The sequence below is a fragment of the Mobula hypostoma genome, chromosome 3, assembly GCF_963921235.1.
Source record: "Mobula hypostoma chromosome 3, sMobHyp1.1, whole genome shotgun sequence".
In the NCBI taxonomy this organism is placed as follows: domain Eukaryota; kingdom Metazoa; phylum Chordata; class Chondrichthyes; order Myliobatiformes; family Myliobatidae; genus Mobula; species Mobula hypostoma.
In genome coordinates this window covers 209,222,783-209,294,871 of record NC_086099.1, presented here as the reverse complement: position 1 = coordinate 209,294,871, position 72,089 = coordinate 209,222,783, and the positions used below count along the sequence as shown (strand labels likewise).

Genomic DNA, 72,089 nt, shown 5'->3' with positions numbered 1-72,089 from the left:
AGAAACCAAATGGAACCCATAAAAAAAAGACCATCAAACACCCAATGTGTAGAGAGAAAAAAAGAAAACAAATAAAAGTAAGCAAATAGCATTCGGAATGAAAGTAAGTCCACAGACATGAAGCCTGGAGCAGCCCACAGCCTCAGTTCAGTGCAGAGTAAACCATAAGACCATAAGATGTAGGAGCAGAGTTAGGCCATTTGGCCCTTAGAGTCTGCTCCACCATTTCATCATGACTGATCCATTTTCCCTCTCCTGCCTTCTCCCCTTATCCCTTCATGCCCTGACTAATATACATAAAGACTTGGCCTCCACAGCTGCCTGTGGCAACAAATCCCATAGATTCACTACTCTCTGGCTAAAGAAATTCCTCCTCATCAATGTTCTAAAAGGCTGCCTTTCTTTCTGAGGCTGTGTCCTCTGGTATTAGACATGCCCACTATATGAAGCATCCTCTCCACATCCACTCTATCAAGGCCTTTCACCATTCGATATGTTTCAATTAGGTCACCCCTTGTTTTTCTGAATTGCAGTGAATACAAGCCCAGAGCCATCAAAGTCTTCATATGACAAGCCATTTAACCCTGGAGTAATTTTTGTGAACTTCTTTTGAACCTTTGCCCGTTTCACCACAGCTTTCTAAGATAAGGGACCCAAAACTGCACACAATACTCCAACTGAGGTCTCACCAGTGCTTTATAAAGTCTCAACATTACATCCTTGCTCATATATTCTAGCCCAGCGGTCCCCAACCACCGGGCCGCAAAGCATTTGCTACCGGGCCGTGAGGAAACGATATGATTTGGCGATAGGAGTCAGTTGCACCTTTCCTCATTCCGTCACGCCCACTGTTGAGCTTGAACGCACGCGAGGTCATTACACACGCGTCATCCATGTCAGCACGGGAAGGAGATCAACTCCTCGAGCTTGTAAATGACGGCGGGCTGAAAGACATATTTGACATAACATCGCTGCCGGAATTCTGGATCAAAGTCAAGGCTAAATATCCTGAGACAGCCGCGAAAGCACTGAAAACGTTGCTTCCATTTCCAACATATCTCTGCAATGAATGCAACGAAAACTGAATTGCGGAATAGACTGGACATAAGGAACCCCCTTCGAGTATCGCTGTCTCCCATCACCCCTCGTTGTTGTTGCAGGGAAACAAGCCCAGGGCTCCCACTGATTCAGCGAAATTGGTGTGTTGCAATGATTTTATATGTTCATACGGGGAAAATATGTGCTGTGTGTTTAATATCCAAACGTTACTTAAAATGTTAAGATGCTATTGACTTACTTATATAACCATATAACAATTACAGCACAGAAACAGGCCATCTCGGCCCTTCTAGTCCGTGCCGAACGCTACTCTCACCTAGTCCCACCGACCTGCACTCAGCCCATAACCCTCCATCCCTTTCCTGTCCATATACCTATCCAATTTTTCTTTAAATGATAATACCGAACCTGCCTCTACCACTTCTACTGGAAGTTCGTTCAACACTTACTTCAAGCTCCCCTGATAATTGACTTATCGTTATATTCATGCGAGGAAAATATGCGCTGTGTGTTTAATATTAAATTCATTAGATAAACCCTTTTAGAAATGAAATTAAGTGTATTAGCCACTTATCACCTATATTGCATTCGTGATTAACACCCGCCCACCCGAACTGAATCACCAAAAACGATTTGTAGAGAAAAATCGGCACATACACACATGCGCACTGGTGCCCGTGCAAGGTTTCATGGTCATTGTAGTCTCATCCCCCTCCCCCCCCCACCCCGGTCAGCCGGTCCGCAAGAATATTGTCAACATGAAACCGGTCCGCAGTGCGAGAAAGGTTGGGGACCCCTGTTCTAGTCCTTTTGAAATGAATGCTAACATTGCATTTGCCTTCCTCACCACAGACAACCTGCAAATTAACCTTTAGGGAATTCTGCACAAAGACTCCCAAATCCCTTTGAGCCTCAGTTTTTTTTCGTATTTTCTCTCCATTTAGAAAATAGTCAACACTTTAATTTCTTCCACCAAAGTGCATGAACATACACTTCCCAGCACTGTATTCCATCTGCTACTTCATAACACATTCTCCTAATCCATCCAGGTCCTTCTGTAGCCTCTCTATTTCATCAAAACTACTGACCCCTCCTTCTTTCTTTGTATCATCTGCAAAATACAGGCCCTTCGGCCCACAAAGCTGTGCCGAACATGTCCTTACCTTAGAACTACCTAGGCTTTCCCACAGCCCTCTATTTTTCTATGCTGCATGTATCCATCCAGGAGTTTCTTAAAAGACCCTATTGTTTCTGCCTCCACCACCACTGCCGGCAGCACATTCCACACACTCACCACTCTCTGTGTAAAAAACTTACCCCTGACGTCTCCTCTGTACCTACTTCCAAGCACCTTAAAACTGTGCCCTCTTATGCTAGCCATTTCGGCCCTGGGAAAAAGCCTCTGACTATCCACACAATTGATGCCTCTCATTGTCTTATACATCTCTAGCAGGTCACCTCTCATCCTCTGTTGCTCCAAGGAGAAAAGGCCAAGTTCACTCAATCTATTCTCATATGGTATGCTCCCCAATCCAGGCAACATCCTTGTAAATCTCCTCTGCACCCTTTCTATGGCTTCCACGTCCTTCCTGTAGTGAGGCGACCAGAACTGAGCACAGTACTCCAAATGGGGTCTGACCAGGGTCCTATAAAGCTGCAACATTACCTCTCAGCTCCTAAATTCAATCCCATGATTGATGAAGGCCAATACGCTGTATACCTCCTTAACCACAGAGTCAACCTGCATAGCAGGTTTGAGTGTCTTATAGACTCGGACCCCAAGATCCCTCTGATCCTCCACACTGCCAATAATCTTACCATTAATGCTATATTCTGCCATCATATTTGACCTACCAAAATGAAACACCTCACACTTATCTGGGTTGAACTCCATCTGCCACTTCTCAGTCCAGTTTTGCATCCTATCAATGTCCCGCTGTAACCTCTGACAGCCCTCCACACTATTCACACCATCATCATCATCATCAGGTGCTATGCCCAGTTTGAACTTTGACTGCCATGGCCCACACACTCCTGTTTTGGGTCAAGTGGATCAATTCATTGGTATTCATTTCCAGTTCTCTGGCTGCTGTCTCCATCATCATTTGTCTTTGTCTTCCTCTTGCTTTCTTCCCTTCAACCTTTCCCATAATTACCATGCATTCTAACTCCTCTTTCCTAATCACATGTCCAATAAAGTTACGTTGCCTTTTCATGATCTCATACATTATTTCTGTTTTTGTGTTTGCTCTATTCATGACATCCTCGTTAGATACGTTTCATCCATGATATTCTTTGCATCCTCCTCAAAAACCACATTTCTGCTGCTACAATTTGTTTCCTCATGTTACTAGATATTGTCCAACATTCTGAGCCATATAACATAACTGGATAAACATAACATTTCAGTACAATGAGGCGGGTTGTCATGCCTAGTTTAGTGTTGGTCAGTATACTCTTCATTCTCGTAAAGGTGTCTTTTGAAATCCCTATTCTTCTTTTGATGTCCAAGTCGCACCTGCCATCTGAGGTCACCCAGCTTCCTAAGTAGCAAAAGTTCTTTACTTGTTTTATGTCTTCCCCATTTATTCTCAGCCTGCAGATAGGATTCTCCTTTTTTTTGGATATCACCATACATTTTGTTTTTTTGCAATTGATAGATAGATCCATTTTTGCACTTTCTTCAACAATTATATCAATTAAGTTTTGTAGTTCTTCCTCCGTACTTGCAATTAATACAGTGTCATCCGCATATCTGAAATTATTGATGTTTTCACTGCCAACTTTGATTCCCAAGATGTCTCTTATTTTTTTGGAATATTGTTTCACTGTACACATTAAATAAATCAGGGGAGAAAACACGCCCTCGTCTAACGCCTCTCTTGATTTTCGTGAACTGACTCACTTCTCCATTTATTCTTACAGCGGCAGTTTGTTCCCAGTACAGATTTTTGATTAGGCGGAGGTCTTTCGAATCTAGATCTAGAGTTTCCTGTAATATTTTGAATAACTTATTGTACTTCACTTTATCAAATGCTTTTGTGTAGTCGATAAAACAAACAAACAAATCTTTTTGCACTTGAATAGCTCGTTCTTATAGTATCCTTAACATCAATATTGCGTTTCTTCTACCTTTGTCTTTCACAAAACCGCATTGTTCTTTACCTATTTCAGCTTGTATCTTACTTTTAGCTCTTGTCATCAAAAATCTTAGAAGTATCTTGGTGATATGACTCATTAAACTTATGGTCCGATGTAATTCACATTCCATTGCTCCAGCTTTCTTAGGAAGAGTGATAAATACTGATTTTTTCATCTCTTCAGGTATTATTCCAGTCTCATAAATGTCATTGATTAAAACAGTAAGTTTTTCAATTCCATAATCTTCAAGGGCAATAATTTGTTCTATTACTAATTCATCAGGACCTGCTGCCTTTCCTTTCTTCATCTTATTTATTGCATTACGAACTTCAGATTTTAAAATACTTGGACCTTCAATGTTTTTCTTAATTTCTGGTTTTTCACCTCGATCGTCTTCAAACAATTCCTGAAAATACTCAGTTTATCTGTTCATAATCTCATCTTTTTTCATGATAATGATACCGTCATTTGCTTTCAAATATCCACCTGAAGAACAGAGGTGCATTTACCAGTGATATTCTTGATTTGTTGATGTAACCTTTTTGGATCCGTAATAGGGATTCTTTCCATTTGCTCACATTCCTGGTTTAACCAGTCTTCTTTGGCTTTTTGACATAAGCTTTTAACTTCTTTATCTATGGACTTACATTCTATAGGATTTACTTTCTTCTGTCTCCTTTCTTCCATTAGATTTTTGATTTCATCTGTCATCCATTTATTCTTTGTTCTTTTTTCTTTTTTTTAGGAATCACTGACTTTGCTGATTCTACCAAGGCATCCTTTAGTGAGTTAAATTTCATTTCTACATGATTTCTATCATCTTCAACAGATTCTATTTCTAGACTTTGAAATCAATTCCTTACTTCAATTGTAAATTTCTGTCTTATGTTTTCTTCTTTAATTCATTGCAAGTAGTCAAGGGATTGTTCAGGTATCTGCTTCTTTAGTTTTAAAAGTTTTACTTTTACGTGACATGTAATGTTATGGGTTATGGTCGCTATTACAGTCTGCACCTGGATATGTTTTGCATTGAGTCACTGAATTTCTGAATCTTTGGTTTATAGTAATACAGTCAATTTGATTTCTAGTGTTATCACCTGGACTTTTCCAGGTCCACATGCATCTTGGATGGTTTTTAAAGTAGGTATTCATAATGACCTGATTATTCATCTTGCACCATTCTGCCAATTTCTCACCTCTTTCATTTCTTTCCCCTAGTCCAAATTTTCCTATGGTATTTCCATCAGCACCTTGTCCTACTTTAGCATTTAGATCTCCCATGACAATAACAATATCTTGAGATTTGCATCCATACTTTGCTTGTTCAAGCTCTTCATAGAATTTATCTATATCCTCATTTGTTCCATCTGTTGTTGGTGCATATACCTGTATAATTGCTAAATCAAATGGTTGTCCTCTGAATGTAACGAGGAGCATTCTTTCTGATATTTCCCAATGTCCTAAAACACTTTTTGCCATGTTTTCATCCATAAGAATTCCTACTCCATTAGTATGGGATGTTCCACAAGAATAAACTAGTGTTTTATTTCTAATCTGACATGTTCCAGCACCTGTCCAACGAACTTCACTAATTCCCATAATGTTAATCTTTAGTCCTTCCATTTAATTTATCACATTGTCCAATCTTTCTGCCTGATATAGGGTTCTTACATTCCAAGTGGCAATAATTTTCTTGTGTTACTTTAATTTTATGAGCAGTAGCTTGATGACGGTTGGGGATCCCCTGCTGACCAGAATCAACCCTACCGAGCGAAACATCTGCAGAATTGTCTTGAAGATCCTCTTGACGGCAGATCCGACAGGTTCAGTAACTGAACTTATGACGGAGAAGGCGGATGAGCTAGGACCTCAAATGTCAACGGCTATAGAATAGGCGGATGAACATTTGGGAAGAGAAATGGCGATTTCTTTAGTTCGCCCAATGGTAGGTAATAGCAAACCACTGTTGCAATTTGCTAAGAAAACCATGGTCAAACTCACAATTCACAACACCCCCAGCTTTTGTGTCACCAGCAAATTTACTAAACCATCCCTCCACTTCCTCATCCAGGTCATTTATAAAAATCACAAAAAGTAAGAGTCCCAGGACAGATCCCTGAGGCACACCACTGGTCAGCGACCTCCATGCAGAATATGACCCATCTACAACCTCTCTTTGCCTTCTGTGGACAAGCCAGTTCTGGATCTGCAAAACAATGTCCCCTTGAATCCCATGCCTCCTTACTTTCTCAATAAGCCTTGAATGGGGTACCTTATCAAATGTCTTGCTAAAATCCATATACTCTACATCTACGGTTCTACCTTCATCAATATGTTTAGTCACATCCTCAAAAAATTCAATCAGGCTCGTAAGGCACGACCTGCCTTTCACAAAGTCATGCTGACTATTCCTAGTCATATGCCTCTCCAAATGTTCATAAATCCTGCTTCTCAGGATCTTCTCCCTCAACTTACCAGCCACTGAAGTAAGACTCACTGGTCTATAATTTCTTGGGCTATCCCTACTGCCTTTCTTGGATAAGGGAACAACATCTGCAACCCTCCAATCCTCCGGAACCTCTCCTGTCCTCATTGATGATGCAAAGATCATCGCCAGAGGCTCAGCAATCTCCACCCTTGCTTCCCTCAGTAGCCTGGGGTACATCCCATCTGGTCCCGTTGACTTATCCAACTTGATGCTTTCCAAAAGCTCCAGCACATCCTCTTCCTTAATATCTACATGCTGAAGCTTTTCAGTCCACTACACGTCATCCCTACAATTGCCAAGATCCTTTTCTGTAGTGAATATTGAAGCAAAGTATTCATTAAGTATCTCTACTATCTCCTCCGGTTCCATACACACTTTTCCACTGTCACACTTGTTTGGTCCTATTCTCTCACGTCTTATCCTCTTGCTCTTCACATACTTGTAGAATGCCTTGGGGTTTTCCTTAATCCTGTCCACCAAGGCCTTCTCATGGCCCCTTCTGGCTCTCCTAATTTCATTCTTAAATTCCTTCCTGATAGCCTTATAATCTTCTAGATCTCTATCATTACCTAATTTTTTGAACCTTTTGTAAGCTTTTCTTTCATCTTGACTAGATTTACAACAGCCTTTGTACACCACGGTTCCTGTACTCCACCATCCTTTCCCTGTCTCATTGGAACATATCTACGCAGAACCCCATGCAAATATCCCCTGAACATTTGCCACATTTCTGCCATCCATTTTGCGTGTGTTGCTTGGATTTCCGGCAGCTGCAGATTTTCTCTTGTTTGTGATTGGATCACTACACTGTGAAATCTCTTCCAGGGATGCCTAGCCTGAAAAAGTTTAAATCTTCTCCCTACGGGAGTTCAGTGAAACCCTCTCTCGCCGCCCCCTCTCTGTGATCCCTGCTGCTCTCCGACTCTTCAACCACGTGCTTACCCAGACCCGCTGCTGCAGCCTTGTATCCTTTCTGGGAACATGTCTTTGCCGCCAGCTTATACCACACAGTTTACATCGGTTTCTCCAACATCTGGTAATGCCCCCCATCCCCCTCCCTTTCACCATTTCCCACCCCCTTTTCCCTCTCTCACCTTATCTCCTTGCCTGCCCGTCGTCTCCCTCTGGTGCTCCTCCCCCACTTTTCTTTCTTCCATGGCCTTCTGTCTCTTTTACCAATTTACTTCCCAGCTCTACCTCATTCCCTCCCCATTCCAGTTTCACCTATCTCCTCGTGTTTCTCACTCTCCTCCCTCCACTTTTTAAATTTGCTCCTCAGCGTTTTTTCCTCCAGTCCTGCCGAAGGGTTTCGGCCCGAAATGTCGACTGTACTTTTTTTCCACAGATGCTGCCTGATTTGCTGAGTTCCTCCAACATTTTGTGTGTGTTGAATCGACTTCAGCACCTTCCCAAACACTGAGGTCAGACTGACTGGCTTATAATTTCTTTTCTTCCGCCTCTCTCCCTTCTTGAAGTGCAGAGTGACATTTGCAATTTTCCAATCTTCTGGAACCATTCCAGAATCTAGTGATTCTTGAAAGATCATTACTAATGCCTCCATGATCTCTTCAGCCACCTCTTTCAGAACCCTGGGGTATAGACTATGTGGTCCAGGTGACTTATCTACCTTCAGCCCTTTCAGGTTCCCAAGAACCTTCTCCCTAGTAATGGTAATTTCACACACTTCATAGCCCCTGGCACCTGGAACTTCCACCATACTGCTAGAGCCTTCCACAGTAAACCCTGATACACAATACTTATTCAGTTCTTCTGTCTTTCCTCATCCCCTGTTACTACCTCTCCAGCATCGTTTTTCACTGCTCCAAAATCCACTCTTGCCTCTCTTTTACACTTTATGCATCTGAAGAAACTTTTGGCTCACTCTTTAATATTATTGGCTAGCTTACTTTCATATTCCATCTTTCCCTTTTTAATTACTTTTTACTTGTCTTCTGTTGGTATTTAAAAGCTTCCCAACTAATTTTTTGCTCAATTATATGTCCTCTCTTTGGCTTTTATGTTCCTTTAACTTCCCTTGTTAGCCATGGGTGTGTCATCTTGTCTTTAGAATACTTCTTCCTGTTTGAGATGTATATATCCTGTGCCTTCCGAATTGCTTCAGAAATTTCAGCCACTGCTGCTCTGCCATCATCCCTGCCAGTGTTCTTTTCCAATCAATTCTGGCCAACTCCTCTCTCATGCCTCTGTAGTTACTGTAATTTCATAAACATCATGAAGCAGCAAGCAGAACCGGCCCAACCCCCGTGCCTGGCCTCGAAACCCTGCCATTCAGTCTGGCTGGTGTTTAAATTGTCCGAACATTGGGTCATTCTTTGGTCTAGGACCCGGGCCTTGTTGCTTTGATAGGCTCTGGGCTTGGACCCTGCTGCCACATTTCACCCCACACCCAATCTTTCCATATAGACCTTGTGCTAAGATGCATGAGAGAAAAATAGAGCATTATATTGGACAGAAATGTTGGTTTGATCTTTGAGTATGTTAAAGGGTTGGCACAATATTGTGGGCCAAAGGGCCTTTGCTGTGTTGTAAAGTTCTATGTTCAACGTTCATAGAAGGCTGAGGGGTGACCTTGTAGGGAACTATAAAATTATGAATGACATGGATAGGATCGTCTTTTTCCAAGGATAGGGAGCCTAAAATGAGAGAGCATGGGCTTAGAATATTAGGGAAATGATTTAAAGGAAACCTGATGGGCAGGTTTTTCACATGGATGCTGGTGGGTAAATTGAATGAGCTGCCAGAGGAAGTGGTAGAGGCTGGTACAATTACATTTAGATGGGTATACAGACAGAGAACATTGAGGGAGATCTAGACTAGTTCACATCGACATTTGGTTCAACATGGATGAGTTGGGCCAAAGGAAGTAGAATTGGTTTATTATTGTCACATGCACTGAAGTACGGCAAATACCTTGTCTTGCGTACTGTTCATACAGATGAAATCATTACACAGTGCATTGACATAGAATAAGGTAAAACAATAACAACATTGAATAAAGTGCAAAAGGCACCACGAGATACAGCAAATCATAAACACAAGAAATCTTGCAGATGCTGGAAATCCTTAGCAACAAATACAAAATGCTGGAGGAGGTCTGCAGGTCAAGCAGCATCTACGGAGAGGAGTAAGTCCTTGACGTTTTGGGTCCAGACCCTTCATCAGGACCGGAAAGGAAGGGGGAAGAAGCCAGAAAAAGGAGGTGGAGGAGGGGAAGGAGTACAAGCTAGATGGTGATAGGTGAAGCCAGGTAGGGGAGGGGGATAAAGTAAGAAGCTGCGAGGTGATAGGTGGAAAAGAAGGATCCAATAGGAGAGGAGAGTGGGCCATGGGAGAAAGGGAAGGAGAAAGAGCACAGGGGGGAGGTGGTAGGCAGGTGACGAGAAGAGAAAAAATAAGAGCGGGGCCAGAGAGGGGAATTTGAAGAAGAGGGAAGGGGCAAGAGGAAAAATCACTGGAAGTTAGAGGAACTAATGTTCATGGCCATCGGGTTGGAGTCTACCCAGATGAAATATGAGATATTGCTCCTCCACCCTGAGAATGGTCTCATCATTCCAGTAGAGGAGGCCATGGACCAACATGTTGGAAAGTGCAGTTCAGGTAAACAATACAGTGCAAGATCATCACAGGGTAGAGTGAGGTTCAGAATCCATTTTATGATACCAACAAAATATTCAATCCTCTTATAACAGTGGGCAGAGGCTGTCCTTGAGCCTGGTGGTACGTGTACCCTGGCTTTTGTATCTTCTGCCCGATAGAAGAGGGGAAATGAGAATGTTTAGGGTGGGTGGGAACTTTGATTACGCTGGCTGCTTTTACTGAAGCAACAAGTAGTATGGACAGTGTCCATGCAGGAGAGGTTGCTTTCTAGATGTATTGAACAACAGTTCTCCGCAGTTTCTTGCAGTCACATGCAGAGTAGTTGCTGTACCGAGCTATTATGTCCCATCCTGTACTCAGTATCAGATTCACGTTTATTATCACTGACATGTCATGAAATTTAAAAATAAATAAATAATGCAAAAGAGGAATAGCGAGGTAGTGCCATGGACCGTTCAGGAATCTGATGGGAGTGTAAGTAGATGTTCCTAACACATCGTATGGGTCTTCGGGCTCCTGTACCTCCTCTCTGATGGTAGAAATGAGAAGATGCCATGTCCCAGATGATGAGGATCCCTGATGCCACCTTTGTGAGACGTCACCTTCTGAAGGTATATGATATGATTATGAGGACACGCAGTCCCCTTTTATTGTCATTTAGTAATGCATGCATTAAGAAATGATACAATGCTTTTCCAGAATGATATCACGAAAACACATGACAAACCGACTTAAAAACTAACAAAATCCACGTAATTATAACATATAGTTACAATGTACAAAGCAATACCGTAATTTGATAAGAACAGACCATGGCACAGTAAAAGTCTCAAAGTCTCTCCAAAGTCCCATCGTCTCGCGCAGCCGGTAAACCTCCAGGGCCGCCAACTTGCCGATGCAGCATCCTGGAAGCATCCGACCACAGTCCGACACCGAGTTCGTCCGAAAACTCCGAGCCTCTGACCCACCTCTTCGACACCGAGCACCATCTCTGCCGAGTGCTTCGACCCCAGCCCCGGCAACAGGCGATATGCAAAGCTGAGGATTTGGGGCCTTCGTCTCCGGAGATTCTCGATCGCACAGTAGCAGCGGCAGCGAAGCGGGCATTTCAGAAGTTACTCCAGATGTTCCTCTGCGCTTCTCACGGCTGTCCCCATCAAATCCAGATTGTGCACGGCCCCTAGTTACACATAATCGATATTCGTTCAGAATGGCCGCGCGCACCGCCATCTTCTCCCTCTTCGTTGGTTGGGAGGGTTGTGCCTGTGATGGTGCTGGCTGACTCTACAACCCTTTGCAGCCTCCTTCATCCTGCACTTTACACCTCCATACCAGATGGTGATGCAACCTGGCAGTATGCTTGCCATCATACTCTTACAGTAATTTGCAAGTTTCTCTGGTGACGCACCAAATCTCCTCAAAACTCCAATGAAGCAGAACGGCTGGCATGCCTTCTTCACGATTGTATTAACGTGTTGGGCTGAGGATAGACCCTCTGAGATAGTGATGTCCAGCAGCTTGAATCTGCACACCCTCCACTGCTGACCCCTCAATGAGAATTGCTGTGTGATCTCCCAAAGGTACTGTCCTAGGGTAAGTTCTATGTGAAAAGACCGAATTTAAAAGTAAATTCAATATTGTTGAGAGTGACAGTGCACTTTGGTTAGTGGGCTGAAAACAGGCAGGGCAGCACAGTATCCATAGATTCTTTCAGATCCAGTGGAAGGATAAATGGCTGTATCACCATCATCTCCCAGCCCAACATCCCTAATATTAAGGACCCAAATTTACTTCATTAGTTTCAATTGACACTTGTTTCCTGAAACAGACACTCTATTCTGAAGTCTACCATGGCAAGAGATCATCATGTGGACAGATGAAAAGATTCAAGGCTGTGGTCAAGACTTCTCGAAGAAATGCAACACCTCCACTGACTCCTCAGATTCCTTGACCCACAACTATTCCAAGTGGAGAAGAAACTTCTGGAATGGTCGCAGGGAAGGCCCAGTTGAGAACAGGTGGCATTTGATAGAAGGAAGGCACCATCTCACCAAAGACACCCTCATTAGCACCATCAGATCACTCGTCTGCCTGTGACAGTTATTTTTACTGTTTACTGCTCTTCATAGTTTTTTTTGATTCTGTATTTAGAAACTGTTCATTTCATTATTTTTGGAAGCATCTTTGCTTTACAGAATTTTTTTTTACATGTGCCTAAGACTTTTATACAGTACTGTATGTTTCCAGATAATAATAATAATCCGCATCCGGAATTTTTCCGGGTAGCGGACGACTTCCTCCCACGCTGTTCTGACGTAGTTGGAATTCGCGTTCGAGGCAAGTTACAGCGGTGGTTTGCCTTTGCCTTCTGCCAGGTGAGTTTTTTTTTAAGATCACCAGCTCGTAACCCCGCACGGATGGAAAGTGTGCCGGGGAGAGCCGGCTGGGTTTGAAATTCGGAACCTCTGCCTCGCAGTCTAGCGCTGATGCCACTACGCCACCAGCCGGCTACCAGATAAATGTAATAAATAAATCTGAATAGGAATCTAATCTGGCTTCTACAGTGTAGCTTTTCAAACTAGAACAAAATCCAGGGAAGTCAAAATAAATCTGAACATAATTTGTACTGGACATTTTAGACTGGTCATTTTGGACAGCTTTCACCCAAAGAGCGGGGGCCCTCTAGATCTTACTGCTCGAAGGTGCGGTGGAGAGGACAGCCTCAGTAACAGTCAAAAAATAACATGGATGTGTTAGAGCCTTTAAAGACTGCCGGCAAGTGAGATACATCTCCAAAGGTTTGTTTTGGCTGGAATGGATTGGATGGATGGAATGGCCTGTTCTGTAATCTTTCCATGATTGTAGGTTTCTATGAGCAAAGTTGTGAAACGGCATTTGGTATGAATTTGTGTTGGGCACGTGGCCAAGTGGTTAAGGCGTTCGTCTAGTGATCTCAAGGTCGCTAGTTCGAGCCTCAGCTATGGCAGCGTGTTCGTGCCCTTGAGCAAGGCACTTAATCACACATTGCTCTAGTCTGTGTGAGGAGTGGCGCCCCACACAGTCTTCCACTCTGCGCCATGTAAGGCATGAAAATGCCCGACGCAGGCCTCTCATGGTCTGAGTCGACGTTCCCCTGGTATGAATCCTCCAGGCATGTTATTGATCCCTGTTTATTTTAACTGATTATGGAAAGACAGGTGAAAATAACACACCTGATAATATTGGTGAGATACAATATAGATTGGGGGACTGCTTTGTCGAGCACCTTCGCTCCATCCTCAAAAAAGCAGGATTTCCCAGTGGCTAACCATTTTAATTCCAATCTCCACTCCCATTCTGACATATGAGTACATGGCCTCCTCTACAGCCAAGATGAGGCCACTCTCAGGTTGGACAGTGAGCAACAGCTCATAGACCATCTGGGTAAACATAGAAACATAGAAAATAGGTGCAGGAGTAGGCCATTCGGCCCTTCGAGCCTGCACCGCCATTCAGTATGATCATGGCTGATCATCCAACTCAGAACGCTGTACCAGCCTTCCCTCCATACCCCCTGATCCCTTTAGCCACAAGGGCCATATCTAACTCCCTCTTAAATATAGCCAATGAACTGGCCTCAACTGTTTCCTGTGGCAGAGAATTCCACAGATTCACCACTCTGTGTGAAGAAGTTTTTCCTAATCTCGGTGCTAAAAGGCTTCCCCTTTATCCTCAAACTGGAGTAGCCTCCAACCTGATGGTATAAACATCAATTTCTCTAACTTCTGGTAATTTTCTCCCTACATCTTCTGTCTTCTTCAATTCCCCACTCTGCCCCTCCCCTTACCTTTCTCTTCTCCTCATCTGACTATCACCTCCTCGGTGCCCCTCCTCCTTCCCTTTCTCCCATGGCCCACTCTCCTCTTCTATCAAATTCCTTCTTCTCCAGCCCTTTTTTTTGCATCTATCACCTCCGTTTTTTACTTCATCCCCCACCCATTCAGGTTCACCTGTCACCTTCTAGCTTGTACCCCTTCCGCTCTTCCCACCTTCTCATCTTTCCCCCTTCCTTTCTAGTCCTGTTGAAGGGTTTCAGCCCAAAATATCAACTGTTTATTCATTTCCATAGATGTTCTTGACCTTCTGAGTTCCCCCAGCATTTTGTGTATGATGCCCTGGAATCTATCATCTGCAGAATCACAAATAAAAGTGCTTGAAATTCCAGCATCAGCAGATTTCCTCGTGTTTGCGTTATCTGCAGAATCAGTTGTCTGTACAGTAGATCTGATAACCAGGCCATATTTCCTGACAATCCATATATATGGAAGGTCATTTCAAAGTGGGAGTGGTTCATCTCCAAATCTGAACTCATCAATCCTACATTATGGAAAACACTGAGTACAATGCTTGCCATGGGACTTGTGACCTGACAGTCAGCTGTGAATATGCCATCACTTTGAACTGGGATTTTCTGCTGTAAAAGAGACAGCATCTTTATATTCGCAAGCAAGAGAAAATCTGCAGATGCTGGAAATCCAATCAACAAACACAAAATGCTGGAGGAACTCAGCAGGCCAGGCAGCATCTATGGAAAAGAGTACAGTCGATGTTTCGGGCTGAGACCCTTTAGCAGAACTGGAGAAAAGAGATTAGAAGTCAGAGCAAGAAGGTGGGGGGAGGAGAGGAAGAAGTTCAAGGTGGTAGGTGACAGGTGAAACCAGGAGAGGGGGAGGGGTGAAGTAAAGAGTGGGAAGTTTATTGGTGAAAGAGATACAGGGCTGGAGAAGGGGAAATCTAATGAGAGGACAGAAGGCCATGAAAGAAAGAAAAGGGGGGAGGAGCACCAGAGGGAGGTGATAGGCAGGCAAAGAGATAAAGCAAGAGAGGGAAGAGGCCACACTCAGGTTGAAGGAGCAACATCTTGTATTCTGTCTGGGTAGCCTCCAACCTGATTGCATGAACATCGATTTCTCAAACTTCTGGTAATGTCCCCCCCCCCAACCCTTCTCCATTCCCCATTCCCTTTTCTCTCTCTCACCGTATTTCCTTGCCCGTCCATCGTCTCCCTCTGGTGCTCCTCCCCCCTTTTCTTCCACGGCCTTCTGTCCTCTGCTATCAGACTCCCCCTTCTCCAGCCCTGTACCTCTTTCACCAATGAACTTCCCAGCTCTTTACTTCACCTGTCCCTCCTCCCAGTTTCACCCATCACGTTGTGTTTCTCCCCCCCCCAACCTTCTAGCTCTGACTCCTCGTCTTCTTTTCTCCAGTCCTGCTGAGGAGTCTCTGCCTGAAACGTTGAATGTTCTCTTCTCCATAGATGCTGCCTGTCCTGCTGAGTATCTTTATACCGCACATTTATGGCTTATGTAAACTAAACTGCCCTTGATCTGGCCTTACTGTATCAGATGGGAAAAACAGCCAAAGCCAAAAGTCAAAAATCAGTTTATGTCATATACAAAAGGAAATTGGCAAATTGGTTTATTACTGTCATATGTATTGAGGCCCAGTGAGAAACTTTCCTGCCATCCATATAGATCAATTCATTACAACAGGGCTTTGAGGAAGTGCAAGATGAAACAATAACCGAGTACAGATTAAAGTGTTACAGTACAGAGAGAGTGAAGTGCGGTAGATAGTAAGGTGCAAGGTCACAACGAGGCAGATTGTGAGGTCGAGAGTCCATCTTGTTGCACTAGGGAATCACTCAGTATTCTTGTAACACTGGGGAAGAAGCTGCCCAACATGTTTTCAGGCTTTTACCCAATGGAAGAGGGGAGAAGGGAAAATGTCTGGGATCTTTGATTATGCTGGCAATGTTACCAAGGCAATGAAGAGTGTCCAGTCCATGGAGGGAGTGTGGTTTCTGTGATGTGCTGAGCTCTGTCCCCAGCCCTCGGCAGCTTCTTGTCATGGGCTGCGTAGTTGCCACACCAGAATAACACACACGCAAAATGCTGGTGGAACTCAGCAGGTCAGGCAGCACCTGTGGAGGATGATGCAACAGTCAATGTTTCAGGCTGAGACCCCTCACCAGTGCAGCATTTTGTGTGTGTTTCTCCGTATTTCCAGCATCTGCAGAAGCACATGAGTTGCCTTAGCAAGCCACGGGGCAGCTGAGTGGGATACTAGGTACGGTATATGTGTGCGCAGGCACAATTAAATCTAATTTATAGCAGCATCGCAGGCATATAGCATCATATAAGCAGCATTCACAAGAAAAAAATTAAACATTTAACATAAAAAAAATGGTGCTATGAGCTAGTAATGAATATATTGACCAATGACATTAAGAATGTTAAGAGCTCTAGGGCGTGTTAATTCTTTTTATCAAGTTTAATCTTGCAATAAACAACAGAAGTTAAAACGGCGGTGACAGGTCGTCTATAAAAGTTGTTTTGATTGGAGACACTCCAAAATCAGGCAACAGATCCCGGACAAGTTGCCAGTCAGGGATTCCCGAGCTGTATGTTACCATTAATGGAGGGTCCCTGAACCCAGATTGGGAAACCTTGTTCCTGGTGGTCTCAGCTGAATGCGGCAATTTGACAGCACTACCCCCGGAGCTTTGCAGCGGATGTCCATACTTAAGGAACCTTTGCGATGTCATCTCAGCCCAGGAACGATATGACATCCTCCTGTCCTCCACCTCTCGCGGTCTGGCAGCGGCGGATCCTGATACTCCGCCATCACTCCGCCCCGTCTCTCTGTCCCCTCCCTGCCCGTCGTCCGTTTCCGAAGGCGATCCTGCCCCCTGAGGAAATGATGTCCTTCTGCACCCAGGGAGGCTCTTTTAAATCACCTCGGGAACGGGCAGATAACGTGGAAGGGAAGACAGGCTCCGAACAAACACTATTGTGAACAATCATATGACAGCAGCAAAACGGAAACGCAGCGCGATAATCTCAGGCAACCTTACTGTAGTGTTAACCTCTTCAGAATCGTCAACTCCGGGCTGCCTGCGTTCAACAAAGCAAATTTAACTGCAAGTGAAGATATTCCTACATTTTTTTTTAAATATTCGGGTCAATTCCAAGTTGTTAGTCCGGCTACAGGATTAAATTGCTTTTAGACCCCAAGAGCAGCCTTCCTTCACCCCACTTAATTCGTGTATTCCTCAGAGGAAGCTCTATCTTCCGCAGCCGGAGCGGAGAATCGAGACTGACAGATAATCGAGAGTTTAGACTCTCGCGGTTCGTACCCCAGGCACCGCAGAGTAGACAACGCTGACAGTGACTGCATTTCGGAAAGGTGGAAAAGTGCCCTGGGATGTTTTAACTTTGCTACGGGCGCTACACAAACGGAATAATTTCCTCTTCATTGCCGTCAGCAACGAGGTGAGGGGGAATTTGCACATAACGTCCTTAATGAACTGTGAACTTGTTCACGAGCGGGAAGGAAAAACAGATCAAATTCCAGCATCTCTTGCCAGAAAATGCAGCAAGTTTCCAGTGAGTTTTTAATCTTCGCCTATTAGTGCACAGCTAGTGCATTGAGAATGAATCCGGGGTTAGTGGTATGTTCGTTGTGTGAAAATTTGGGAACTCTGGGCGACCCTCCGATCGCCCTGATAACTACATCCGCACGGTGCATCGAGTTACAGCTCCTCAGAGACCGTGTTAAGGAACAGGATTGGCAGCTAGATGACCTTCAGCTCTTAAGGGGAAATGAGGTGATAGGAGCCACCTCGTAAGGGAGGTAGATGCGGGAGGCAGGTACCTGGGCAACTGCAGGGAGAGGGAAAGGGAATAGGCAGCCCGTGCAGAGTACCCCTGTGGCCGGTCCCCTCGATAATAAGTATACCGCTTTGGATACTGTTGTGGGGTGGGTGAGGGGCCCATCTTCCAGGGGGGCATGCAGCGTTGTGCTCAGAAGCGAAGGGGGATTCCACAGTTAAGAGGGGCAGACAGGAGATTCTGTGAACGTGAAAGAGACACCTGGATGGGTATGTTGCCTCCCATGTGCCAAAGTCAGGGAGGACTTGGATCGGGTCTGCGGCATTTTAAAGGGGGAGGGTGAACAGCCGGAAGTCGTGGTACATATTGGTACCAATGCCATAGGTAGCAAAATGGATAGAGTCCTGAAGACAGAATACAGGAGGTTAGTTCGAAAGCTAAAAAGCAGGACCTCAAGGGTACACACATCAAAGTTGCTGGTAAACGCAGCAGGCCAGGCAGCATCTATTGGAAGAGTTTCAGTCGACATTTCAGGCCGAGACCCTTCGTCAGGACTGGTGAAGGGTCTCGGCCTGAAACGTCGACTGAAACTTTTCCAATAGATGCTGCCTGGCCTGCTGCGTTTACCAGCAACTTTGATGTGTGTTGCTTGAATTTCCAGCATCTGCAGAATTCCTGTTGTTACCTCAAGGGTAGCAATCTCTGGAGTGCTGCCTGTACCACGCACCAGAGAGGGTTGGCGGATGAATGCATGGCTGAAGGTTCGGTGCAGGGGGCACAGCTTCAAATTCTGGATCATCCTGATCTCTTCTGGGGAAGGTATGACCCGAACAAGAAGGATGGGTTACACCTGAATCCAAGCGGGACCAATATCCTTGTGGGCAGGTGCGCTAGCACTGTTGGGGAGAGTTTAAACTAATTCTGCAGTGGGTTGGAAACTGGCGTGATAGGGCTAAGCATGGAGCAGTTGATGCAGCGTGTAGTGAGACTGGGAGGATGGACAGGGAGAAGATGGGGCAGTGGGATTAGTTAAGGTGTAACATGGGGGCAAAATTGAAAAGGGTGATGAATACAGGACTGAAGGTGTAATATTTAAATGTGCACAGTGTATGGAATAATGGATCTTGTAGCACAGTTAGAGATTAGCAGGTCCAACATTGTGGGCATCACTGAGTCATAGCTGAAAAAAAGATCATAATTGGGTGCTTAACATCCAAGGGTACAACTTGTATTGAAAGGACCAGCAGGTAGGCAGAGGGGGTGGGGTGGCTCTGTCGATAAAAAATGAAATCAAATCTTTAGAAAGTGGTTACATAGGATCAGAAGATGTAGAATCATTCTGGGTTGAGTTAAGGAACTTCAAGGATAAAAAGACCTGACAGGAATTATATACAGGCCTCTGAACAGTAGCCACAATGTAGATATAAATTATACCAAGAGTTGGAAAAGGCGTGTAGAAAGGACAATGTTACAATTTTCATGGGGGATTTCAATATATAGGTAGATTGGGAAAATTGGGTTGGTACTGGATCTGAAGAGAGGGAATTTGTAGAATGCTTATGAGATGTCCTTTAGAGCAGCTTGTGGTTTATCCCTCTAGCGAAAACGCAATTCTGGATTGAGTGTTGTTTAATGAACCAGATTTGATTAGGGATCTTAAAATAAAGCAACCCTTAGGAGACTGTGATCGTAATGATAGAATTCACCCTGCAGTTTGAGAGGGAGAAGATAAAGTTAGATATATCAGTATCATAGTCTACAGAGTAAAGGGAATTTTAGAGTCATGGGAGAGGAGCTGACCAAACCTAATTGAAGGGGACACTAGCAGGGATGATGGCATAACAGTTATGAATGGAGATTCTGGGAGCAATTCGGAAGGTGCAAAATAAATACATCCCAAGGAAGTATTCTAAAAGGAGGATGACACAAACTGGGCTGACAAGGAAAGACAGCAAAAAGAAAGGGAGGGCATATAATGGAGTAACCATTAGTGGGAGTTAAAGGATGGAGAAGCTTTTAATAAACAGCTGAAGGCAACTAAAAAGCCATGCTGGGGAGGTAGTAATGGGGGAAAGAGAAATAGCAGATGGAATTAATAAGCATTTTGTGTCAGTCTTCACCGTGGAAGACACAGGTAGATAGATAGATACTTTCTTGGTCCCAAAGGAAGTTACAGTGTTATGGTAGCATTACAAGTACACAGACATACAAATATATAAATATTAGGAGAAGTAAGAAAGAATAAAAAACAGTCTAACAGGAGGAGGTCATCACTTCCCCAGCTATAGATTGACTCATCATAGAGCATAACGGCCGAGGATAAGAATGACCTCATATAGCGCTGTTTGGAGCAGCACAGTTGTCTTAGTCTACTACTAAAAGTGCTCCTCTGTTCAGCCAAAGTGGCATGCAGAGGATGAGAAACATTGTCCAGAATTGCCAGGATTTTCTGTAGGGTCATTTGTTCTACCATGGCCTCCAGTGTGTCCAGTTTAACTCCTATAACAGAGCCAGCCTCTCTAATCAGTTTATTGAGCCTGTTGTCATCACCCGTTGTGATGCCATTGACCCAGCACACCACTGCATAGAAGATTGTACTGATGACAGCAGACTGGTAGAATATGTGAAGGAGATACTCCAAAGGACCTCAGTATCCTCAGGAAGTAGAGGCGACTCTGGCCCTTGTACACAGCCTCCATGTTGGTGCTCCACTCAAGTCTGTCATCCAGGTGCACCCCCAGGGACTTGTAGATCTTCACCATATCCATGTCATCACCATCAATAGTAACAGAGTAATGCAGGCTTAGCCTTCCCTAAGTCCATCACCATCTCCTTTGTCTTACAGATGTTGAGCTGTAGATTATTCAGCTTGCACCATTTGACAAAGTCCTCCACCAGGGCCTTGTATTCATCTTTCTGACCTCCCTTTATACACCCAACTATTGCTGAATCATCGGAGAATTTCAGCAGATGACATGACTCAGTGTTGTATCTAAAGTTTGAAGTATGCAGGGTAAAAAGGAAGGGAGCCAATACAATCCCCTGTGCGGCTCCAGTGCTAATTATAGCCATGTCTGACAGCTCTGAAGCTGCACAAACTGTGGTCTGCCAGTCAGGTAATCCGTTATCCCGGACAGAGTGGAAGTGCCAGCCTGCATTGAATGGAACTTTCTCCTCAGCAGTGAGGGCTGCATGGTATTGAAGGCACTTGAGAAATCAAAAAAAACATGATCCTCAAAGTGCTGCCCTGCTTATCCAAATGGGAGTAGGCTCTGTTCAGCACGTAGATGACAGCATTGTTGACTCCATGTGCTCCTGGTAGGCAAACTGCAGGGGATCGAGAGTTGATCTGACCAGGGGTCAGAGGTGAGCCAAGACTGGCCTCTCTAGGGTCTTCATGATGTGTGAAGTCAGGACCACTGGAGGGTAGTCAGTCAAGACTTTCATTTGGCCCTTCTAGGGTACTGGGATCTCACATGATGTTTTCCACACAGTCGGACCCCTTTCCAGGCTGAGACTCAGATTGAAAATGCACTGGAGATCCCCATACAGCTGCTCAGCAAATCATTCAGGACCCTAGTGTTCACACCATCCAGTCCCAATGCTTTGCCATGTCTGAGTTTCCCCAGAGCCCTTCTCACCTGCTCAGTAGTGAAGGTGAGTCCATGAGGACTGGGCAGTTGGTGGAAGGTGGGGACTGGGGGAGGTGAAGATCGAGATGATAGCAGTTGGTATGTGGAGGTGTGGATGGTAGGTGCAGGGAAAGGGGGGGATGTAGACAGTGGTAGCCTGTGTTGTTCATCTACATACTGAATTGGAGGGGAGGGGAGGGGAGGGGAGGTGTTGGTGCTGAGTGAACATTGGGTGCCTCAGCACCTGGACTGGTGTGCTGAGGGGGGTGTGAACAGGAGGGCAATTGTCAAACCTATTAAAGAATTGGTTTAACTCATTAACCCATTCATGGCTGCATTCTGAGGCTTTACAGCTAGGCTGATTAAAGCCAGTGATATTCTTCATGCTTCCCCACACCTCCTGTGTGCTACTCTGCCCAAGCCTGTTCTCCAGCCCTCTACTGTCTTCCTCTTTAGCCACCTAGCTATACGCCAGAAATTCAAACATGTCGGGGGCAGAAATAAGGAGAAGGGATTGGGAATCTGAAAGATCTGAAGGTAGATATGTCTCCAAGACCAGATGGACTGAAGAGATTGTGGAGGCATTGGTAGTGATGTTTCAAAAATCACTAGATTCTGCAATGGTTCGGGAGGACTCAAAAATTGCATATGTCACTCCTCTCTTTAAGAAGAGAGGGATGCAGAACAAAGAAATTATAGGCCAGTTAACTTGAATTATTGAGGATGAAGCTTCAGGGTACTTGGAGGCACATGATAAAATAGGCCCAAGTCAGCATGGTTTCTTTAAAGGGAAATCTTGCCTGACAAATCTGTTGTAATTCTTAAGGGAGTAACAGGCAGGATAGAGAAAGGAGAGTCAGTGAAAGTTGTATACTTGGATTTTCAGAATGCATTTGACAAGGTGCCACACCTAAGGCTATTTAACAAGAAAAGAGCCCATGGTATTACAGGGAAAATACAAGCATAGGTAGTTTGGCTGACTGGCAGGAAAAAAGGGGGCCTTTTCTGGTTGTCTGCTGGTGACTAGTGATGTTCTGCAGGGGTTGCTGTTAGGGCCACTTCTTTTCACATTGTATGTGAATGAATTGGATGGTGGAATTGATAGCTTTGTGAGTTTGCGGACGATGTGAGGATTAGAAGAATGGGCAAAGAAGTGGCAGATTGAATATAGTTACGGGAACTGTACGATCATGCACGTTGGTAGAAGGAATAAAAATATAGACTATTTTCAAAATGGGGAGAAAATTCAAAGATCAGTGGAGCAAAGGGAGTTGGAGAGGGTCCAGAAGAGGTTCAGGAGTATGATTCTGGGAATGAAAGGGTGAATGTGAGAAGTATTTGATGGCTTGGGCCTGTGCTCACTGGAGTTCAGAAGAATGGGGGGGGGGATTGCATTGAAACCTATTGAATATTGAGAGGCCTGGATAGAGTGGATGTGGGGAAGGCGTTTCCTATAGTGGGGGAGTCTAGGCCAGCAGGCACAGCCCCAGACTAGAGGGACGTCTGCTTAGAACAGACATTGCAAAAAATTTCTTTAGCCAGAGGGTAGTAAATCTGTGGAATTCATTGCCATAGATGGCTGTGGAGCCCAAGGGCATGACAAATTATGTGGAGAAAGCTGGAGAATGGGGTTGAGAAGGATAATAAATCAGCCATGATGGAATGGTGGTGCAGACTCGATGGGCCAAATGGCCTAATTCTGCTCCTATATCTTCTGGTCGTAAAGTGCTGGAATGCATCGTTAAGAAAGAAACAGTCATTGAGAATCCCACTAATACTGAACCGAGTCACCGCGGGCCGAGTAACTTTCAATAAATCTGCCGGAGATATTTAAGGAAATACAAGAGATGCTGCAGATGTTGGAAATCTTCAGCAAGATGCTGGAGGAACTCAGTGGGTCAGGCAGCATCTACAGATGAGCAATCCCAGTGAAGGGCCTCTGCCCAAAAAGAACACTGCTTCGCCCCGTAGTCATTACCTGACCTGCCGAGTTCCTCCGGCATTTTGTGTGTTGCGGGTTGTAACCATGGGATATGTAAGATCGAAAAACAGTTGTTAGCCAAGTGAAGACTTCACAAGTGTGAGATAATATTTGTGCACAGAGAATTGCTTAAAGGAAAGGGAACAGACATAGTGAATAACTATGCTATTTTCAGACTGTTGCAAGCAGGGATCAGTACTGAGGTGGTAACTAACTGCAATCTGGCTTAAAGGCATTTCAGTTTAGACACTGTAAACAAAATGTTGGTTGGCAAAGTGCTCAGCGGGGGTTGCGGAGGGTCTGCAAAGAGTAAGGATAGGTTAACTGGGCAAGAGGTGACAGTGGGATATGGCAAAGTGCAAGATTTTCACTTTGATAGCATGAAGAACTTTCATTGATTCCGTTAAGGTTATTATTCTATAATGGATTTATTGAGAATTAGATTAGATGAGATTTGATTAGATTCAACCTTATTGTCATTGTGCCGAGTACAGATACAAAGCCAATGAAATGCAGTTAGCATCTAATCAGAAATGCAGAGAATAGTGTTATTTACAAAATAACTGTGAATAAAAAGTAAGTGCTACAGCACACAAATATAAAACTACTGAGATAGTACAATATGGGTGCAATACTGCTTAGCACTGTGATGTGAGGTTCAGCAGGGTCACAGCCTCAGGGAAGAAGCTCTTTTTGTGCCTGCTGGTGCGGGAGCGGAGGCTCCTGTAGTGCCTACTGGATGGGAGGAGAGTAAAAAGTCCATGGTTTGCAGTGCAGAGCGTCATAGGAAGTCATTCCTGCCTGTGGCCATCAAACTTTACAACTCCTCCCTTGGTGGGTCAGACACTCTGAGCCAATGGACTGGTCCTGGACTTATTTCATAATTTACTGGCATAAATTTACATATTACTATTTAACTATTTATGGTTCTATTACTATTTATTATTTATGGTGCAACTGTGACGAAAACTAATTTCCCCCGGGATCAATAAAGTATGACTATGACTGTGACTATGACTATGGTTAGGGTGAAATGCATCCTTGATAACACCAGGCAGTGTTTATGGTAGATGTTCTCAATGGTGGGCAATTGGGTGGCGATAATCCACTGGGCAGTTTTCCCCACACATTGGAGTGCTTTGCAGTCTGATACGGGACAATTGCCATACCACACTGAGGTGCAGCTGGTAAGTATGCTCTCAATGGTACAGCGGCAAAAATCCGTCAGTATCCTGGGACAGAGGTGAGCTTTCTTGATGCTCCACAGGAAATAAAGGCGCTATTGCATCTTTTTGATCAGGATGGAGGAGTTCAGGGACCAGGTGAGATCCTCGGAAATGTGGACACCAAGGAATTTGAAGCTTGATACACGCTCCACCACAGATCCGTTGATGTAGTTGGGGACGTGAATGTGGCTCCTAGCATGCCTGAAGTCCACAATGATCTCCTTGGTCTTCTGGGTGTTAAGGGCCAGGTTGTTGTCGGCACACCATGCGGCCAGGTGCTGGACCTCGTCCCTGTAGGCCGTCTCGTCATCCCCTCTGATCAGACCAACCACCGTGGTGTCGTCTGCGAACTTGATTATGGAGTTAGAACCATGTACAGGAACGCAGTCATAGGTGAAAAGGGAGTACAGAAGAGGGCTCAGCACACAGCCTTGAGGCACGCCGGTGTTCAGGGTGAGAGTGGAGGAGGAGAGGTTGTCTAACTTAATGCCCACGAGCAGACAAATCTCAGGGTTGTATCTGGTGACAGGAATGTACTTCGATAATAAATTTGTATTGAACTTTGAACAATGAGAAACCATTAAATTTTGGTGCTTAAAGATTTTTATTTACTTATTTATTTTAAATGTTATTTATTGAGATACAGTGCTGAATAGGCTCTTCCAGCCCCCTGAGCCATGTCATCCTGCAATCCCTGATTTCACTGTGGGACCACAGGGCAATTTAAAATCACCATTTAACCTACCAACCGGTACTGTGGGAGCACCTGGAGGAAACTCGTGCTTTCACAGGGAGAGCGTACAAACTCCTTACAGACAGCGACTGGAATTGAACCTGGGTCGCTAGTATTGTAAAGTGCTGTGCTAACCACTCTGCTACCGTGCACCTAAAGATGAAATAAAGTTACTAGCAAGCATGAATAATAAAGGCATCTGTTAGTCTTGCGAGACCATGGATCTGCACCTGGAAAGTCTTCACTCTCCAGGGCACAGGCCTGAGCAAGGTTGTATGGAAGACCAGCAGTTGCCCATGCTGCAAGTCTCCCCTCTCCATGACATCGATGTTGTCCAAAGGAAGGGCATTAGGACCCGTACAGCTTGGCACCAGTGTTGTCGCAGAGCACTGTGTGATTAAGTGCCTTTCTCAAGGACACAACACGTTCCCTCGGCTGGGGCTCGAACTCACGACCTTCAGGTCGCTAGTCCAATGCCTTAACCACTTGGGCAGGTGCCCACACAATTAGGTAGGAAATTTGTACATTATTCTTAATAGCAAGGGGCTACTTAGATTAACAAAGCCTTTTTTGGATTTGGAAACAAGGAGACAACTGCAGCAGAGGTGGTGTATTTGCCTCATTAGGCTAATGACTAGACCATATGCTTAAAGAGATGAGGACTGAGGCAGATCAACCATAATTATATTGAAAGGCAGGGCAGGCTTCAAGGGCAGTGTGGCCTTATCCTCCTGTTTTCTTATGTAATTCTGAGGCTCAAGGGCTTTACTATGGGGAGTGGAGTGTTTGACCAGAGTTTGTCCATGTTCGCTATAGTTTGGAAGAATGAAAGATAATCTCATCAAAACTGACAATGATTTTAAGTCCTGACGAAGGGTCCCGGCCTGAAACGTCGACTGCGCCTCTTCCTATAGATGCTGCTTGGCCTGCTGCATTCACCAGCAACTTTGATGTCTGTTGCTTGAATTTCCAGCATCTGCAGAATTCCTGTTGTTTAATGATTTTAAGAGGCAAGAGTAGTAGATGGTGAGAAACTATTTCCTTAGGCAGGGGAGCAGAACTGGGGGCATAACGTCAGGGTGAAGGGTCACAAACTGAGTTGGGAAGAAACCTCTTCACCCAAAGATCTCCGGCTCTTCACCAGAGGCATTAGCAGCTCAGTAACTGAGCGTTCGTCGCCCAGTGCTTTCGGAATCGGGAGTACTAGAAATCAGGCAGGGATGTGAATTTCAGGAAAATCTGGCCGAGAACGGACGACATGGTAACATAGCCGTTTGTGGAAAACTTCTCACCAGCAGCGGCCTGGGTTCAATTCCTGCCACTGTCTGTAAGGAGGTTGTATGTTCTTCCCGTGACTGGGAGGGTTTCCTCTGGGTTTTCCAGTTTCCTCCCACATTCCGAAGATGTCATGTTAGGATTTGTATGTGTGCATACTATGTTGGCACCGGAAGCATGGAGACACTTACAGGCACATCCCTGAACTGTGTAGACTGTAGACACAAGTGATGCATTTCACTGTATGCTTTAACGGTTCAATGTACATGTGACAGATTAAACTTACCTTCATGTTTATGTTGAGCTAAATCCTGTTCTTATTCCTATTTACTAAGGAATATAACTTGAGCTGAAGTAATGAAGATATGCCCAAATGCAGTTAGTGCCCCTTAAGTGATATTGTGCTGAACTGTACCTGATATGGCCCGCATCCCAAGCTTCACCAGAAGGTAATCCTGCATCCATACTCACGTTTTGTGATCCCAATGTTCTACGTGTCTTGAGGTCTACCATTTATGGCCAACTTGTGAGAAGTTTGACTGCCTTTGAAATGCTTTAAAATGCTTCTGATGATCAAATACATTTAAAAACAGTTCAAAAGAAAACTTAAAAATTATAAAGTGATAAGTTTACTTAAAATGCATTTACGTGCTATAATTTAAATATTGTTTAAGTGAAAAGAAGAATGTAAAGCACTTATCTACAATTACCAGACCGGTTATTCTTTCACGTATGTGGGGTGCATTATATACACCAGCCAGCCCCAGGGTAAACTGAGGAGCCAGGTGTGAAATGCATCCGCTCTCTCAATTGAGAAGTTTGTACTTTGAGAAGTCCTGAGTCTAGCGCTGGAGTGTGCAGTCAGCTGTGTCAGCATATAGCCTCCGGTTGGTCTATGCTCTCAGTACAAATGCAGAAGTCAGAGACCAGCTGGCCTGCAAGGAGAATATAACAGGCGATTCCCTCTGGAACTACTAAGAAGGTACTTTTCAGGCCAGTGACTCTCCAATTATAATTCAATGGAATTCAACCATACCTTGCATTCAATCAGAAGGTGTCAATATCTATCCTTAGTAGCTCCCTGAAACGAACGTGTTGTGAGACTGGTTCAAAGGATGCATTGGTGAGTCTGGAGTAAGATACAGGTCAAACCAGACAAGGATAGAATATTTCTTATCTTTGGACCATACATTGAACCTGTTAGGTTTGTAGCACTCTGGTAATTCATATTCATCATAACTGATCCTAGCATTTTATTCCAGATGTATTTAAAGACATCTAATCCAGTAACATAACGATTAATCTGCAGAACTCAGTAATCAGTAGCATTCTGACCAAGGTCAATGGGTTGGAACTGTGTCCTGTGAGGTATATCAGATATTGCCATTTATACTGCATTCAAAACTATTGGCTAAAGAAATGAAAGAAAAGAGATGGTTTAATTTGTGAAGTGTACATTGCAAGATACAGTGAAATGCGTTGTTTGTGCTGAAGATCAACACACTCCCCATATACTGGGTGCAGCCCAGAAGTGTGGCTAGAGTTCGAGCGCCAAAATAGCATGCCCACAGCATATAAACCCTAATCCACATGTCCTCGATACCAGAACCCCTGGAGGAACCCACATGGTCACAGTGATAATGTAAAAACTCCTCACAGACAGTGGGGTGTTGGGGGGGGCGGAATTGAAACCCCATCTTACTGCTTGCACTGTGAATTATTTCGCTATCTGCTGCACTACCATACCATACTGTGAGGAATGAGACCATGAGACATACTGTACGAGTACAATTAGGCCTATCGGCCCATCGAGCCTAGTCTACCATTCCGTCATGACTGTTTTATTATGCTGTTCAATCCCATTCTCCTGTTTTCTTCCCGTAACTTTTGAGGCCCTTACTAATCGAGAGCCTATCACTCCTCTGCTTTAAATATGTCTCCTCCGGCATCTGTGGCAATGAATTCCACAGATTCATCACTGTCTCGCTAAATAACTTCCTCCTCATCTGGCACAGCCAGGAGACCATCCTGCCTACACAGGACATTCCCCAGGTGCGGAACGCCGGCTCATTTGCCCAGTGGCTCCTTTGCCCTGTGTCCTGGGCGGTTGGGCGGGTGGTGTGTCTGGGCAGTGGGCAGGGCACAGTCTCTTGCTAGAGATTCAGAGGGCAATCTGTTGCATGTCAGGGAGTCGTGGAGTCACACCGGATTCACGATTCAAGATTGTCATTCTTCAGTACACATTGTGAAGGAGAACAAAATGGTTGTTACTTTGCATCCTATTCAACTAAACAGAACACACTATAAGCATAAAGAACACAGTAGAAAAAGCACAATGAGTAGAAATATGAAAGCAATCCAATAAGCACAATTTATGAGTAACTATTTGAATATGGTCATATATCCATAAGATGGATTGTATGAACATAAAGTGATGCTGGGTACAGGAGTGTCTGTACATGAGGTGACTCTGACAGGAGTTGATATGGTGGTGGGAGCGTTCACCAGTCTGATGGCTTGGGGGAAGAAACCTTTTTTTGAATCTTGTGGTCCTGGTGTGGACGCTGTGCAGCCCTCTTCCCTGATGGGAGGGGGACAAACAGTTCATTAGCAGGGTGGGTGGGATCCTTCATGACATTGTGTGCCTTTTTCTGTCTTTCTGTGTATACCATACATCCATGATGGCAAATAGGCTGGTGCCAGTGATGCGCTGCAGATGGCTCTTCGCTCCATCAAGTCCGTTCTTACCCACCAAGAACCCATTTATACTAATGCTGCTTTCCAGCACTTGTATCTTAAAGCCATGGCGTTTCGAGCACTCAGCTAAATGCTCCTTAAGTATTGTGAGTGTACCTGCCTCCATCACTCCCTCAAGTCCTGCCTGTTCCTCAGATTCCCTCTAAACCTCAAATCTGTGTCCTCTGCACCAACAGGAAAGCAAGACCAGCGGGTTGCGGACAGAATGAAGCTCAAGATCTCATTTTCACATCAAGTCATTGCTGTGTGTGTGCTGCCTTTGTCCATATCCCGTAAAATGATATCAATTGGGAAAATAACCATTCTGTCCAAGGACAGCTCGAAGTGCAGTAGGCTTAGAGATGTTACTAAGTTGGAAAAAGTACAGAAGAGATTTAGGAGGATGTTCCCAAGTCTTGAGGGACTGAATTATGGAGAAATGTTGAGCAGGTTGAAGCAGGAGAATGAGGGGTGATCTCACCGTGGCATATAAATTCATGCAGAGTAGAGACACTGTCTGTTTGCCAGGATTTTGTAATCAAAATCCAGAAGGAAGAAGCTTAAGGTGAGGGGGGAAAATTTAATAGGAACCTGAGGAGAAACTTCTTCACCCACACGGTGTCAAGGAGAATGTGCCTTTCCAAAAAGGGAGCACCAGAGGTCAGAAGTGAACCCCAGAGGGTGTGCAGTATAGGTTTGCTCAGCTTTGTGTGTCTATATAAGATCCATCAGGACCACCAGCCCTCAGTCTTTCAGTCTGAGTGAACCTCTTGGATGCTAAAGATCTCACATTATTTGGATTCTGGTTCTAGGAGTATTGCCTCGATCAATCTGGATGTAGAATTTCTACCTATGGGCTATAACAACAACCATGAGTGGCAGCATGGAAGGGCAGTTGGTCTCCTGATCGGATAGTTTGGACTTTCTTAAGTTAGCTGTATCTTGGTACTGCTTGGAGTAAGCGTCAGATGCCTGCCACTGCTGCATTGCACGTTCTCCACAGCAGGTGGCGCTAAGAGTCCACTAAACCAAATCATCAAATCAGAATCAGCTTTATTATAACCAGCATGTGACGTAAAATTTGTTAACTTAGCAGCAGCAGTTCAATGCAATACATAATCTAACAGAGAAAAATAGATAAATAAAATAAAAATAATAATAATCAATAAACAAGCAAATCAATTACATATATTGAGTAGATTAAAACATGCAAAAACAGAAACACTGTATATTAAAAAAAAAGTGAGGTAGTGTTCAAGGATTCAATGTTCATTTAGAAATCGGATGGCAGAAGGGAAGAAGCCGTTCCTGAATCACTGAGTGTGTGCCTTCAGGGTTCTGTACCTCCTCCCTGATGGTAACAGTGAGAAAAGGGCATGCCCTGGGTGCTGGAGGTCCTTAATAATGGACGCTGCCTCTCTGAGACACTGCTCCCTAAAGATGTCCTGGGTACTTTGTAGACTAGTACCCAAAATGGAGCTGACTAGATTTACAACCTTCTGCAGCTTCTTTCGGTCCTGTGCAGTAGCCCCTCCATACCAGACAGTGATGCAGCCTGTCAGAATGCTCTCCACAGTACAACTATAGAAGTTTTTGAGTGTATTTGTTGACATGCCAAATCTCTTCAAACTCCTAATAAAGTATAGCCGCTGTCTTGCCTTCTTTATAACTACATTGATATGTTGGGACCAGGTTAGATCCTCAGAGATCTTGACACCCTGGAACTTGAAGCTGCTCACTCTCTCCACTTCCGATCCCTCTGTGAGGATTGGTACGTGTTCCTTCGTCTTACCCTTCCTGAAGTCCACAATCAGCTCTTTCATCTTACTGACAATGAGTGCCAGGTTGTTGCTGTGGCACCACTCCACTAGTTGGCATATCTCACTCCTGTACACCCTCTCATCTCCATCTGAGATTCTACCTACAATGGTTGTATCATCAGCAAATTTATAGATGGTATTTGAGCTATGCCTAGCCGCACAGCTATATGTATATAGAGAGTAGAGCAGTGGGCTAAGCACACACCTTTGAGGTGCACCAGTGTTGATCATCTGTGAGGAGGAGATGTTATCACCAATCTGCACAGGTTGTGGTCTTCCAGTTAGAAAGTTGAGGATCCAATTGCAGAGGGAGGTACAGAGGTCCAGGTTCTGCAACTTCTCAAACAGGATTATGGGAATGATGGTATTAAATGCTGAGCTATGGTTGAAGAACAGCATCCTGAAGAAGGTGCTTGTGTTGTCCAGGTGGTCTGAAGCCTTGTGGAGAGCCATTGAGATTGTGTCTGCCGTTGACCTATTGTGGCGATAGGCAAATTGCAATGGGTCCAGGTCCTTGCCGAGGCAGGAGTTCAGTCTAGTCATGGCCAACCTCTCAAAGCATTTCATCACTGTTGATGTGAGTGCTACCAGGTGATAGTCATTAAGGCAGCTCACATTATTCTTCTTAGGCACTGGCAGAATTGTTGCCTTTTTGATGCCAGTGGGAACTTCCACCTGTAGCAGTAAGAGGTTGAAAATGTCCTTGAATACTCCCACTAGTTGGTTGGCACAGGTTTTCAGAGCCTTACCAGGTACTCCATCTGGACATTCCGCCTTGCGAGGGTTCACTCTCTTTGAAGACAGTCTAACATCGGCCTCTGAGACGGAGATCACAGGGTCATCAGGTGCAGCAGGGATCTTCACAGCTGTAGTTGTGTTCTCCCTTTCAAATCGTGTATAGAAACATAGAAACATAGAAAATAAGTGCAGGAGTAGGCCATTCGGCCCTTCGAGCCTGCACCACCATTCAGTATGATCATGGCTGATCATACAACTCAGAACCCTGTACCAGCCTTCCCTCCATACCCCCTGATCCCTTTAGCCACAAGGGCCATATCTAACTCCCTCTTAAATATAGTCAATGAACTGGCCTCAACTGTTTTCTGTGGCAGAGAATTCCACAGATTCACCACTCTCTGTGTGAAGAAGTTTTTCCTAATCTCGGTCCTAAAAGGCTTCCCCTTTATCCTCAAACTGTGACCCCTCGTTCTGAAGGTGTTGAGTTCATCTGGTAGTGAAGCATTGCCGCCATTCATACTATTGGGTTTCGTTTTGTAGGAAGTAATGTCCTGCAAACTCTGCCAGAGTTACCGTGCATCCAATATCGCCGCCAACCTCGTTTGAAATTGTCTCTTCACCCTTGAAATAGCCCTCTGCAAATCATACCTGGTTTTCTGGTACAGGCCTGGGTCACCAGACTTGAATACCACAGATCTAGCCTTTAGCTGACGATGTACCTCCAGGTTCATCCACGGCTTTTGGTTTGGGAATGTACAGTAAGTCTTTGTGGGCACACACTCATCCACACAGGTTTTAATGAAGTCGGTAACAACTGCAGCATACTCATCCAGGTTCGAAGATGAATCCCTGAATACAGTCCAGTCCACCAAATCAAAGCAGTCCTGTAGGCGCTCCTGTGCTTCCCTTGTCCAAACCTTCTTGGTCCTCACTGCTGGTGCTGCAGTCTTCAGTCTCTGCCTATACTCTGGGAGTAGAAGTACAGCCAGGTGATCAGACATCCCGAAGTGAGGGCGTGGAATAGCATGATAGGCATTCTTGATGGTGGTGTAGCAATGGTCCAGTGTGTTGTTTCCTCTGGTGTTGCAAGTGATCTGTTGATGGTAATTGCTTGGTGATTTTTTTCAGACTGGCCTGGTTAAAATCTCCCAGAACAATGGTGAAGGCGTTACCATTAATTTTTGGTTTAAGCCACAAGTATGCTTCTTGATTAAATTTCTGTCTGTTGGTAAACTTAAAACAAATAAAAACAGTAATACACTTCAATAGATTTTGGAAATAAGAAGTTTTTAAATGGGAACCTGTTAATTTTATCGCTGGTTATAGGTGCAGAATTAGGCTGTTCTGGCCGTGCAGCCTGCTTCACCATTCCACCAGGGCTGAATTATGATCCCTCTCAACCCCGTTCTCCTGATTTCTCCCCACAGCCTTTGACATCCTTACTAATGAAGAACCTATCAGCCGCTGCTTTAACTATAGCCAGTGTGTCAGTGGCGTAGCGGCGAGCGCGATGGGGCATTCCGAAGTTTGAAGATCAATTCCGGTGCCGGAGTCTCTGTACAGCCTCCCTGTGCGGAGTGTGTCTGTTTCCCTGGGTGTTCTGGTTTCTTCCCACAGTGCAAAGATGTACCGGGTAGGTTCACTGGTTATTGTAAAACTGTCCTGTGGTTTGATTAAGGTTAATTGGGGTTGTGGGGTTGCTGGGGCAACGTGGCCTGAAGGGCCGGAAGATGCCGTATCACGGAGTAAAATAAATACCCCTTGCTGTTTCGCTGAATAAAATAAAATAAAATAAAATAAATCTAGTCAACTGTGGCGGCGAATTTCACCGATTCACTACCATCTGGCTAAAGAAATTCAAATAGGTAGTTGATCGATGGTTAGCATGGACTTGCTGGGCAGAAGGGCCTCTTTCCATGCTGTACGATGGAGGCATCGCTCAGTTCAGGGTTTTTGACTACAAAAGTAACTTCAAGCATACAGTATTATAAATCTGATGCAGGGAAACAAAAGTTGATAGAAAAAAAGGGCGAACAAGAAGCCGGGGAGCACAGATATGTGATTCGTGAGTTGGGATTGGAGGATAATACGGCGAGAGGGAGGGGATGCGGCCGAGAGAAGACGGACTGAGCCCATCCAGGGATCTGTAGAGGCGGATGTAAAGGTTAAAGTGGAGGCATTGCTTAGTGGGGGAGCTGGTGCTAGTTGGCAGCCCCGGGGATGATGAGACGCAGTCTGAGTTAAACAGCAAGGTATCTGTGTTCTATTGGTCCATGTGGCAAGGAGGGGTTAGAGCGACCTTAGAATAGATCAATGGGTTGGCACACCATCATGGGCCTGTACTGTACTATGTTTAGGAAAATCCAGGGGAGGCCAGTTAAGTGTGCCTCATTCATCTTCCAATTTAATTTTAGGGCTAATTTAGAGTGAGACTCGCGCTTCTGCATGCATCTCGCATCCCGAGCTATGGTCTCATACTCCAGTATCTCGCACAAGCTATCATTGACCCTTGTGGGTCCGGAGGAGCTGAAGCCTCACCGTTCTCTCTGTGCCGATTGGCTCAATTCCCTCAACATTCCTGCAGCATTTTGCCATCTCCGAGTCAACGTTTTATTTAAAAGGGTTTCCTCATAAAAATCTTTGCAGGAAGACGATGGACTGAATGGCCTCTTTCTCTGCTGTACATTTCAATCATTCTAGGAGCACGGAACGCGTTTGTTTCTGCCAGCTCACCGAATCCAAATCTGAAGCTCATCCCCACAAATCGGGAATCATTCCCACGAATCCAGAGCTCATTCCACTTCCCGTTGACTCCAGGACTGATTCCTTCTGGAAAATGAGAACCTGGTAGGAGTCCACGATTCTGGAGTCTGGAGTCTTTTGCGTGTGCTGCATGAACATAAGTCTGGTGTGAGGATATACACTTGACGGAACAGCAGGACAGTAACTTAATGTCGTAGATTCTCATGCTGATGGTGACTCACGGTGGAAATGGGGAATATCTCAATGTTCTGAAATATATTCCATCCCAATCGCCTGCCCTATATATAGCATGCTGCTCTTATAAATCTGGGGCACATCTATCGAGATTCTTTGTGCTCGATCTAGCTGGCAACTTGTTTTTATAGGTTTGCTTTTATACTTGAGATGATCGTGTTTGTTCGGGTTCTTCACGCTTATTGTGCTGCACCGCATCCAGATTCGCATTTATTCCCCGTAATACTCGTGTTCTGAAGAATGACAATAAACCATCTTGAATCTTGAAACGTTTCCGGAGCTGAAAAGAATTTAGTGAGACTCCTGGATTCTGAGGCATCTTTCCCAGGAGTTGGAGACCAGCGCTCATTAATCATCAACCCTACGTGTCATTTAACCAAAGACGGGACCTTGACTCCTGTTATCAGGATCTACCCTGCCCGATTGCTACGATTGTTTTGAGAAGACAAAGTTTGTTTGAGGCTGTGATAAACGCGGAACGTGAAAGGACAGACTCACTCCCATGCAAAACCCAGAGAGAGTCACTTGGTCCCAATTATCAGCGGCGGCGACATATTTGGATTCAAACGCCTTGGAATAGCCTCACACTGGTTAAAACAAAACCCACTCCATGACAAGAATGTACTCTGAGCGGCAGTGTATATAGAACATAGAGCACGGAACACTGGTGCACAGAAACAAGCACGTCCCATAATGTAAGTGCCGACTATGATGCCAATTTAAACAGCACGTTTGCCTGGATGTGCTCTATATCTCTTAGGTCCCTGCCTGATCATCTGTCTTATCTAAATGTCTGCTTCCCCACTTCCCCAGGCAGCGTGTTCCAAATTACTACTACTTCAAAAGGCGGCATTTATCATTAAGGACCCCACCAACCGGGACATGCCCTCTTCCCATTACTACCATTAAAAAGAAGATACTGGAGCATCAAGACACACACTCACCGTTTCAGGAGGAGCTTCTTCTCCTCGACCACCAGATTTCTGAACACTACCTCACCATTGTTGCTCTGTCTTTACACTAATTTAATTTTTAAGATATTTCTTATTCTAATTTATAGTGAATTTTATGCATGGCACAGTACTGCTACCACAAAACAACACATTTTACGGCAGTCTGTACTGTATGCCAGTGATACTGAACCTGATTCTGTGTAAAAGAAACTGCAATAAAAATGTCCTTCCACTTTCCCCTTCTTACCTTAAAGCTATTCCCTCTAGTATTAGACATTTCCACCCTGGGAAGGAGAATCTGACCACTTACCCTGTTTGTGCTCTTATAATCTCAATAAAAATTAACTGGGTTGCCTGTCAGCCCCTGCCGTTCCAGAGGAAAAAAATCTAAGTTTGTGCAACCTCTCTGCCTAGCTGATTCTCTCTAACCCAGGCAGCATCTTGATGATCCTCATCTGCACCCTCTCCAAAGCCTCGACATCCTTCGTGTAATGTGGTGGCCAGTTAGGGTCCACCACTGGTCAGACGGTTGTGGAATATTGAACATAGAACTGAGCAGCATGGGCGCTTTGGCTCATGATGCTGTGCCAACCTTTTAAAGGACTCCATGATCAATCTAACCCTTCCCTCCTACACAGCTCATAACCCTCCGTTTTTCTTTCAGCCGGGTGATCTCTAATGTAGCTGCATCTGCCACCACCCTGGCAATGTGTTCCAAGCACCACCTACTCTCAATCATCCACCTCTGTTCACCTTAAAGAAGACATACAGTATGGAAGTAGGCCATTCAGCCCTCCGAGTCTACGCTGACTATTAATTCTAGACCAATTGTATATTCTATTCTCCCCACATCCCTATCATCCCCTCCCATATTCTACCACTAACTCAACACTCTGCAGCAGCCAGTTAAACTAACTCTGCCATGGACAGTCCCAAGCGGGCTGTAAAAGGAGGAGGGTTGGGCAGGGGGCTAGCAACCCCATCCCATAAAAACCCAGAGCTACAGAAATGGCCACAGAAGCTCCAAAGATCTCATCCCGGAGAAAGGAAGGATCTTTGAAGATGGGCTACACCTGAAGACAACATGAGAGACTGACAGATGATTCAGGTGAGGTTCGATAGGCAGCCTTGGACCAATGGAGGTAATAGGCTTAAGTAAAGTAAATTACCAGCAGGATGTCTTTGGAGTGCAGGAGGAGGCCAATGTGGTCACAGGTAAAACATGCAAACTCCAGACATTCAGCACCCAAGGTCAGGATCGAACCTGGTCTTTAGTGCTGTGAGATGGCACATCTACTAGCTGAGCCACCATGTCTCAGATGTTGCATCCCATCGGGCAACGAGATGACACCTGATTCCCGTGATTCTCTAATCTGGCTTCTGGAGGAAGGGCAGGTTAAAAGAAAATACTGAAAATAATCGACAGGGCAGGCAGCACCTATGTGGGAGGAAGAGGGACAGTTTAGTGCAGTTACATAATGGTAACAGGCCTCTTTGGTCCAACGAGCTCATACTACCTAATTACACTCACGTGAGGAACTAACCTACTAACCTGTACATTTTTGGATTGTGGGAGGAAATGAGAACACCCAAAGGAAACCCACATGGTTACAGGGAGAATGAACAAGCTCCTTAAAGACAGTGGTGGGAATTGACCTTGTGCTGTTGGCACTGTTACAGTGTTGTGCAAACCACTGTGCCACCATGCCACCCTATGCTTGAAGACAACACCTGAGAAACTAGTTTAATTGGGAGGAACTCTGTGGGTCGGGCAGCATCAAGGGAGGGAAATGGAAAGTGATGCTTCAGGTAGAGACCCTTCATCTGGACACAGAATGCTTCTCTATTTTCCTCTCCACTGATTTTGCCGATCCAGCAGACTATTTCCGATTTTAAGAACAGAGGTGAGGAGGAATTTCTTTAGCCAGAGGGTGGTGAGTCTGTGGAGTTCATTGTTACAGATGGCTGTGGAGGCCAAGTCATTGGGTATGTTTAAAATGGAGGTTGATAGGTTCTTGATTGGTCAGGGTGCTAAAGGTTACGGGGAGAAGATGGGGGAAGGGGATTATCAACCTTGAAGGAACAGCAGAGCTGACTTGATGGACCGAATGACCTCATTCGGCTCCTATGTCTTACAGTCCTATTACCGCTTTTATTTCAGAATTTCTGCATCTGTAGTTAAAAAGTCACCAATTAATATTTGCCTGGTAATTTTATTTTATACAAGGGCTTTCTATGAATTTTGTTTAGTGCATTTTTTTTAAGCGGAGCTACTCCAGCAACCTCAGTTGTTTTTAAACCAACAAATTAGGATTGAGGTTAGGCGATGTCTCTTTGAGTAGGCTTGTGAACCTGGAAATGAGTGTTAAGTCATCGCTGTACAGCCTTTAGGGAAACGTCCTGACCTCTGTTTACACAGGTTAATTTTCATGCCTTGCACTAAAACAGTGTTATATTTAATTTGAGGGCGAGCCTACAAGACCACTGTCTCCATTATTAATACTGGCAATCTTATTTGTCTGCGGTTGCCTGTGGGGACCGTTGCATTTGGTAGCTTGGTTCAACTTTCCACATGTAAATATTACAGAATCCAGAGCAGTTAAGTGGTGCGCAAGGCAAACTAAAGCTGTCATTATGCTCCATATAGTTAGCGCTTACTTGTCAGGGCAACTTGAATATTTAAAATACGTATGAAATCCCTTCAATCATCAGTGTCTGTGCACGGTTTCCCCCCTCTAGTTAATTATAGCAACTACTTCAGAAGGAAACTAAGAGACAGCTTTCTTAGGAAGCCAATTCTTTGTCGTCTCTTCGCCTGCACGCGAGGTTTGGAAAAGACCACTAGTTTTAATCTGAGTTTGCGAGAAATTGATACCGCTTCAATCAGCGCATCCTATCGCGAAAATGCAAACAGTTACTGCTCTCATCCGAGAATGTATCGTGTACCTGAGAACCGTCCATCAAGCGCCGCGGGCAATTAAAGGGACAGCGGGGGTTGGTGGTCAAAGGGCGTGTGGGTTCAGAGCTGAGTGGGGCTGCGGTTACTCGTTGATTTGCACCTCCAGCGGTGGATGCAGAACCATCATTGAAAGGAAATTGAAGGCATTTGTAAGGCAAGTTGGGGGGGGGATGGGTGTTTTGCTAGTACGCACAGTGGGCCAAATGGCCTGGGTGATCCAGTGATTCTCTGAATTCATAAGATCATAAAACATAGGAGCAGAATTAAGCCATTGGAACCGTCGAGTCTGCTCCGACATTCCACAATGGTTGATTTATTATCGCTCTCAAACCCGTTCTCTTGCCTTCTCTCCCGTAACATTTGACGCCCTGGCTACCCTAGAACCTGTCAACCTCCGCTTTAAATCTACCCAATGACTTGGCGCCACGGCCATCTGTTGCAATGAATGCAGTTGGCCAGATACTCCTCAGTTTAGGTTTCCATTGGAAAAGGGGGTTTAAACTCGCGGCATGGTTTGTCTTTAGAAGGAAACGTGCACATTCGAAATGCTGGAGGAACTCACCCAGCCAGGCAGCATCTTGGAGGGGAATCGCCAGTCGGCGTATGGGGCCGAGACCCTTCAAAAGGACTCCTGTTAAAGGAGTGATGAAGGATCTCGGCCCGAAACGCCGTCTGTGTATACCACTTCATAGATTCTGCCTGACTTGCCGAGTTCTTCCAACATGGTGTGAGTGTGTGCGTCTTGCCCAAGCTCTCCAACATCGGTCATACATACATTGCGGATTTTTATTTTTGCAGTGCAGACACTTCCGTTCACTTCAGTTCTCCGACATATTACAGCTGCGTTTAGACTTTAGAGAAATTTTATTTAAAAAAAATTATGAAAAGCAGCATTGAGGTGGGAAATTACTGTTGATCGTAAGCGACCAAATAATAGCTACAAACAATATGTCCGTTTCTTACAGTTTGTTTTATAAGTTGCAGAATGAATGATTCAAATAGAATGTAAAACATGGCTGGTCTTTTGGACCCTGCCGTTGAAAATACATCCATTCCAACTCCAGTAGGTTGTGGCGTAAACGATTGACCCTAAAACATAAACATCTCTTTTCACTTTGCAAAATATTTTAAAGTATCTATACACAACGCCTTTCTTCACCTCTCGATTATCAAAAGTCGCGTGTAATTGAAATGCTGTATATTTTAATAATATTCAGACAGAGTATTTGGCACATTTCTATATTATAAAACTACTGTATTAAACTATTACAAAATATGCAAATAATACGGTTTAGTAAATTTACAGCTTTTTTGTCGAATTTTAATTCGTATGCAAAAAAACTTTGTACAAACTACTACTTTCATTAGAATATGATTATTAATCATCAAGGTTCGTCACTTTTAAAAAATAATTTCTTCCAATAAAATTCAGTCCCAGATGGAGATGTCAAGATGTCACTATTGATGAAGGGACGGATGTTTGTCGAGCATGCGCACTTTCCCTGTAGCTCACCTGGTTTACAAAATGGCAGGTTCAACGTCAAAACATCGTCAGTGGGATGGTCAAAATGTTATATTTTTTCGCACCTAGACTTTAAATTAAAATAATATATTCTCGTATTTTACACTATTTCAAATAACGAAATGTGATTCAGTTAAGTAATCCAAAAATCTAATTTACAATTCTGTGTATAAAAATATAATTTATGGACCCCCCAAATGCAGTGTAGCTTTGTTCGAAAGTCTAGAGAAATTAAAAAAAAACAACACAGGGCGAGGGCGGGAACAAGAGATTACAAATACATCGACAATAGAATTCGTCGCAAACGTTTGTAGAATGATTCACGGGACAAAAACAGATAGAAAAATATATTTTGCTCTCCTTGGCTGACCACACAAAATAGTTTCTGTTGTGGTGGGGTCACCTGGGAATAAATTATCAAAGGAGTTTTAAGGCTCTCAAAGTTCCAGTTTCTTTTCCGTTAAACAAGAAGACATTATAAACAAAGGACAGGAGCAACGGGCAATTAAAAACAATGCAAAACAAAATAAATATCCCCACGAGAAAAAAACTTCCTGGGGTCTTCTTGTCGAAACTCTGCTTTGTGTTTGAGTAAGTTCTGCTGTAAAAGTCTGTCTGTAATGGCTGTAAATGGTTTCAGCTAAAGTCCAACGTCATTCCCAAAGGATGAATTGATGCGTCATCCAAAACCCATCTGCCTATCTGATACAAGGCACTGGAGTACCAGTGGACTCCATCTTCCTGGACAGTACTGTTGACCATTAGTGGGTCGCTGGGCAGAAGCAAAGATGTGGCTGCATGCTTCATCCGCACAGGAGCGAAAGCCCAGTGGGCCAAAGTGTGTTCCTCTATCACGGCATAGCAAGAGGCCAGAACCTGGTTGATCACGAGGGTGCCCTGGACAGTCAGTGGGGCATAAGCACCTGTCATCTCCTCCAGGTAAACCTTGTCGACCATGGCAGGCTGGAGCTGCTGACCGTCCCCGTCGGTGACGTACACCAGCTGGCCCGGCCTCACGTCGCTGGCGAACCTTGCCCTGAACTCGATCTGCCCCTCACTCGAACTGTGTCCGACAAAGAGTAAATGCGCGGCGGTGAGGGCGAGCTTCCGGCGAGGCTGTCGAGTCTCGATCACGTAGAAAACCTTCTCGACCTCCTCCGCTCTGTCCAGAAACATGATGAAATCGCTGTAGAGAAGGTTGCCCAGCTCGTCTGCTGCCAGCACCCGGTCTCCCGGCTTCAGGTCCTTGAGCCATTTGCTGTTGCCATTCTCCAGGCTGACTCGAGCCGAGGCGGGGAAACAGCCTCCTGACTTCGCAGCTACCGAGTTTTCTGTTGGAAAGAGCAACAGGACCTCATTGGTGATGGAATGAACAGACACAGTATGAACTGTAGCACAGAATACTAAACAGTGTAGCATCAGAACAGACTCTCTGGCAAACACAATGTCAAATTAAACCGATCCATTAAGTCTGCAGGTCTGCGTCCTTCCATTCTCTGCATATTCGGGTGTTTATCCAAAAGCTTCCTTAAGATGACATTAGTATTTACTTCCCCCACTGTCCCTGGCACCGAGCACTCTTTGCATAGAAAGCCCTCCTCATACAAAGAGCCCTGCCTGCACACGTCATCTAAACTTCCCTTCAATCAATTTAAATGTAGGTCCACTACTATTTTGACCTTAGCATAATAGAGTCAGACTGTCTACCCTACCTATGCCTCATAATTTTATAAATTTCTATCAGCCTCTACCACTCCAGAGAAAACAACCTACATTTGTCCAACCTTTCCTGATGGCTCATACCTTATCCAAAGTTCAAAAACAGTGAGCACTGTTATATTGCCACTTTTTGTCAGTTTACAGACAGTGGTAGTGGGTGGCCAGTTTAAAGTAATGTACAGGAGAATATTAGAAGCCAAATGGGAGGAGGCTATTTGGCCACTTGCTTCTGCTGCCCTATTCAATAAGATCATGCTGAATCCTCTTACTACAGTACTACTACTATAGTAGAACAGAGCGATCTAGGAATAATGGTGCATAGAATCCTGAAGGTGGAATCTCATGTGGATAGGGTGGTGAAGAAAGCTTATGGTATGCTGGCCTTTATAAATCAGAGCATTGAGTATAGGAGTTGGGATGTAATGTTGAAATTGTACAAGGCATTGGTGAGGCCAAATTTGGAGTATTGAGTACAGTTTGGGTCACTAAATTATAGGAAAGCTGTCAACAAAATAGAGAGAGTACAGAGAAGATTTACTGGAATGTTACCTGGGTTTCATCACCTAAGTTACAGAGAAAGGTTGAACAAGTTGGGTCTTTATTCTTTGGAACATAGAAGGTTGAGAGGGGACTTGATAGAGGTATTTAAAATTATGAGGGGGATAGATAGAGTTGACGTGGATAGACTTTTTCCATTGAGAGTGGGGGAGATTCAAACAAGAGGACATGAGCTGAGAGTTAAAGGGCAAAAGTTTAGGGGTAACATGAGGGGGAACTTCTTTACTCAGAGAGTGGTAGCTGTGTGGAACGAGCTTCCAGCAGAAGTGGTTGAAGCAGGTTCGATGTTGTCGTTTAAAGTTAAATTGGACAGGAAAGGAATGGAGGGTTATGGGCTGAGTGGAGGTCGGTGGGACTAGGTGAGAGTAAGAGTTTGGCACGGACTAGAAAGGCCGAGATGGCCTGTTTCCGTGCTGTAATTGTTACATGGTTATATGGTTATAACGGTTACTGTGCCAATTTTCTAGCACTAACTCAGTGTCGCCCGATTCCCTTGAGGTCAAAGAATATACCATCCATCCAGCTTTGGCAGTGGTGCCATTAACCACTTGCCATCACACCATACGGGAACTAATCAGATTCTGGAGCCCCAGGACGTGAGATCCCTCTAGATACACATCTACAAAGATTCCTCCTTTCTGGAAGGAGTAATTGCAACATATTTTCTTACTTACTCAAAAGAGAGTTACCCTTTATAGAGTACTGTAAAGTGTTGAGGTGAGTGAAGTTGTCCATGCTGATACCACCATAGGGGCTCTTGAAAGAACATGGATAACTTCACTTGCCTCAACGCTAAGTAGACTCTATGGCCAATAGACTCCCTTTCAAGCACTCTGCAACTCATTATTATCTATTTACTTTTTTATTATTTGCACGATTTATTTCATTTTGTACATTGTTTGTTAATCTTTGTTATTTATAGTTTTCCTAAATTATAGTATATTATTTTACTGTGAATGCCTGCAAGAAGACAAATCTCAGGATAGTACATGGTGACATATACATACTTTGATAATAAATTTACTTTGAACTTTGAAGATTCAAACACCTGCTCTTAGAAAGAAGGAGGGTTCAAAGTTTCAAAGGAACCCTTGCACATATCTGTAAATGTTGTCAGTGGCTGGGCTTTACAATATGTAGGTGGGAGGATGACACAGATCTTCCACCAATGTATCTGGCATGGGGCTATTTAGAAGTTAATTGAAATCTACCAAGTACCTTCAGTGTTGTTTCAGATGGCAGAAACAAAGTAGACTTCTTAGATGTGTAAACAAAGACAACGTGAAGTTCTCATATCCAAACAAAAGTTTCAGGCATGGAGCATGGCCAATGCCAATATTATCTTGTTTTGTTCTTAACTGGATCCGTTCTGCTACACAAACCCAATGTATTCTGCAGATGCTGGAAATCCAGAATAACGCACACAAAATGCTGGAGGAACTCAGCAGGCCAGGCAGCATATATAAAGGAATAAACAGTCGATGCTTTGGGCAGAGACCTGTCATGATGACTGGAAAGGAAGGTGGAGATAGCCAGAATAAGACGGTGAGGGTGGGAAAGGAGTACAATCCAAAAGGTGAAAGATGAAGCCAGGTGGGTCTGGGAAGGGGGATGAAGTGAGAAGCTGGGAGATGATAGTTGGGGGAAAAAAAGGGCTGAAGAAGGAGGAATCTGATAGGAGAGGAGAACATACCATGCGAAAAAGGAAAGTAAGAGGAACACCAGGGGAGGTGATGGGCTGATGAGGGGAAAAAGTAAGAGGTGAGTCAGAGGAGGGAATGGAAGGAGAGGGGAAGAAATTACCGAAAGTTAGAGAAATCGATATTCACGCCAATATGTTTGAGGCTACCCAGACAGAATATGAGTTGCTGCTCCTCCAACCTGATAATGGCCTCAGAGGAGGCCATGGACCAACGTTGTGGAATGGGAGAGGGGACTGGAATTAAAATGGTTGACCACCAGGAAATGCTACAATTGCCCTTTTAGTCTTTACATCCAGGGATAATCTTATTTGTTCATTTCAATTTTCAGGGGTGTTTACATGCTGAAATATTCACTGTTGTAGACGAGAGGGACCTAGGAGTACTAACACATGGTTCCTTGAAAGTGGTGTAGCAAGTAGACAGGGTGGTGAAGAATGGTTTGGGCATGTTGACCCTCAATAGTCAGGGTACTGAGTATAGAAGTCAGGACATTATGTTGCATTTGTGCAAGACATTGCTGAGACCACGTTTGGAATAATATGTTCAGCTTTGGTCATCCTGCTATGGGAAAGATGCATTGGGCTGTAAAGTGCGCAGAGAAGACTTGCAAGGATATCGGCTACAGTTGAGAGACTAAGTTATGGAGGTAATTAAGTTGGGCAGGTAGGTAATTTTCATTAGAGTACAGGAGAGTGAGGAGTGATCTTGTACAGGCGTATAAAATCACAAGGTTGTGGAAAAGGGGAATGCATTCAGTCTGTTTCCCAGGGATGGAGAATCAAGAACTAGAAGGCATAGATTTAGGGTGAGGGGGTAAGATTTACTAAGAATTGAGAGGCAACTTTTTCACCCAGAGCATGGTCAGGATATGGAATGAGATGTCAGAAGAAATGGTTGAAACAGGTACATTAAAAAACAGTTAAAAATACCTGAACAGGTACATGGATTTAGGTTTAGAGGAATATGGGAAAATATGGGCCAATGGGTGTAGCTTAAATAGGAATCTTGGTCGACATGGACCAGCTGAGAAAACATTCCATCCATAAACAGTACCCTTGGAACTGTTGATATTTCTTCCACAGACCCAAAAAATCAGAATCTGTTTCAAATACAATTGCCATCGTAGATATTGACCTATCATGCACATCTGTGTTCCTTATCTATGTCAGAAACCCCTCCTGTCCCAAAGCATTGGTTTCTGTCTCACCGTCTATGTTGGCAATCCGAGAGCTTCAAAGTTCAAATTAAATTCATTATCAAAGTACTAATTAGGTACTAACATAAAATTCATTTTCTTGCAGGCATCCACAGTAGAATGACGAAATACAATAGAATCAATGAAAAGATACACATAAACAGACTGACAAGCAGCCAATGTGCAAAAGAAGAGAAACTGTGCTAATACACAAACAGTAATAATGATAGGTAAGTAATTAAATAAATAATACTGAGAATATGAAACATAAAAGTCCTCAAGTTGTGTTCAGTGTTGAGGTGAGTGAAGTTATCCATGCTGGCTCAGGGACCCGGTGGTTGAAGGGTAATAACCGTTCCTGAACTTGGAGTGGAACCTCAGGCTCCTGTACCTCCTTCTTGGTGGCAGCAGGGAGAAGAGAGCTTGGGTAGGCCACTCAGTCCCCTAAGGCAGTTTTCATTTGCACCTAAATGCAAATCACTGGTCTTTATTCTAAGATCTCTATTTTATCGGCTTTAAAAACTGCGTCTGTTAGTTTTGACATTCCTGTTTCAACAATAGAAATACCAGTGAATCTATAGGGTTTTCATGTGATGAAATTCTGTCTGACATCTGGATTGCAGTGCATGAGTTATAAGGGGAGGCTGGACAGACTTGTTTATTATTTTCTCTGGAGCACCAGAGTCTGAGGGGTGACCTGATATCGTATAATAGGGTATATAATCAAATTCTTTTCACCGTGTGTAAATGTCAAATAGAAGAGGACAGAGGTTTAATACAAGAGGGGGAATGTTTAAGGAAGATGTGCATGTCAAGTTTTTTTTTAATACGTTGTTGTAGATGCCTGGAGCTCACTGAGAAGAGTTGGTGGTGGAGGCAAATGCAGCAGCAATGTTTAAGAGGAGTTTAGACAGGAACATGAACAGGCAGGGATATAGGGACATAGAACATATGCAGGCAGCTGTGATTAGTTTACACTGGCCTCATGATCGGCACAGATATAATGGACTGCAAGGCTTTTTCTTAAACTGTACTGTTTTTATGTGATGTGCTCTATCAACCCTAAATGTGCAGCTCTAATTTTAAGGTTTTGTACCCACAACTCCCGTTCCTGGACTTCCCCGCCAGAGGTAGTGGCTTCTTACTGGTTACCGTATCAGTTTAATTAATTTATTTAGCGATACAGCGTAGAATATGCTTTTCCAGCTCTTCGAGCCACGCCGTCCCAGCAATCCCACAACCCATCTAACCCTAACCTAACCACAGGACCCAGTGACCGACCCAGTTCTTCTTTGGACTGTGGGATGAAACTGGAGCACCCAGGGAAAACCCACACACTGGGCGACATGGTAGCAATGCTTTACAGTCCCAGCGACCCAGATTCACTTCCTGCCATTCCTGCCACTGCCTGTAATGAGTTTGATTGTTCTCCCCGCGATCGCATGGGTTTCCTCCAGGTGCTCCAGTTTCCTCCCACAGTCTAAAGATGCGCCGTTTCTTAAGTTAATTGGTCATCTTATATAACCATATAACCATATAACAATTTCCGCATGGAAACAGGCCATCTCGGCCCTTCTAGTCCGTGCCAAACTCTTACCCTATCCTATTCCCACCGACCTGCACTCAGCCATAACCCTCCATTCCTTTCCTGTCCATATATCTATCCAATTTAACTTTAAACAACAACATAGACCATGCCTCAACCATTTCTGCTGGAAGCTCATTCCATACAGCTACCACTCTCTGAGTAAAAAAGCTCCCCCTCATGTTACCCCTAAACTTTTGTCCTCTAATTCTCAATCCATGTCCTTTTGTTTGAATCTTCCCCACTCTCAATGGAAAAAGTCTAACCACGTCAACTCTATCAATCCCCCTCATAATTTTAAACACCTCTAACAAGTCTCCCCTCAACCTTCTACGCTCCAAAGAATAAAGACCTAACTTGTTCAACCTTTCTCTGTAACTTAGGAGATGAAACCCAGGCAACATTTTAGGAAACCTCCTCTGTACTCTCTCAATTTTATTGACATCCTTCTTAAATTGTCCCATGATTAGGCTAGCATTAAATCGGGATTTTGTGTGCTATAACATGAAGGACCTATTCCACACTATCTCAATAACATAAAAAAAAACGGAAGTAAAAGATATTGGGAGCTGTAAAGTGCACCACCTTATCTTTCCTGAGTAGGCTGCCCAAGAATTGAATGCTATACTTCACATAGGTTCTGAATTAACAGAGCAACCATTCCATTTCCTTGTACCCCAGACCGTTTTGCATGAAAACTAACATCCCATTTGCCTTTTATTCTTCACTTTAGTCCTTCTTATTAATTCCAGTACTTGGTCTTAACAGTCTCACCCATTGCGTAGCATTGTGAGGGTTGTCCTTCGTGAAGGAGTGGTATAACTGAGTTTATTTTAACTCTAAAGAGTAAGACATAAAAAGGAGCATGTGATTCTGATAATAAGATATTGGGCAAGACTGAGCAGAGTTAGGTGAAGGGCAAGATATTTTAAAGTAACTGCAGACACAGTCAAAGTACAGGGACAAATTATACACTGAATTTAATGATAATAGCTAATTCAAGTACAACATTTTTATTTTGTCCATACTTTGCTCTGTAGACTGCTATGACTCACAGTGCAAGGCCAACCAAGGATGCAAAGTGCAGGAGCAATTGAATTGACAATAATACACAATCTGCACTTCACTCCATCTTTTCTCATCTAAACCTATCAGAATAATCCTGTATTCCCTTGCCCCTCTCATCCAGTTCCACTAAAATAAATTTCATATATTAATTTGACCCACTCCCTGTGGTTGTGAGATCTACATCCTCAGAGATTTTCCTTCTGAATTTATTTATTTATTGAGATAAGGCATGGAATAGGCCCTCCTCGCTCTTCTAGAAATGCCGCCTAGAAATCCGCTGATTTAATACTGGCCCAATCACAGGATAATTTATATTGACCAATTAACCTACCAGCTGGCACATCTTCGGAAACCAGAGCACCTGGAGGAAACGTACAGACCCCTTGCAGGTAATGGTGGGAATTGAACCTGAGTTGCCTGCACTGTAAAGTGTTGTGCTAACCACTACCTCTAATAGGAATTAGGCCGTAAAATAAAATGTTAATATCAATGTTAGCAAAGGCTATTGACAATTTTATGTGCATTTTGGTCTATTCATCACACATCACTAATACTATATATCCAAATAATACAGAAAGATAAATACATAAAATATATATGTATTTGCGAGAAGATGGTTGGATTCTAGACATAGGAACAGAATTAGGCCATTCAGCCCATTAGGTCTTCTCCATCATTCCATCATGGCTATCTATTATCCTTCTCAACCCCATTCTCGTGCCTTGTCCTCATAACTACTGATGCCCTTACTAATCAAGAACCTATAAACCACTGCTTTAAATATGCCAAATGACTCAGTCTTCATAGCCATCTGTAGCATTGAATTCTACAAATTCCCCACCCTGTTGCTAAAGAAATTCTAATTGCAGAGACACACACTCAGTGACCATTTTATCAGGTACACTGTGCACCTTCTGTTAATGATATTTCCTGTTAATGCAAATATCTAATCAGCCAATCATATAGCAGGAACGTAATGCATAAAAACACGAAGGCATGGTCAAAAGGTCCTGTAGCTTTTCAGACCAAACTTCAGAATGGGGAAGAAATGTGATCTAAGTGACTTTGACCATGGAATGACTGTTGTTGCTAGTTGGGTTCGTTTGAGTATCTCAGAAACTGCTGATTTCCTCGGATTTTCACACACAACAGTCTCTAGAGTTTACAGAGAATGTTGGAAAAAAAAACAGAAAACATCCAGCTGGTGACAGTTTTGTGGGGTGGGGGAGAGAAAAAAAAGCAGCTTGTTAATGCGAGTAGGCAGAAGTGTTCAAGCTGACGGGAAGGCGACAGTAACTCAGATAACCACGTGTTACAACAGTGGTGTGCAGAAGAGCATCTCTGAATGCACAACATGTCACACCTTGAGGTGGATGGGTTACAGCAGCAGAAGATAAGGAGCATCTCAGATCAACAGGAAGAGATCATATGGGCACATAGATATGTAAAAAAAAAGATCGGATGGACAGCTATAGAATTCGGCAGAGCGATAGACAGGTAACGGGGTAGATACAGAAATAGTCGAAGGAATTCGTGAGGCCTGCAATGAAGAAAGTTGGTTTATGGAGTTTTCCAGCTCAGAACAATCCTTCTTAACTTGTTCCACTTTATGAACTGCAGTTTATTTCTGGACTTAAAACATTTAACTTGTTTTCTGCTTTGCATTTGAAATGCAGAATTACTCTGGCTCCAGGCAGGGGATCGATTATTTCAGCAGGGACCGAATCGGATGGTCGCCGGGATTCGAAAGTCCGATTCATTTCGGGCGGTCACACTGCCCAGGTGCGCTGCATCCTGTTAGCGCCAGCGGGGAATGTATGCCTTGATTAAGGTGGTCCAAATAAGGATTATAATCTTCAGACTCAGGAGTTTCTGCAAAGTACACTTTCTCTTCTCTTAACACGATTAAAAACAAGTCGTGTCTATTTCTCGGAAATTGCTTTTTAATTGGCGAAAAAGAGCCGCAAATTACATTTTATTGGTTTGTTAACGACTTTCTCGCCTCTGTTTAATGGAACCGAACGGGATTCAGTTTAATGAGCTGGTCACAGCAAGCAAACACTGGGAGTAGAGGAGTGCCTATGCCCTCTGCTTTATACGGGAAAAGCTTCACCTTTAACTTAAAAGTTTGTGCGGGCGCTGGTCTAAAGTTAACTCCGCCATGCCCGGCTACGGTGCTACAGAAACGCCACAGAAGCTCCAAAGACCTCATCCCTGAGAGAGGAAGAAACTTCGATGAGCTATACCTGGGGATAACTTGAAAGCACGGCCCAGGACAGAGGGCTTTGGCGAGCTGCTGTCGTTGGCTTCTGCTCTAGCGGAGGTGATGGGCTTAAGCGAACTAAAGTCGCCTCCGAGGCCGACGAGTGCGGTATTCAGAGGACTCGCTCCGTGTCGTCTAATTAAAAACCAATAAAGGCGCTGCATTGTCATTCTGATACCGCTAATGGATGAGACACTCGAACGAGAGGACACTTCCACTTTCTTTTCCCAGCCCCTCTGACTGTTTGCTCAGGTGCGGGAACCCCTATGTGTCAGTTCACACATACACTACACACCAGAATGCAAGGCTCTTGCAAACAGTATTTACACAGCAGAAACACTGTTCGTTTTGCTGGACACTCGAGAAGTGTATTTGAATTTTAAATGACCGAGCCCGGCTTTAGAGGCTGACTATAGCCCGCCATCAATGGCCCCTTCTCCTCTGTTAGGCTGACAATGACTCGAGGCTTGAGACAACCCCGGCTTTGCATTCCTCTCCCCGGGATCATTCTTTCTACAAATAGAGACGTAGAAAACGAATCTTCCTCGCTGGAATTTTTCTCCTCCGCAGACAGCGTTTAATCTTCTCATATGATTCACAGGCATGAAATAGTGGCGGAACAAACGGATCGGAGACTGGACTAACAGTCCCCTCTAATAGTTCGGCAGATCTATGTGGTACAATCACACGACCCATATGACATGGGCTCAAGACGAGTCTGGATAGCCCAGTGTGTTTAGAATTTTAAATTTCAGATTTGCCCCTCTCCTATTTAGAGCTATATAACAGGAGGGCCAGATTATACTCGACATTAGACGAGTCTTCTAAGAGTTTTTACCTATAATTCTTTATTTGGCCCGCACAGCGTGGTTCATTCTTCATTAAGACAGTGCGTGGCGATGCAAGAACGACGGTTGTGGTCCTGCGCCTCCTTATTAAACAACTAGGGTCCGCGTTCTGGCGCTAAGGGTCTAAAACAGCATCCTAGTGATTGGGATCCTGGCGGTAGCCCGCGAAGATCTCGCAGTTCCTTTGCAGAATCGCTTTAATGAATATTCTTACGAATTCTTGGAGTTTGTCATTTCACAGCTGCGCGTAGAAGGGAACAGAGTTGTGGGCATTGGGAGGGGGAGATAGGCGGACAGTGCGTGTGTGTGTGTGTGTGTGTGTGTGAGAGAGAGAGAGGGAGACAGAGGCAGAGTGAGAGACGGAGATTGGGAGACAGAGATCGACAAATGGACTATGAAAAAAATTAATGGGTTTATTTGATTATAATAAGATCCGTTATCCTTACGGAGATAAAACCTGTGACAATGTTGCAGAAAAGTGGTGAACGATTCAACAAAAGCCAATGACAAGTCTGACCCAAATCCAGGCCACAGTGAAATGCTCTGGAAAAGGGGACGGGGGAACAGGGCGGGGGGGGGGCGGGTAGTGGGAAAATTACTATTTAAAATATTATTACTCAGGTAAAGTCTGTGGAGCAAAATAGAAATTTAGAAATTATACGTCCGGCCAAGTGTAATCACACATCTAACACGCTGAAATTTAATGTTTACCAAGAAGTCAGAAAAACTCGTTTCTGTGAAAGTATGGGTTTCGTAGGGAGAAGAGCGATTTATATCCAGGACCGCTAATTATAATTAGATCACTGTGCAGTACAAAGAGCAAGTTATCCGCACAATATTGAACAGTAAAAACATCCAAGCTTTGTTATAGAGTCCCAGGTCTATATTTAGTCAGTACCCACTGCACGCTTTTCTACTTAAGGTCTATAAAGTCTTTTCATTAGAAATATATCTGTGGTCTGGGACAGGTTAAGTGTAGGCCGCCTGCGCTGCGGTTTCTTTATGTGTCCTTGGAGACTGAGTGATGAATAAAGTGACCGATTCTTGATTTCGTTGCAGCTGCAGACTTTGAATTTCGAGATTGAATGAGAAAACTTATCAAGCAATCTCCACACCTCCCAGTGCATGTAGAATACTATATCCACTCCCTTGAACGATTTATATCATGGCAAGGAATAAATGAACGAATTATTTCTTGAAATAAATGAGGCACAGTGTAGCCCAGAAGCCGAGACGTTTTGAGATATAGATTCTGCTAGTCCGTACTTCTGCTTTTTCTCCATAACGCGGAAACGCAAAATCCCCCAGTTAACCGCCCACAGACCAGTTAGCAAACTTTCTTAGGCGGAACTCTAAAGGGGTGCGAGATGTTGTCCCATCAACAACATTCGCCAACTCCAAGCTGTCATTTTTTACCCAAAGCCAATCAAAAACCCGTTACTTCGGAATGCTACTGGTCCCTGACCAATCAGTGTCGCTGGAATATATCTGCCCCTGCAGAATGCCACCTTCCTTCCGTAGGACCCAGGTCGCTACCCGGGGCCTTGCACAGAGCGAATAGTCAGTTAAGGCGGAGGTTTATCAGTGGGTCATGCCTGTAAACGGCGACATTTCCTATGCACAGAGAGCGCCCGAGCATTTGTGCTTTCTACGTTTTGCTTAAGTTACTGAGTCTTTGAGCTTCTGAGGTGTGCTCCTTCAGTGCGAGCACCTTCAGGGCGAAAACCCACTGGAACCCGAGATTTCCCGCTGACCAGATGGTCTGGTTCAGGCCTCGATAGAATGGACGTGGAGGGGATGTTTCCTACAGTGGCGGTGGGGGGACGGGGGGGAGGAGAACATTCAGGCCATTTGACCCATTGAGTCTGTCCCACCATTCCATCATGACCGATTTATTATCCCTCTCAGCCCCATTCTTCTGCCTTCTCTCCGTAACCTTTGTCAGCCTTACCAATCGAGAACCAATGTGCCCAGTGTCTTGGCTTTCACAGCCATCTATGCAAATGAATTAATTGGCCCTCTGGTTAAAGAAATTCCTCCTAATCTCCGTTCTAAAGGGACGTCCTTGTACACTGAGGCTGCGCCCTCTCTCTGGTTTTCGACACCTCCACCTCAGGAACGTCCACTCAACATCGGCTGTTCAAGTGTTCTTCAAATACAGGTACACCGCCCGACAGAACAGGGAGATGTAGCCGAAAGTCCGCTCCTCGGATAGGGCGGCTGCACTGATGACCGGTCCTGCTAACTGCGCCTTGAACCCACAGCCAAATGACGCACAAGACGGGACTGCTCCCAACTGAGGCCCAGCTGACACCTTCGGGAAAGTGTCCCGGTTCATTGCATCTCGCTAGTGTCCTCCCCCTCACTTACTGTGAACTGATGACCATATTATTTATGACAAGATCAATAAAAAGCACTAATTCTTTGGCGTCTCCACCCTACAGAAGTGGCAGGAAGCTTTGACTGGCGCCTGGGGTGTTTTCAGATTAGAAGTGTGTAATACTGATATGAAATGTGATCACGTTAATCAGAGCAGATGAAAAAAAAGGACAATACATTCTCTTAAAAGTGCTGTCTCACCTGCTTTGACCGAGCAGTGAATGTGAGCTTTGGATTCGTAGTTGACCCAATCGAAACCTGCTTCGACAGCGAGCCTGGCCAGCATACCGTACTTGCTCCTGTCTCGGTCCGAGGTGGTAATGTCTACGGCTCTGCCCTCGTAGTGCAACGACTCTTCGGAGTGATGGCCGTCTTCGTCCCAGCCCTCCGTCACCCTCAGCTTCACCCCGGGCCATTGGTTCATCACCGAGATTGCGAGGGAGTTCAGTTTATCTTTACACCTCTGTCAAAAAGGGAGAAAGGAGGGAGAAACAAGAACTCAGTTAAAGATCCCGCCAAAGTGAATTGGCTCGCTGAGAGACAATTAGGCATTTCATTATGACGGTAGCTGGTGCCTCCCATTTATTTATAGGTTGGCCAATAATGAGCATACACAGGGCAATATCACTGAGACAAGCTCGTCGCTGATACAGATGTCTAAATCCAAGCATCACGCATAGAAATGAGCCAGACAGCCAGTGCCCTTCTGCCTTTCCAATTCTCCCATGTATCTTAGTGGAACCTTGGTGAAAACAAATGGGAACAAACAAAACACAAACTGCTTCGGGGAGATGTATCTCGCGTATTGCCTGTCCAGGTCTATTCAGTAGCCTGCTCCTGTCTTGTGGGAGCAGACGGGTGTAAGGGCTGAAATGTCTGGAAGACATGTAAGGTGACACGGGATGATGAGGCGTTTCACTGACAGATAGCGCGGGCTCCACCAGTTCATGTTGGCCGAATTTTCCCACGGGCGGCATTCCCGGCGCAGGGGAATGGGAAGTAGCGGGACGTTTCAGCCACCCGACTGGTCTCTAACTGATCCGTCTTTCTCCCCGGACAACGCTCCAGATCTCAACACTGCTGCGAGCCACAAAGGCTCCTTCAGAGGGGGATGTGGGGGTGGGGTGTTTGAGGTAGAGAGACTGACATTACTTCTCCTGTTGTCATTTGTACTTCCGTGGGACGTGACAACATTGCGCGTGCTGCGACCAGCAATGAAAGTAACTGTGAAATGCGCCGTCCTGCAAAAGGCAGCCTCCGGCTGTTATCAGGGAATCTAGCTAATGTATGGGGAGCTGATTTTGCCGTAACGCTCAATTAGTCAATAAATAAAGCGTACTATCGACTCTGTCAGCGGGCAGGAGAGGGAGTGATTTCCTCGTTTTCAGCTGCACTCTGGATTAAGGCATTATGCACATGAACAGGGCTAGCCAGACCCACGCTCTGTGCGCGCAGATAGACTGGGTAAAATCCGAGCACATTCCCGCACCTTCCTCGGTTATTGAGGCCTGGATTTTGAGCAAGTTTTCTTTGGAAATTGCCCGACTGGCTGTGATACCATTCTCATCCTGGTCTGCCGCACCAGCTCGCTAGTGCGCACACGCCGTTTCTGTACTGGCGACGGACCGGACCGCACCCCAGGAACCCCACCGCCCCTCTCATTAGTAGCTCGAACAACCTCCGAGCGGGCAGGACGAACGCTTCAAGGACGTGCTGCGCCGCTCTGAGTGCTTCCTTTAGAGCGGCAGAGCCTGCATACAGAGGCGGTGGAAGTGCAAAGAGCGGCGAGCGACCCGCAGCGACAGTGCCAAAACAAACCCTATTTATTAATTCATTGGGTCGTGTGCCGTGAATCAAACCCAGATCTGACCAGCCACCAGCCAAGCTCAGCGTGAGACCTTCGCTCGCCCTCGGCGAGGTAACATAGCGCTTGACGAATCACCGCTTGTGCTCACGTCTTACTCTATTTACGCTGGGTTGTGATATGAATTGACATATTTGAAAGAACGCAAAGATAGCCGTCAATGCCAGCAGCTCACCGCGCCTTCTCGATCTCACCCTCGTGTGTGTATATGTGTGTGTAGGGAGGCAGGTGGGTAGGCATTTCAATCTGCTCTCTATCTCCCCCCCCCCAACCACACACTCACTAAATTCCACACACAGATCGATCGCCAATCGATTATTCCCGGGGCCCGCTGAGGTGCCTCAAATGTTACACGAAATAAACGCAGGCAGACTGTGCTTGGGTGAACTGGGTGGGCGGAGGGTTGTTGAACTTGAGATCCGGACGTTTTTTCATTGATATATTTCTGTAAGGAATATTTAATAAAACGCACATGGAAGGCGCGACTTTATGCTGCCGGTGCTTTCATATTTGGGGGAATTGACTGAAGGTCAGAAGTGCAAACACTGGCAGCTAATGCGGGATCCGTGTTGAGAGACGGTCTATTCCCAGGGACGCGTCCTTCCCACTCAGTGCATTGTGTACGCGGGGCGTGGAGAGCGGCTGCTGCAGCAGCCCAGTTATTCTGAAGTGGCCGAAGGAATCCTAAAAGAGCAGCGCAATTTTTATCTTGTGGCTTTAAAAATTTTTACATGTATTTCCTTTATGTATGATCATCTGCCCATAAGCGCCACCGCTCCTATAAATCGCTTTTACCTACTGTTTCTGAGCAGAGAGAGAGAGACAGGGAGAGGGAAAGAGAGAGAGCGAGAGAGAGAGAGAGCGAAAGAAAGAGAGAAAGGGATAGCGAGAGGAGATGAAATGTGCAATTTCAGTCAGCCGCGATCGATAATAGAAGAGGAAGTGAAACTCAGAATGCGAGACGCACACGTGTGTGTGTGTGTGTGTGTGTGTGTGTGTGTGTCTGTGTGTGTGTGTGTGTGTGTGTGTGTGTGTGTGTGGGGGGGGGGGGGGGCGGAGGTACCTGGAGGTCTCTCTCGGTGTTACCGTGTCTCACTGTCGCGGCGACTGTCGGAGATCCGGGACTTGTCTTAACCTTGCTGTGTGCACAGTGTCACACTGAACAACCCGGCCAGTGGCCTTCATATTATTTAAAATGCGATACAGGGTGACCACATGAAGCATCGAGGGACGACACGCGCTGCTTGTAAACATTCGGTGATTTTAATTGCTTAAAAGGGTAATATCATTGTTCGGGGAAAAATTGCACCATCTGCCTTTCCCTTCGGTTATGTTTCATCATACATGTTCATTCAACACGAGATAGAGATTTTTAAATGTGCATTAAATCTTAATGACTTTTAGACGGTCCCACCAAATGGCACTCGCGCATATGGGCACGTTGTGCCCCGTTAAGGAGGAACTTCCAATGACCTTAGCTGTGATTGTAATTTTTAGGGTTTGCAATAAAACTTTCAAGTAAGCGAACGGTTGTGACCTTCTTTATATTTCTGCGGTTCTGGCACTGCAATTTGCCCCTAAAGAAATGACAATAAATTAACGCTTCGGTAAACGCTGAGATAGAAGATAGAGTTTCGATGTGAACGGCGTCAATTGAACAGATTGCAAAGACAAGGCAAGCGAGGGAAAGACGGGTCGATTTCGCCCCCAGTCTATCTCTCGCTATCTCTCCTATATTTAGACAAGTCAGCCTCATTAAGTCATCTCCGCTCAGAACTGTGAGATTTAGAAGATACTTTAACAGGAGGGAGGAGGGTGGGGAGAGAGAGAGATGAAGTAAACGACTGCAGGTTAGCTGTAAACGCGCAGGACTGCAGGTTAGCAAGTGGGCCGGTAGTATGCATACACATGGGAGACCCTTCTTCACAGTGTACACTCTGATTGATCAAAGTACAAACTCAGGGGATTACTGCACACACATTTACACAGCGAGTCGCAAGAAGCGTTGCACACACCCCTAACAAGCAAAAGAAAAAGAAAGGCTCAGAAAAGGGTAGAAAAATAAAGATCCACCAGAATCCCCAAACTTTCCTCCAACAGATATTACCCACCTTCGACATGTTGGTTTGATCCGTCACCGGCAGCGACCCTAGTCCGCCTACACTGAAGGGTAATGGGGAAAATACAATTGGAGATTTGACCCGTACCTGTGTCATCAGCCTGTCCGCTCCCGTGTTCTCTTCGTCCTTAAAAATAATGTCTGGGTTGTAATTGGGAGTCAGTTCTTTAAATCTCTCCGAGTTCCTGGTAATCTTTCCCTCGTACCTGCCACTTGCACCCAGAGTCTTTTCTGCCACGTTCGGAATGAATTGTTTGTAGGCCAGTGGGGTTAATTTTCTAGGATGCTTCCTTCTCCCATAACCCCGGCCCGGCCCACAAGCCTTCACAGACGAGACGAGAGAACAGCAGATCAGTCCCACTAACACAATTCTTGTCAGCATCATGTTCACTCGGGGGCTTCTGTGCCGTTCTCGCTATCTCGCTGGTCTTCTTTTCTTCCAATGTCCCCACAGTCAGATCCCCGACAACGGTGGCACATCAGGGGCTGGGCGCAGGGTCAGGGATTTTGTATTTTTGGGAAAAGGGACAAATGGTGATATAAGGACACGAAGTCTGGAGACGCGCAAGAAAGACTGGCTGTACAGCAATGTAATATAGCCTCAAAAGGCACAACGGTGAGATCTGATTGGCCAGCGAGCAGCTATTGGCTTCTGATGTGTTCACTAAAACCAACAGTTTCTGAAAATTCACCTGAAGTCTGGCGTATCAGGAGCGGGAGGAGGACTCACTCTCCTTGTTATGAAAACATCAATTACAACTTATTTTCATAGCTCAGTTTTCCCCTCACCTCTCCTTCCCACCCCATCCCGGGCAATCCTAATCAATCACCGGACTGACTGACTTTAACGTAACATATTCTCGTTCCATATACGAACCAGTGGCGCGGTTGAAATTAAACAAGCGATTTAATTTCTGAACTACTTATTTTTAACGCCTGCCATTAGACGAGCCGATTTAAAGTACCGTTTAAAACAATATTTCTTAAACACCGCTTTGATATTTTTCGATAGATTTTCACCTCTCCCACCTTCCTCAAATGCAAGAGGTCAGATCTTCCCTCAAAAGTTTGCAAAGTTAATAACTACAAGTATATGCTTCGGAGGTTTAATTTAACGATTGATTAACTTTCTTATATTTCAAATAAACAAAGTGGATAACTCGTGTTCCAATAGGGTATTGAACGACTTACTCCTCAAGTTAACATGCACGCTCCCCTTAAGCACAATAATAACACATTGGGAATAAAATGGTGATAAGAATTGCGGACTTTAAAAGTCTTTCATTATTTATTTGAACAGCGCGTTTCTGACAAGTGCTTCTAATTAAATAATCCAAGCAGAATACGTATCAAATAAAACATAAATAATTAAGAAGTACCAGTTAATCAGGCCGAAAATATTTTCTGTAAACACATTGACACGTTGGGCACCGCAGACAAGGCAGGAGATGCCCACATTTGCTGATAACTGGTTGTGAAATAATACCTTCTCTCAAGTCACCACTGCTCCCAGGCACTTTCAGGATGGGGTGGCAAATATAATCTGGCAAAGATGATCCGCAATATGAGTTTAATGTCAAACTTATTGCTGAAATGTTACCTCAAGCAAAATGATGCCCAATATGAGAACAGAGAGGCAGATAGAGGTTTCTAGGGACACAAAGCGGAGTGTCCAGCAGCTAACTTAATCAACAGAAAACTTCTAGCACGCATTCAACTGCTCACACTGTGACTGTTTTAAATATTTCAGCGATCTGCGTTCCTGGTTAAGTGACATGTATTATGAATTCATCAGTAGCGATATTTTTAAAGGGAAAATTTTGAAGTTTTTACATGGTTCTCAGATCGCAACCACTTGAAGTTGCAAAGGGATTCAATGGCAAAAGAAGGTAACAAATCTGTCAGTCTGTTGAGGCGACCCGCTAACTCCCCTGCCTACAACCGCCGTTTACTTCTAAATTTCACTCTGGGGTTATGCTAAAGATCAGTATAAGAGATCAAGTTGTTTTCTTGAATATGTTTATGGCATTAACTCAAACAGTTCACATACCTAAGAGTGAGAAAGGGAGAGGGAGAGGGTGGGGGTGGGGGTAGGAGACGGAGAACGTGTCAGCTCCGGTTGTGCGAGATATATGTTGATACATTTTCAATATATTTAAATATCCCAATATTTTGTTTTAAATAACTTTATTTATTAACACTAACAGCCAAAGGCGTTAGTCACAGGGATACACTTATAAACAATAACAGACAGGGGTTAATTACCAATTAATCTAATATTCACCCTCGAACCAATTGGCTTTGTGTTTGTGCATCTTCCCGAGTTCGTTTCTGGTTAACGCATTCTGTCTCTTCTTTTGTCTTAGTGAATCAGTGCCTCCCAGACGAAACCCAAAAGTGTGATCACTGAGAAAGTTCGTTTTGGCACCTCGACAGGGCTCATTGGCACTCAATAGCTGATTGATTTTGTATCTTTTGTACCGTCTTTGATTTTCTTTTTGTTTTGTTTCCATACAGTGGCAGTCACTGTGTATAGAATTTTGTTTGAAGAACTTTGATGTGTTCAGTGAAAAAGACAATCACCTGTCGATGTTCCCGATTAAAACTGGGCGAGGAACCGCATTTCAGATAGCGTGGAGTTTCAGCCCCCTCCCCTTCCACTAAACAACACACACGCACATAAAGCCCCATTTTGCTTTCATCTTGTTTCCAGTGGCAAGCCTCTTTCAAAAAAAAATCACTGGACAATATCAAAGTAACTTTCGCAGACAACACGCGGGCGGGGTGACTCGAGAAGTTATTAAAAGTTTTCACATAACTCCCACCTTGGTCTTGTTGCCTACTCCATATAGGCTGCTCGAGGAAGCGATCACATTGTGGAGATGCTCGTTCTTTTTTTTACAACATTAATGATAATAACGGCTATTTTATATTACCCACTACTCTGATGCCTAATTTAATTTTGGGAAACTTTCCCTATAAAAGGATATTTTAATAGTAAACTTAAGCATTGCCACTGAAATGAAACTTAAACTCTCTCTCTGCCTCCATGACAAATCCAAGGAACGCTGTTAAAAATATTTGTTTTTTGTAAACACAGAGGACACCCCAATAGTCAACATATCGTTGCTAAGGGACTCTTATTAGTTTGTTTTGTCTCGATACACGGTCTATACAGGCAAATTAGAACTGAACGCTCTCTTCACCACGTTAAGTTTTATTAGATTACTTTACACATGGTGTTGATCAATTAAGATAACTTTTTCAATGTGATTGCGTTCATCCACGAACATCCCCCCCCCGCCCCATCCGACCCGCGAGCCGAGCTCTCAGCTGTGGGTTTTGATGACTTATTGTTAACATCCCGATTTTCCAAACACAAACTTTTCAATTGAAACGCAACGGCCATTCTACCCCACTGAAAGATCGAGAAGACACGTAAAATTATTAGAGGCAACCGCGATTATTGCCATTCGAATATCCTTACAAAATAACTTAATTTTAATCCACAGTAACAAGTGGATCTGTGCGAGGTCTCTCGCTTATGTGCAGAGATCTCTGAAGAGTTTAAACTGTAAATGCACCGCATGATTAAATCCATCCATCTACGGACAAAAATTACCCGTCCAGAATAGTTAACATCCAACAGTGAAGTGGTTTTGGGACGTTCCGAAGATGGGAAAGGTGATTTTTTTGTTGTTGTTGTCTATCTTTAGTTCTACACAACAAAACATATTACATACTGTAATGAAACAAACCTTACAACTCAACGAGTTCAATGAGTCGGACAACGATAGGCTGGTAGAATTGGTGGAGAGACAGATAATGTTAGATCAATGTATTTTTCGGATTGAATTTTATAGTTAGAAAGCTATAACCTACAAAAATAACAACAGGTCTCCTGAAACAGCCGGATAACTTCACTCAACTCAACACTGAACTGATTCCACAGCCTATGGATTTACTTTCAAGGACTCTACAACTCACGTTCTCAAAAATATTTATTTATTTATTATTAGTTGTTTTTGGATCTGCACTCTGTCTTCTTTTGCACATTAGTTGTTTGTCAGTCTTGTTTATATTTTCATGGATTCTATTGTGAATGCCTGCAAGGAAATGAACCGCAAGGTAATATATACGTACTTTGATCATAAATTTACTTAGAATTTTGAACTTTGGGTGTTTGAAACCATCTAACGTAGCCCAGAGTTGTTTAGGAAATTGTAAAGCACCTACAGTTACCATTAAAAGGTAAGATTGGAAGGGTCTGGACATCACAAGACCGTATTATATAAAAAAAAATTAAGGTAGGGCAGTCCACTGGAGTTTGAAACTTATCGAGCAAGAGTCCAGGCAACCGCTTTGTTGCAACGTTGCATGGGCGTGTGAACAATCTCCTCCACCACGTACTGTTTAGAGTTAAGTAAAAGTACATCCATCGTTGCTTACTAACGATCTGGCAGTCTCCTGAAGGGGGATGTCAAGAGAAACTCAAAAGCATGATGCTTAAGTGAAGGAAACCTGTGCTCTCTGGCCCAGGAAGGAGGGGCCTGGTTTGCCCAAAGTACACAGACTTGCGGCCGAGAGCTGGGACTCTGTGTTTGGGTAAAGCTTGAAGACAATGCCTGGCCCCCAAAGTCCACCTCGAAGCCAGCCCTAGCCATGGTAACCACTGTATTCATTAGTCCATGGTAGCGCTGGAGGTATGTGCATAATTGCACTAGCTCTTTCTCTCGCATTGGCAGACTATTTTTAAACAGCATAGATGTTGCTTTTTTTTTGCTTTCTTGTGACATATTTACACCCAAGATTTTTATTTGTCCCACTTGTTTATGGCCGCCCAGCTCAACCTGGGTCGGGGATGCCTCCATCTTCTAAATACACATAGTCAGACCCCGGCCCAAATCAATTCCAGCACCACCTACTTTACAAACACAAAGAAACAAAAAACGCGCATCTTAAGCAATATGACGGAACATTCGCTTAAAGAAGAGCCGGTAACGAAAAATGTTGTTTTTGTTGAGTTTAACAGACATTCGTTTCACTCAGCTTTCAGACAAAATGCACATACTGTTCAACAGGTGGTAAACGGAATTACATAGTTTTTTTTACTCCGAAAAATAACTTTTTTGCCCTTAAGTTAACGGAGCGGCGATTTCACACTTAAAAAATTGTTTTACGGGACAAATGCGTTAAGTTTAACATTCTGTTAAATATCTGGGCATAAATTGAGGGAAGATAAAGCTAAAATATTGCGTGAGTTATGAAAGCATCTGTTAAATCTTGTAATTCTAGAGTTAAACTAACTTAAACCACTTTTAGTGCTGTTTACATGGTAAGTACGTGCTGGTATGTATCTATTTATGCACATTTTCTTCCATATCTATACTTCGAACTTTATTTTCATGTAATTCTTTGTTCTGCATAATCGTTGAATGTTGTCGATTGTTGTTGCAAATCGCTCCAACACGCCACAACAATTTCCCAGTACATGTAAAAGTATATGGCGAATAAAGTTGACCCTTGAAAAGCGAAGAGCAACAATTATGTGACAATACCGTTTGAAGGTTTCCTGTTTCTCGTTGGATGAGAAGTTTGCTATTAGAAATCACACTTAATTTCAAACAGAACCTTTGGGTATAATATATTTAATTTCAAACAGAACCTTTGAGTATAATATATTTAACATTGTAGTTTCCTGCTCAAGTCGCCCCTTTTCTAAGAAAAGTAGCGAGGACATTAAAAGGGAAGGTGTCCTTATTTCTTAAGCTAGTACTTGGACAGCGGTCAATGAAATCGTAGCTATAAAGTTTTCCAGAATTTTAAGCTCTCCATAGAATGTTAGGTGTATGAATTTAAGTTAATCTATTGAAGACGTATCTCATTGATCTGATTTCAGCACAATAGCCTAAACCAAATAATTCTTTTTTTGGACTTGATGATTATGTGAAACTTTTAACAGATCATGAAAGAGTTCAACACAGAAGGTGACTATTCTGTTTTTTTTTAAATCTTCTACAGGTTTCAGCAACCTAAGTGGAATTATCTACCCTGATTTCTCTGTCCTCTTACAAATACTTATCCAAGATCATTTCACAGACTGCTTGTGATAGAACAGTCCTCTGTGGAAATGTTACATCCACATTCATTGTTTCAGAGATAAGATTAAGTCTGCATCTCTTTGTCACCAAGGCATTAGGCTGTGAATCCCGTCATTCACTATTCCCTCTCCCATAAGAACATAGAACTTAGATCATTACAGCACAGGTACAGCTCCTTTAGCTCACAATGGTTGTGCTGACCACAACACCAATTTAAATGAATCCTATTTGCCTGTGTATAGTCCATATCCCCTCATTCCCTGTCTGTCCATGTACATGTCGACATGCCTCTTAAACACTGTGTGGTGTCTGCTTCCATCAGCTGCTGTGGGAGTGCATTCTGTGCACCTACCACTTTCTGTGTAAAAAAAGCTTTTCCTTGCAAATCTTTCCCCATCTCACCTTAAAGCCATGCCTTCTAATGTTTGACATTTTCACTCTAGGGAAAAAGACTGATTGTCTACAACTCTACGTTATCTATGCCTCTTGTAATCTTATGCTTCTGTCGGGTTATCCCTCAGCCTCCAGTGAAAATTATCCAAGTTTGTCCAACCTCTGGATATAGCTAATGCTCCACAATCCAGACAATATCTTGGTGAACCTCTTCTGCACCCTTTCCCAAGCCTCAACCTTCCTCCTGTAGCAACAAATGACGTGCTGAAAGAACTCAAAATGATCAAGCAGCACATGTAGGGGGAAACAATTTGTTTATGTTTTGGGTTGAAATCCTGTATCAGGACCTTATGCTCATTCTGCAATGCAGCAGTCAGAACTGTAAGCAACCTTCCAAATGTGCCTGAATCAACATGACTTACTAACTCATAAGCATCGACCCAACCAATGGAAGCAAGTATGTAAACACTTTCTATACCACCCTATCTATTTGACCTGTCACATTTAGAGATAAATTTTAATAATTTTGAAAATATCTGTTAGCTTTCCCCTTGCCCATAACCTTTATTCCAATGAAAATTCCCTATACATTACTTTATACTTTATACTTTATTGTCACCAAACAATTGATACTAGAACACACCGTTATCATAGCGATATTTGATTCTGCGCTTCCTGCTCCCTGGATTACAAATCGATAGTAAATATTAAAAATTTAAATTATAAATCATAAATAAACAATAGAAAAATAGAAAGTAAGGTAGTGCAAAAAAACCGAGAGGTAGGTCTGGATATTTGGAGGGTACAGCCCAGATATAATTTAATGTATCTGTTATGAATGTGGCCTAACCTTGATGCCACTTTCTAAACAACAAAAAAAATGTAGTTCTAATGTCTTTTCTTCCACTCAATACCCTGTTTTCAATATTGCGCTACATGACATCTAGAATGCTATTTAATTTTGAAATAACCTTTGGTACCTAATCCATTCTTTTAAAATCTAAGCAGGTCTATCCCTTAATATTTTCCCCTTCTACTGTAGAATATGATCATTAATGTACAATATTATTTGTCCTGATGAAGGGTCTTGGACTGAAACATTAACCGTTCCTTCCCCTTCATAGATGCTGCCTGACTCGCTGAGTTCCTTCAGTATTTTGTGTGTGTTGCTCAAGAATTCTAGCATCTGCTGAATCTCTTTGTTTACAATATTATTTCTCGTGCGTGCGTGTGTGTGTGTGTGTGTGGGGGCGGGGGGGCCTCTGTCGGTCATGGTCGACCATGTGTACTGCGCCTCTGGTAGTCACTGCTTTGTCAAGCAGTGTTGATTTGGCTATTGAGGCCGAACCCCTGTACTGTTTTTGAAAAAATTATTCCCTCGCAGTTCCAGTTGAATGATTTTGCTATTCTCCAAAGACATCACTGCAATTTCTTATGTTCTTCTTATGTTCTTCTCCAGACATTTGACATGTCCATGTTTGCCAGTGGATGAATCTTATTCCCATTTCCCTGGGATTTGAGTTATGCATATAGGCAATATGCAGATTAAGGTCCCATCACCTACCAAGACCCGATACAAAAAATATCACAAACAAGTGAAAAAAGATGAGAAGAAGATAATAAGAGAAGAAAAGAAGATAAGTAGATAAAAAGAAAATGAAAAGAAGATAAGAATCTATTTCTCATCCTGCTGAAGGGTCTCGGCTCAAAACATCGACTGTAGATGCTGCCTGGCCTGCTGAGTTCCTCCAGCATTTTGATTATGAAAAATATTCTCTTACACACTTTCTCCTTGCACTGTTTCTTTATCGAGACATTATCTGTAAAATCATGCACCCTCATGTTAAGTAGTATAGTAGTAGTGGTCATAGTCATACTTTATTGATCCCGGGGGAAATTGGTTTTCGTTACAGCTGCACCATAAATAATAAATAGTAATAGAACCATAAATAGTTAAATAGTTATATGTACATTATGCCAGTAAATTATGAAATAAGTCCAGGGACCAGCCTATTGGCTCAGGATGTCTGACCCTCCAAGGGAGGAGTTGTAAAGTTTGATGGCCACAGGTAGGAATGACTTCCTATGACGCTCTGTGCTGCATCTCGGTGGAATGAGTCTCTGGCTGAATGTACTCCTGTGCCCACCCAGTACATTATGTAGTGGATGGGAGACATTGACCAAGATGGCATGCAACTTAGCAACAAGCCTCTTTAATAAATGATTTCTTATAACCAGCATCCATTACCTTTATTCTAAAATATTTCCTGCATTTCATTTAGCAAAGCATGACCTATTCCATGTTTATTTATATTTTGGTAATATTACCAAATTATTCTAAAAAATTTTGACCATACCTGACACCTAGAGTTTACCTCGAAGCCCCATCTTTTGCCATTTTGGAATGGTGCTAGGGTAACTATAGCAATATAGACCCTAAAAAATATGGTCTCTTTGAAAATTATTATTCCTGTGATGCTGTTTACATAATATCTTACTGGAAAAGGAGAAATTGATATTTAACATTCTTCTTAATCTTCTTAAGTGTGTGCAGAGGGCACAAGAATAATAATTCACTTTTATATACTGTTAGCTGTCAAAGAGATGCAATGAAATATTTTCAATGATATTTTTGTAATTGTGGCAAAGAATAGAACTGAATGTTTTTCTGTTGGACATTTGGTATCTTTTAATGTCCAGATATAGATAAAAGCTCTGTGACAACTGCTTCAAAAGCTTAAATTAGATAGGACTATCTTTTGCAACCCGAAATCTACCGCAAAGATTTCCTGAATGTGGTTGTCGAATCAATATTTAATCAGAGGTAGATTTGGACAGTTGTATATATGAGCATTGGAACTAAGACTGCCCAGCTTGTTTCAGATGAGATCATTCCTTCCCCTTGTTTAGTTTGGTCTCAAAAATGAGCAGCATAATATTTTAGTAAGTATGCTACAAAAATTTCTACAAATCCAAAGGGGTTAAAAACCTTGCTTCAAGTGTTAAAATCAGGCAAAATCTTTCTATGACATTAAATGAATATTGTTCAATTAAGCAGGATGCCAAAAAAAAATCTGGTTCAGTATGGTTATTATGTTTCAGTGAGATTATTAAAGAGTTAAAATACTGATAGAAATGATTAAAATACCTTGGAAAACGGTAGTAGTTTTGCAACATGGAGGAGATATACCTTTATTCCATCTGGGTAACCTCCAACCTGAAGGCATGAGTAATGATTTTTCCTTCCAGTAAAAAAAACCCTCCCCCTTCTTCTATTCCCCACTTTGTCCTCTTACCTCTTCTCACCTGCCTATCACCTCCCTCTGGGTCCCCTTCTCTTTCCCTTTCTGCTATGGTCCATTCTCCTCTCCTATCAGATTCCTTCCTCTCCGGCCCTTTACTTTTCCCACCCACCTGGTTTCACCTATAACCTTCTTGCTATCCTCTTTGCCCTCCCCCCCTCCAGCTTTTCATTCTGGCATCTTCGCCCTTCCTTTCCAGTCCCAATGAAGGGTCTCAGCCTGAAATGTTGGCTGGTTGTTCATTTCCATGGATGCTGCCTGACCTGCTGAGTTCCTCCAGCATTTTGGGTGGGTTGCAATGTGATTTAAGTCTGTTTTGGCCACAGAAGAAGCAGAGAGCCTGTCAACTAGAAGTGTGGAAAATGGGGGTGGCATGGCAGCACAGTGATTAGTGCAACTCATTATAGCACCAGCATGGGTTTCCTCTAGGGTGCTCCCATTTTCTTCTTTATCCCAAAGGCGTTGGGTTAGGATTAGGGTCAGTGAGTTGTGGGTACGCTATGTTGGCATCAGAAGTGTGGCGACACTTCCAGGCTACGCAGCACAATCCTTGCTGATTCGATTTGACGCAAGTGACGCATTTCACTGTGTGCTTGACGTACATGTGACAAAACTAATCTCTTAAACGAAAAAGCCATGTAGTACCAAGGATGAATAAAGTGACGTTGCTGATATTGACATGGAGGGATGACCAAATGAGAAATAATGAGGGAAGAGAAAATCTTTACTAATGCAATCAAAGACCAGGGAGGTTCTGTCTGTGACTTTTCAAACTGGAGAAGGAGTACTTAGGATATAGTGAGAGCTTTAAGTCTCCTGGTTGGGAGGCCACAGAAACCTATCAAAGATGTTGGAAAGAGTGCACTACCTTGCCTATTGAGCACCTCAGCCAGAGTCTGTGGATCCCACTTTGGCCTTGAACCCACAGAAATGGAGCAGACACATTTTGCTGTCAATTCTTGGGGTGTGTTGAGAGCTGCAGCTCTCCAGAGATGAGACTTGCAAAGTTTTAAAACATTGTGAGTGTCGATATTCTCACCGATCATCCCTGAATTACTGCCTGTTTCTTATATTACAGGAAGGGGAGCTTCTTCTATCAGGGGGTGGTGGGAGTGTGGAATAAGCTGCCAGCAGAAGTGCTGGATGTGGGTTCAATCTTCACGTTGAAAAGAAATTTGGATAAGTACATAGATGGGTGGTGCAGCGACATCAGCGCCGGACTCTGGAGTGAAGGTTCCCGAGTTCGAATCCAGTTGGGCCGCTCCCGAGCACGCTTTCCATCCGTGCCAGGCTGAGTGTCGAGCTCGCAGCTTGGCCTCGTTAAAAAAAAAAGACTGCGCTGTGAGGAGGATGTGGGGGACCACTCACAGAATCTTTCCTCCAAGACATCCACTTGAAAAAAAAGTGGTTGTTGAGACTCTGGCAGAGTATGGCACACACAAAAAAAAAACATAGATGGGAGGGTATGGAGTACTATGATCCAGGTGTGGCTTGATGGGACTAGTCAGATTAACAGTTCAGCATGGACCCGTTGGGCTGAAGGGCCTGTTTCTGTGCCATGGAGCTCTATGACTCTACGAAGTGGGATTGGTTGCCCCTCACTGATTGCCCTTAAGAAAGTGATGGTGAACTGCCTTCTTGAACCATTGCAGTCCCTTCTGATGAAGGTAGTCCTGTGATGTTTTTGCTAGGAAGTTTCAGGATGTAGATACAATGAGGAAGAAGGGTGAATAGGTTACCCCCACAAACAGAACTCCCCAGTGGGCAAACATTTTAATTTTAATTCCATTCCCATTCTGACATGTCAGTCCATGGTCTCCTCTTGTGCCAAGATGAGGCCAGCCTCAGGGTGGAGAAGTAACAGCTTATGATCTATCTGGGTAGCCTCTAAACTGACGGCATAAATATTTCTTTCTCATTCCAGTAAAGAAATTCCTCCCCCTTTTCCTCTATTCTCCACGCTGACCTTTTATCTCTTCCCACTGCCTATCACTTTCCCCTGGGTCCCCTCCTTCTCTCCTTTCTCCCCTGATGGCGCACCCTCCTCTCCTTCTTCTCCAGCCCTTGTCCTTTACTACCCACCTGGATTCTCCTATCATTTTCCAGCTATCTTCCTTCCCCTTCCCCCAGCTTTTTACTCTGTTGTCTTTCCCCTTCCTTCCGAGTCCTGGAGAAAAGTCTTGGCCTGAAACATCGACTATTTATTCATTTCCAAAGATGCTGCCTGATCTGCTGAGTTCTTCCAGCAATTTGTGTATGTGTTGCTTTGGATTTCTAGTATCTGTAAACTTTCTCGTGTTTAAGGTTATCCCCATTACTGTCCGACCCTACCCCCAGTTCAACATATTGACTCTGGACGTTTGTCTCCAATGCACGTGTAGTTGAACAGCAGTGTAATCCATACTTCTGCTTTCCATTCCCAACTACCCTGCGCTCATCCACTTTGCTCCAAAAGTGTTGCAATATTGTCCTAAATCTGATGAGTTTCATGTCATATCATCAGTTTTGGAGATCATTTCATTGTTTTCCAAACGACAGTGGACATAAAGGCACAAGAAAACTGGCAAATGAGAACGCACTTAGAGAATGCATCATTTAGTTCAAGGTTCAAGATTGTTTAATGTCATTTCCAGTACACAAGTTGAAGGAGAATGAAATAATTGTTACTTCAGATCCAATAAAAAACACAATAAGGTAAAGAACACAATAATAAAAACACAATAAATATAAATAAATATGATAGCTTATATACTTAGATTGATTGTATTATATATACAGTAGATGATTGCATAATTGTCCATAAAGTGATGCTATACACAGTCATGTCTGTACGTAAGGTCTGTACTCTGACAAGAAATGATAAAGCAGTGGTGGTAGGGTTGTGGAGGGCTGGGCTCATGGCTGGAGGTGTTAATCAGTCTAACTGCTTGGGGAACGTAACTGATTTTGAGTCTGAAAGTCCTGGCATGGATGTTACATCATCTCCTCTCTGATAGGAGTCCATGAGCAGAGTATGTGGGATCCCTAATGACATTATGGGCCTTTCTCCAGCACAGTTCTGTACGTATGTCCTTGTTGGCAGGTAGGCTGGCACTGGCGATGCAATGGGCAGTTTTGACTACCTGTTGTAGAGCCTGTCTGTTTACCACAGTGCATTTTCTCTACCATGCAGTGATGCAGCATGTTAAGATGCTCTACATTGAACATCTATAGAAGGACATTAGTATTGAAATGCATAATCCAGCTCTCTTCAGAAACTAGAGGCATTTGTGAGCTTTCCTGATTGTGTAAGACGTGTTCTTGGACCATGAAAGTTTGTGCAAGATGTGAATTCACAGGAGTTTGAAACTGCTTGTAGTTTCTGTTGCTGTGCTACTATTGTAGAGAGAGGTGGTAGTTATTGGCTAGAATTTTACTTTCTTTATCATATGTAGTATTATATATATAGAGTTCTTAAAGCATTTCTATACACGTTTCCATCCTGTACTGAACTTATATAATGCAACTATGTTTTAAGTATTTCCATAAGTATTAATTATAGGGTTGGTACAGCACAAGAGGCCATTCATCCCATTAATTTCATGTTGTCTACTTCAGAATCGGTAACAGAATCAAGTTTACTATTACTGACATATTGTAAGTCACGAAATTTGTCGTTTTGTGGCAGCAGTACAGAGCAAGACATAAAATATTCTATAAGCTACAAATATAAATAAATAATGCAAATGAGCAATAAGATAATGTTCATGAGTTCATGTACTGCTCAGAAATCTGGCGGCAGATGGAAAGAGTCTGTTCTTAAAACATTTAGTGTGGTCTTCAGGCTTTTGTAAACCCCCTCCCGGATAGTGGTACAACAAAGAGGGCATATCCCAGATGGTGAGAGTCTTCAATGGTGGATGCTGCCTTCCTGAAGTCCTGCCTCTTGGAAATCTCCTGGATCGTGGGGAGGGCTGTGCCTGTGGAGCAACTGGCTGAGTCTACAAGCCTCTGCAGCCTCTGGTGATGCTGTGCATTGGAACCTCCATTCCAGGCTGTGATGCATTCAGTCAGAACGCTCTCCACTATACCCCCCGTAGAAATTTGCAGGCACCATTGGTGACATAACAAATCTCATCAAACTCCTAATGACATAGAGCCACTGGTGTGCTTTTTTTGTGATTACATCAATGGTTCCAAGGTATATCCTCTGGGAGGTTGACAAAGCTGCTCACCCTTTCCATCACAGACCCATTAATGATGACTAGTTTGTGTTTTCCTGACTTCCCCTTCCTGAAGTCCACAACCAATTCCTTTATCTTGCTGACACTGAATGCAAGATAGCTGTTGTGACACCACTCAACTGGCCAATCTGTCTCATTGCAGTGCAATCTCTTTAGTCTGATTCCCTTTTTCCCCATAAACCTGGAAATTATTTTCCTTCAAGTTACTATCTAAATCTGTTATGTAAGCCCTAATCAGC

At 43.8% G+C, this 72,089-nt stretch overlaps 1 protein-coding gene across 1 annotated transcript; it reads right to left on the bottom strand.

Moving 5' to 3' along the window:
- Positions 1-39,868: 39,868 nt before the first annotated feature.
- On the bottom strand, positions 39,869-58,382 carry shha (sonic hedgehog signaling molecule a). Its single transcript, XM_063042418.1, has 3 exons — positions 57,920-58,382; positions 54,050-54,311; positions 39,869-41,861 (listed from the first exon to the last, which is right to left on the bottom strand). Exons 1-3 carry the CDS (start codon positions 58,214-58,216, stop codon positions 41,167-41,169), a joined length of 1,254 nt encoding a protein of 417 aa, XP_062898488.1. The 5' UTR covers positions 58,217-58,382; the 3' UTR covers positions 39,869-41,166.
- Between the last annotated feature and the right edge of the window lie 13,707 nt (positions 58,383-72,089).

Coding starts and splice junctions, on each gene's coding strand:
- shha (XM_063042418.1), bottom strand. CDS start 58,216: ATGATGCTGACAAGAATTGTGTTAGTGGGACTGATCTGCTGTTCTCTC. Junction 54,312..57,919: donor CGGACAGGCTGATGACACAG/GTACGGGTCAAA, acceptor CCTTTTTGACAG/AGGTGTAAAGATAAACTGAA. Junction 41,862..54,049: donor TCACTGCTCGGTCAAAGCAG/GTGAGACAGCAC, acceptor TCTTTCCAACAG/AAAACTCGGTAGCTGCGAAG.